The sequence below is a fragment of the Solanum dulcamara genome, chromosome 1 (assembly GCF_947179165.1).
Source record: "Solanum dulcamara chromosome 1, daSolDulc1.2, whole genome shotgun sequence".
NCBI lineage: Eukaryota > Viridiplantae > Streptophyta > Magnoliopsida > Solanales > Solanaceae > Solanum > Solanum dulcamara.
This window is the reverse complement of record NC_077237.1, coordinates 279,470-351,558: the sequence shown is the minus strand read 5'-3', so window position 1 is coordinate 351,558 and position 72,089 is coordinate 279,470. Positions and strand designations below refer to the sequence as shown.

Genomic DNA, 72,089 nt, shown 5'->3' with positions numbered 1-72,089 from the left:
TCTAAGAAAACTCGACCCGGACCCCGGCACCTAAAAAATCTGAATGCTAACACACACAAAAAACTGGTAAAATCGCCTAATTCCTATTGCGTCGCCAATAAAATACTACTAAACCCTTCTAAAATGCCGTCGGGGATACTGGAGTCGTTCTCAAGGTCATTACGAGTGCTACAATAGATGAATCTAAGAAATTTTGACCAGGACTCCCTGCACCTAAAAATTCTGTGGGCTAACAAACATGAAAAACTGGCAAAATTGCCTAATTCCTATTTCATTGCCAATAAAATGCTCATAAACCCCTTTAAAGCGCTGTCGGGGCTACTGGAGTCGTTTGCCAGGTCGTTACGGATGCTACTATGGAAGAATCTAAGAAAATTCAACTTGAACCCCCGGCACCTAAAAAATATGTGGGCTAACACACACGAAAAATTGGCAAAATTGCCTAATTTTTATTGCGTCGCCAAAAAAATACTCACAAACCTTTCTAAAGTGCTGCCAGGGCTACTGGAATCGTTCCCTAGGTCGTTATGGTCACTACTATGGAAGAATCCAAGAAAACTCGACACGCACCCCGGCACCTAAAAAATCTGAATGCTAACACACACGAAAAACTAGTAAAATCGCCTAATTCCTATTGCGTCGCCAATAAAATGCTCCTAAACCCTTCTAAAGTGCCGCCGGGGATACTGGAGTCGTTCTTAAGGTCATTACGGATGCTACAATGGATGAATCTAAGAACTTTTGACCTGAACCCCCGGCACCTAAAAATTTTGTGGGCTAACAAACAAGAAAAACTCGCAAAATTGCCTAATTCCTATTGCGTCGCCAATAAAATGCACATAAACCCCTTTAAAGCGTTGTCGGAGCTACTGGAGTCGTTCCCTAGGTCGTTACAGTAGCTAATATGGAAGAATCCCAGAAAATTTGACCCGGACCCCCGACACCTAAAAAATCTGTGGGCTAACACACACGAAAAACTAGCAAAATGACCTAATTCCTTTTGCGTCGCAAATAAAATGTTTCTAAACCCTTCTAAAGCACCGCCGGAGCTACTGGAGTCGTTTATAAGGTCTTTACGGTTGCTACTATGGAAAAATCCATGAAATTTCAACCCGGACCCCCAGCACCAAAAATATCTGTGGGATAACAATTTTGAAAAACTGGCAAAATCGTCTAATTCCTATTTCACTGCAATTAAAATACTCCTAAATCCCTCTAAAGCACACCTGGAGCTACTGAGTTATTCCCAGGTTGGTACGAACTCTACTATGGAAGAATCAATGAAAAATCGACCCGGACCCCCAGCACCTAAAAACTTTGTGGGCTAACACACGAAAAACTGTCAAAATTGCCTAATTCTTATTGCGTCGCTAATAAAATACTTCTAAACCCTTCTAAAGTGCTATCGAGGCTACTAGACTCATTCCCTAGGTCGTTACGGACGCTATTATGGAAGAATCTAAGAACATTTGACTCGTACCCCCGGCACCTAAAAAATCTTTGGGCTAACACACACAAAAAACTGTAAAATTGCCTAATTCTTATTGCGTCGCCAATAAAATGTACCTAAACATTTCTAAAGCACCGCCGAGGCTACTGGATTCATTACCTAGGTCGTTACGGACGCTACTATGGAAGAATCTAAGAAAATTCAACTCGGACCCCCGGCACCTAAAAAATCTTTGGGCTAACACACACAAAAAACTGTAAAATCACCTAATTCCTATTGCGTCGCCAATAAAATGCACCTAAACATTTCTAAAGCACTGTCGGGGCTACTGGATTCATTCCCTAGGTCGTTACGGACGCTACTATGGAAGAATCTAAGAAAATTCAACTCGGACCCCCGGCACCTAAAAAATCTTTGGGCTAACACACACAAAAAACTGGCAAAAATTATCTAATTCCTATTGCATCGCCAATAAAATTCTCTTAAACCCCTCAAAACTGTTGTCGGGGCTACTAGAGTCGTTATCTAGGTCGCTACGGAAGCTACTATAGAAAAATGCAAGAAAATTCAACTCAGGCCCCCGACACCTAAAAACTCTATGGGCAAACAAACACAAAAACTAGAAAAATTACCTAATTCCTATTTTATTGCCAATAAAATACTCCTAAACCCCTCTAAATCAACTCCAGGGCTACTGGAGTCATTCTCCATGTCGTTATGGATGCTACTATAGAAGAATCCAAAAACTTTCGACCCAGACCCCGACACCTAAAAAATTCGTGGGTTAACAAACACAAAAAACTGGCAAAATCGCCTAATTCCTATTGTATCGCCAATAAAATGCTCCTAAACCCGTCTAAAGCACCGCCGGGGCTACTGGAGTCGTTCCCTAAATTGTTGTTGTCGCTACTATAGAAGAATCCAAGAAATTTCGACCCGGATTCCCGGCACCTAAAAAATCCATGCGCTAACACACACCAAAAAACTAGCAAAATCACCTATTTCCTATTTCATTGCCAATAAAATGCTCCTAAACCCCTCTAAAGCGCCTCCGAGGCTACTGGAGTCATTCCCCAGGTTGTTACGGATGCTACTATGGAAGAATCCAAGAAATTTCGACCCGGACCCCCGGCACCTAAAAACTATGTGGGCTAACACACACGAAAAATTGGCAAAATTGCCTAATTCATATTGTGTCGCCAAAAAAATACTCCTAAACTCTTCTAAAGCGCTGCCAGGGCTACTGGAATCGTTCCCTAGGTCGTTATGGTCACTACTATGGAAGAATCCAAGAAAACTCGACTCGGACCCCGGCACCTAAAAAATCTGAAGGCTAACACATACAAAAAACTGGTAAAATCGCTTAATTCTTATTGTGTCGCCAATAAAATGCTACTATGGATGAATCTAAGAAATATTGACCAGGACCCCAGGCACTTAAAAAATCTGTGGGCTAACAAATATGAAAAACTGGCAAAATTGCCTAATTCCTATTTCGTTGCCAATAAAATGCTCATAAACCCCTTTAAAGCGTTGTCGGGGCTACTGGAGTCGTTAGCCAGGTCGTTACGGATGCTACTATGGAAGAATCCAAGAAAATATGACTTGGACCCCCGGCACCTAAAAAATATGTGGGCTAACACACACGAAAAATTGGCAAAATTGCTTAATTCCTATTGCGTCGCCAATAAAATACTCCTAAACCCCTATAAAAAGTCGTTTGGGCTATGGGAGTTGTTCTCTAGGTCGTTACGAATGCTACTATGGAAGAATACTTCTAAATAGTTCTAAAGCACCGCTAAATGCTGGCATTGCTAAATGCTCCGCCACGAAGCAAGCTTTCCCGAATACGACAGATGCAGAAGTGGCTAAAGAAGTCGGAGGAAGAAAGTAGTTGGACAACTGTATACACGAGGGTACATTAGTATTCTGGGAATTGGCAACATTGAAAGAAAGGGTAAGGGGTAGGAATAAACTTTTTTAGGTCTTGCTCTGGGCGTTACTATATTGGCAAAATAGCCTAATTCCTATTGCGTCGCCAAAAATATACTCCTAAACCCTTCTAAAGCGCTGCCAAGGCTATTGGGATCATTCCCTAGGTCGTTATGGTCACTACTATGGAAGAATCTAAGAAAGATCGACCCGGACATCGGTACCTAAAAAATCTGAATGCTAACACACACGAAAAACTGGTAAAATCGCCTTATTCTTATTGCGTCGCCAATAAAATGCTACTAAACCCTTCTAAAGTGCCGCCGGGGATACTGGAGTCGTTCTCAAGGTCATTACGGATGCTACAATGGATGAATCTAAGAAATTTTGACCTGGACCCCCGGCACCTAAAAATTCTGTGGGCTAACAAACATGAAAAACTGGCAAAATTGCCTAATTCCTATTTCATTGCCAATAAAATGCTCATAAACCACTTTAAAGCATTGTCGGTGCTACTGGAGTCGTTACTCAGGTCGTTACGGATGCTACTATGGAAGAATCTAAGAAAATTCGACTTGAAGCCCCGGCACCTAAAAAATATGTGGGCTAACACACACGAAAAATTGGCAAAATTGCCTAATTCCTATTGCGTCGCCAAAATAATACTCATAAACCATTCTAAAGCGCTGCCAGGGCTACTGGAATCGTTCCCTAGGTCGTTATGGTCACTACTATAGAATAATCCAAGAAAACTCGACACGGAACTCGGCACCTAAAAAATCTGAATGCTAACACACACGAAAAACTGGTAAAATTGCCTAATTCCTATTGCGTCGCCAATAAAATGCTCCTAAACCCTTCTAAAGTGTCGCCGGGAATACTGAAGTCGTTCTCAAGGTCATTACGGATGCTACAATGGATGAATCTAAGAAATTTTGACCTTGACCACCGGCACCTAAAAATTCTGTGGGCCAACAAACATGAAAAACTGGCAAAATTGCCTAATTCCTATTTCATTGCCAATAAAATGCTCATAAACCCCTTTAAAGCGCTGTCGGGGCTACTGGAGTCGTTATCCAGGTCGTTACGGATGCTACTATGGAAGAATCTAAGAAAATTCGACTTGAACCCCCGGCACCTAAAAAATATGTGGGCTAACACACACGAAAAATTGGCAAAATTGCCTAATTCCTATTGCGTCGCCAAAAAAATACTCATAAACCCCTCTAAAGCGCTGCCAGGGCTATTGGAATCGTTCCCTAGGTCGTTATGGTCACTACTATGGAAGAATCCAAGAAAACTCGACCCGGACTCCGGCACCTAAAAAATTTGAAGGCTAACAAACACGAAAAACTGGTAAAATCGCCTAATTCCTATTGCGTCGCCAATAAAATGCTCTTAAACCATTCTAAAGTGCCGCCGAAGATACCGGAGTCATTCTCAAGGTCATTACAGATGCTACTATGGATGAATCTAAGAAATTTTGACCTGGACCCCCGGCACCTAAAATATTTGTGGGCTAACAAATACGAAAAACTGGCAAAATTGCCTAATTCCTATTTCGTTGCCAATAAAATGCTCATAAACCCCTTTAAAGCGCTGTCGGGGCTACTGGAGTCGTTAGCCAGGTCGTTACGGATGCTACTATAGAAGAATCCAAGAAAATTCGACCCGGACCCCCGGCACCTAAAAAATATGTGGGCTACCACACACGAAAAATTGACAAAATTGCCTAATTCCTATTGCGTCGCCAAAATAATACTACTAAACCCTTCTAAAGCGCTGCCAGGGCTACTGGAATCGTTACCTAGGTCGTTATGGTCACTACTATGGAAAAATCCAAAAACAACTCGACCCAGACCCCGGCACCTAAAAAATCTGAAGGCTAACACACACGAAAAACTGGTAAAATTGCCTAATTCCTATTGTGTCGCCAATAAAATGCTCCTAAACCCTTCTAAAGTGCCGCCGGGGATACCGGAGTCGTTTTTAAGGTCATTACGGATGCTACTATGGATGAATCTAAGAAATATTGACCTGGACCCCCGGCACCTAAAAAATCTGTGGGCTAACAAATACGAAAAACTGACAAAATTGTCTAATTCCTATTTCGTTGCCAATAAAATGCTCATAAACCCCTTTAAAGCGCTGTCGGGGCTACTGGAGTCGTTAGCCAGGTCGTTACGGATGCTACTATGGAAGAATCCAAGAAAATTCGACCCGGACCCCCGGCACCTAAAAAATATGTGGGCTAACACACACGAAAAATTGGCAAAATTGCCTAATTCCTATTACGTCGCCAATAAAATACTCCTAAACCCCTATAAAAAGCCATTTGGGCTATGGGAGTTGTTCTCTAGGTCGTTACGAATGCTACTATGGAAGAATCCATGAAACTTTGACCCGAACCCTCGGCAACTAAAAAATTTGTGGGCTAACACACACGAAAAGCTGGTAAAAATTGCCTAATTCCTATTGTGTCGTTAATAAAATGCTTCTAAATAGTTCTAAAGCACCGCTATGGCTACTAGAGTCGTTCCCCTGGGCGTTACGGACGCTACTATTGAAGAATCCAAGAAATTTCGACCCGAACCCCCGGCACCTAAAGAATCTGTGGGCTAATACACACAAACAACTGCCAAAATCGCCTAATTCCTATTGCGTCACCAATAAAATGCTCATAAACCCCTTTAAAGCACCGCCAGGGCTACTGGAGTCGTTCCCTAGCTCGTAATGTATGATAAAATTGAAGAATCTAAGAAAATTAGACTTGGACCCCTAGCACCTAAAAAATTTATAGGCTAATAAACACGAAGAACTGGCAAAATAGCCTAATTTCTATTGCGTCGCTAATAAAATGCTCTTAATCCCTTCTAAAGTGCCGCCGAGTCTACTGGAGTCATTATCTTGGTCGTTACGGAAGCTACTATGGAAGAATACAAGAAATGTTGACCCATACCCCCAGCACCTAAAGAATATGTGGGCTAACACACACAAAAAATTGGCAATATCACCTAATTCCTATGGCATCGCCAATAAAATGCACATAAACTTTCTAAAGTGAAGTCGGGGCTAATGGAGTCATTCCCTAGGTCGTTACGGATGCTACTATGGAAGAATCCCAGAATATTCGACCTGGACCCCCAGTACATAAAAAATATATGGGCTAACACACAGGAAAAATTGGCAAAATCACCTAATTCCTATTGCGTCGCCAATAAAATGCTCCTAAACCCTTCTAAAGCGCCGCCAAAGCTACTAGAGTCGTTCCCTAGGTCGTTACGGACACTACTATGGAAGAATCCAAGAAAATTTGACCTGGACCCCCGGTTCCTTAAAAATCCGTGGGCTAACATACACGAAAAACTGGCAAAATTGCCTAATTCCTATTTCATTGCCAATAAAATGCTTCTAAACCCCTCTAAAGGGCCTTAGGGGCAACTAGAGTCGTTCCACAAGTCGTAACAGACGCTACTATAGAAGAATTCAAGAAAATTTCAACCCCGACCCCCACCATCTAAAAAATAACACACATGAAAAATTGGTAAAATCGCCTAATTTCTATTGCGTTGCCAATAAAATGCTCCTAAACCCTTCTAAAGCGTCGCCGGGTCTACTAGAGTCATTCCGTAGGTCGTTACGGACTCTAAAATGGAACAATCCAAGAAATTTCAACTCGGATTTCCGGCACCCAAAAAATTCGTGGACTAACACACACGAAAAACTGGAAAAATTGTCTAATTCCTATTTCATAGCCAATAAAATGCTCCTAAACCCCTCTAAAGCGCCGTCGGGGCTACTGGAGTTGTTACCCAGGTCGTTACGGAAGCTATTATAGAAGAAACCAAGAAAATTCGACCCGAACCCCCGGTAACTAAAAAATCTATTGGCTAACACACACGAAAAACTGACAAAATCGCGTAATTCCTATTGCGTAGCTAATAAAATGCTCTTAAACCCTTCTAAAGCACCATCGGGGCTACTGGAGTCGTTCTCTAGGTCTTTACGAATGCTACTATGGCTGAATCCAACAAAATTTGACCCGGACCCCCGGCACCTAAAATATCTGTGGGCTAACACATACGAAAAACTGCTAAAATCACATAATTCCTATTTTATTACCAATAAAATACTCCTAAACCCCTCTAAAGCACCTCCGGAGCTACTGGAGTCGTTCCCCAGGTCGTTACAGATGCTACTATAGAAGAATCCAAGAAAATTCAACCCGAACCCTCGGCACCTAAAAATCTGTGGGCTAACACAAACAAAAAACTTGCAAAATTGCCTAATTCCTATTGCATCGCCAATAAAATGCTCCTAAACCCTTCTAAAGCATTGTCGGGGCTACTGAGTTAACTTTTGTTGTATCGCCCCTAAAATGCTTCTAAATATAGTAGAAGCACCGCTGGGGCCACTGGAGTCGTTTCCCTGGTTTTTACATATACTACTAAAGATTAATCTACAAAAACTCGACCAGGACACAGCAACTAAAAATTTGTGTGCTAACACACAGGAAATATTGATAAAATTGCCTAATTTCTATTGTGTTGGCCCTAAAAAGCTACTAAATGCCGTAGTTGCACTGCCAGGGCCTATGAAGTTGTTTCCTTTGTTGTTATGGATTCTAAATAAGAAGAATCAATGAAAATTTCACCCGAACCTCGTGCACGAAAAACCTTCGTGGACTAACACATACGAAAAACTGGCAAAATTGCATAATTCCTGTTGCCTCGCCTCTAAAATGCTCTTAAACACCGTAGAAGCCTCGCCAGGGCTACTGGAGTCATTCTCTAGTTAGCTTCGAACACTACTAAATAAGAATCCAAGGAAATTTGACCCAAACCCCAGGCATCTAATAAATTCGTGGGTTAACATACACGAAAAACTGACAAAATTGCATAATTCTTGTTGCATCGCCTCTAAGATACTATTAAACATCGTAGAAGATCTATCGGGGCCATTAAAGTCATTTCCCAGATCGTTACATATGCTACTAAACAAGAATCTTAGAAAATTCGACTTGGACCCATGACACGAAAAAACCTATGGGCTAACACACACGAAAAATAGGCAAAACCTCCTAATCCTGTTGTGTCGCCCCTAAAATTCTCCAAAATGCTTTAGAAGTGCTGATGTAGCCACTGGAGTCATTTACCTGGTTGTTATAGACCCTACTAAATAAGAATCTAAGAACATTTGACCCAAACCTCCAGCACCTAAAATATCCTTGACTAACAAACACGAAAAACTGGTAAAATCACCTATTCATGTTGCATCATTGCTAAAATGCTCTCAAACAATGTAGAAGCACCACCGGGGCCACTTGAGTCGTTATGGATGCTATTAAAGAAGATTCTAAGAAAATTCAACCCGGAGCCTCGGCATCTAAAAAATCCATGAGGGCTAACATACACAAAAAATTGGCAAAGTTGTCTAATTCCTGTTGCGTCGCACCTAAAATACCCCTAAACACAGTAGAACCGCCGCTGGGGCCATTGGAGTCATTCCCATGGTCATTATGAATGCTACTAAAGCAAAATCATGCTTCCAAATTCGCCCTGGACCTCTGACACCTAACAAATTTGTGGGCTAAAACACATGAAAATTTAGCAAAATCAACTAATTTTTGTTACGTCACCCTAAACGTGCTCCTGAACGCTGTAGAAGCACCACCGATGCCACTGGATCATTCTCTAGGACGTTATAGATGCTAATAAAGAATAATCGAAGAAAATTCAATGCATAACCCTGGTACATAAAAACTCTTTGGGCTAACACACACAAAAAACTGACAAAATCGCATAATTTCTATTGTGTTGCCCCTAAAATACTCCAAATTATTATAGAAGCGCCGCTGGAGCCACTAGAGTCTTTCCCTAGGTTGTTATGGATGCTACTAAATAAGAATCAAAGAAAATTTGAATCGTACATCTGTGGGCTAACACACAGATAAAATGGTAACTCCCCTAATTCTTGTTGCGTCGCCCCTAAAATGCTCATAAATGTTATAGAAGCACTGGGGGGCCATTGTAGTCATTCCCCGAGTCATTACGGATGCTACTAAAGAAGCATCTAAGAAAATTCGACTCGAAGCCCCGGCACCTAAAAAATATGTGGGCTAACACACACGAAATATTGGCAAAATCACCTAATTTCTGTTGCGTCACACCTAAAATGCTCCCAACTAGTGTAGAACCGTCGTTGGGGCCACTGGAAACATTTCCATGGTCATTATGGATTCTACTAAAGAATAATCCAAGAAAATTTGACCCAGACCCTTGGCATCTAAAAAATCAATGGGCTAACACATACGAAAAACTAGCAAAATCTCCAAATTCTAATTGCGTCACACTAAACATGTTCCTAAACTCTGTAGAAACACCACCGGGGCCACTAGAGTCATTCTCCAGGATGTTACGGATGCTAACAAAGAATAATCCAAGAAAATTCAACCCAAAACCGTGGTACATAAAAAATCAGTGGCTAACATACACAAACAACTAGCAAAATTGCCCCTAAAATGCTCGTAAATGTTGTAGAAGCGTCGTTGGAGCCATTAAAGTTGCTCCTTGGTCGTTATAAGTGCTACTAAAGAAGAATCAAAGGAAATTTGACCCGTACCCCCGGCACCTAAAAAATTTGTGGCTAACACATACAAAAAACATGCAAAATCGCATAATTCTTGTTGTGTCGCCCCTAAAATGTTCCTAAATGTCGTAGAAGTATTGTAGAGGACACTAAAGTCTCTCCCTAAGTCATTACAGATGCTACTAAAGAATAATCTAAGAAAATTCAACTCATACCCACGTCATATAAAAAATCTGTGGGCTAACACAAATGAAAAACTGGCAAAATCGCTCAATTCCTATTGCATTGCCCCTAAAACTCTCCTAAACGCCACTGGAGTCATTCCCTTGGTCATTATGAAATCTACTAAAGAAGAATCTAAGAAAATTTAAACCATACCCCCGACACCTAAAAATCTGTGGACTAACTCACACAAAAAACTAGTAAAATCACCTAATTCTTGTTGCGTCGCCCCTAAAATGTTGTAGAAGCACTACCCGGGACACTGGAGTCGTTCCCCTGGTCGGTACAGATGCTAAAAGAATAATCCGATCGAATTCGACCTGGATCCTCGACATCTAAAACATCCATGGGCTAACAAACATGAAAAATTGACAAAATCACTTAATTTGTGCTGTGTCGCCCTAAAATACTTCAAAACGCCATACAAGCGCCGCCGGAACCACTAGAGTCATTCCCATGGTCATTACAGATGCTAATAAAGAAGAATCCAAGAAAACTCGACATGTACCCTCATCACCCAAAATATTTATGGGCTAACACATATGAAATATTGGTAAAACTGCCTAATTTCTATTGTGTCGCCCCTAAAATGCTCCTAAAGACAATAGAAGCAACGCTGGGGCTAATAGAGTCAGTCCTCAAGTCGTTACGGATGCAACTAAAGAAGAATTCAAGAAAATTTAACCCATACCCCCGACACCCAAAAATTCGGTGGGATAACTAATACAAAAAACTACAAAATTGCCTAATTCCTATTGCGTCACCCCTAAAATGCTCCTAATGCAGTAAAAGTACCACCGGGGCCACTAGATTTGTTTTATTGGTCGTTATGGATGATATTAAAGAAGGATCGAAGAAAATTCGACCCGAACCTCAAGCACCTAAAAAATTCGTGCGCTAATACATATGAAAAATTGATAAAATTGCATAATTCCTATTGTTTTTCCCCTAAAAAGCTCTTAAATGTCGTAGAAGGACCGCCAGGGGACACTAGAGTCGTTCCCATGGTCTTTATAGATGCTACTAAAGAATAATCCAAGAAAATTCGACCTGGACCACTCATACCTAAAAAATCCATGGACTAACACACACGAAAAACTAGCAAAATCTCCAAATTCTTTATGCATCACTCTAAACATGCTCCTAAACACCGTACAAGCACTACCGGGGCCACTGAAGTCATTTTCCAGAATGTTACGGATACTAATAAAGAAGAATCCAAGAAAATTCAATCCAAAACCCCTGTACATAAAAAAATCAGTGGGCTAACACATACCAAAAACTGGCAAAATCACTTAATTTCTGTTACGTCACCCCTAAAATGCCCCTAAATGTTGTAGAAGCACAGCTGGAGCCACTAGAGTTGTTCCCTGGGTCTTTATGAATGATACTAAAGAAGAATCAAAGAAAATTCAACCCGGACCCCTGGCACCTAAAATATTTGTAGGCTAATATACAAAAAAATGGCAAAATCGCCTAATTCTTGTTGTGTCGCCCTAAAATGTTCCAATATGTCGTAGAAGCTCCACAAAGGCCATAAGAGTCATTCACTAAGTCATTACAGACGTTACTAAAGAAAAATCCAAGAAAATTCTACCCGGTCCTTCGGTATCTAATAAATTCGTGGGCTAAAACAAATGAAAAACTAGCAAAATCTCCTAATTCCTGTTGCGTCGCCCCAAAAATGCTTCTAAAAGCCATAAAAATGCCGTCGGAGCCACTGGAGTCATCCCTAGATCATTACGGATGCTGCAATAGAAGAATACTAGATAATTCGACCAGGACTCCGGTACTTATAAAATTCGTAGGCTAACACACACGAAAAACTGAGAAAACCTCCTAATTTCTGTTGTGTTGGCCCTAAAATGCTCCTAAATGCTGAAAGAGCGTCGTCGGAGCCACTAGAGTCCTTACCCTAGTTTTTATGAATGCTACTAAAAAAGAATCCAAGAAAATTTGACTTGGACCCTCAGCACCTAAAAAATACTTGGGCTTAGAAACACGAAAAACTAATAAAATCATCGATTCATATTGTGTCGCTGTTAAAATACTTCTAAACGTCGTAGAAGTGACGCTTGGGCCATTTGAGTCATTCCTAGGTCGTTACATATACTACGAAAGAGGAATCCAAGAAATTTAGCCTAGACCCTCGGCATCTAAAAATCTGTTAGCTAACACACACGAAAAACTTGCAAAATTGGCTAATTCCCCTTGCATCGACTCTAAAATGCTCCTAAACATCATAGAAGGACCGTTGAGTCCATTGGAGTCATTCCCCTTAGCGTTACAAATGCTACTAAAGAAAAATCCATGAATATTTGACCCAAACCCCCGACACCTAAAAAATCTATGGGCTAACACATAAGAAAAACTGGCAAAATTGCCTAATTCCTTTTGTGTTGCCCCTAAAATGCACTTAAACGTTGTAGAAGCGCCACTGGGGCCACTAGAGTTGTTACGAACACTACTAAACTAGAATGTAAGAAAATTTGACCCGATCTCTTGTCATCTAAAAAAATCTATAGGTAAACACACACGAAAAACTGAAAAAATCACCCAAATCCTTTTGCATCGCCCTAAAATGCTCCTTAACGCAATAGAAAGGCCGCTAGGGTCACTAGAGTCATTATGTTCGATAATAAATAAGAATCCAAAAACATTCGACCCGTGCCTCAGCACCTAAAAAATTCATGGGCTAATACACGCGAAAAACTAACAGAATCACTTAATTCCAACTGCATCGCCCCTAAAATGCTCCTGAATGACGTAAAAGTGTCATCGAGGCCAGTAGAGACGTCCCCTAATTGTTACGAATGCTAATAAAGCAGAATTTAAGAAAGCTCGACCTGAACTCCGACATCCAAAAAATCTGTGGGCTAACATACATAAAAAACTGGCAAAATCGTCTAATTTCTTTTGCATCGCGCCTAAAATACTCCTAAATGCCATAGAAGCACCGCCGAGGCTACTTTTGTCGTTCCATAGGTCGTTGAGGATGATACTAAAGAAGAATCTAACAAAATTCAACCTGAACCTCGACACCTAAAAATTCGGTGGCCTAACATCAACGAAAAACTCAAAAAATTAACTAATTTCTGTTGCTTTGCCAATAAAATATTCTTGAACCCCTCTAAAGCACCACCGGGCAACTAGAATCATTACTCAGGTCGTTACGGAGCTACTATGGAAGAATCCAAAAAAGTTTGACTCGAACCCCCGACACCTAAAATATTTGTGGGCTAACACACACGAAATACTGGCAAAATCACCTAATTCTTATTGTGTTGCCTATAAAATGCTCCTAAACACTGAAATCATTTCCCAGGTCATTACGGATGCTACTATGAAAGAACAAAGAAAATTCAACCTGAACCCCCAGCACCCAAAAAATTTGTGGGCTAACACAAACGAAAAAATGGCAAAATTGCCTAATTTCTGTTGCGTCGCCAATAAAATGCTCCTAAACTCCTCTAAAGTTTTGTCAGGGCTACTGGAGTCATCCCCCAGGTCATTAGGATGCTACTATGGAAGAATCTAAGAAATTTTGACTCGGACCCCCCGTACCTAAAAGTTTTGATTGCTAACATACGAAAAACTGGCAAAATCGCCTAATTCCTGTTATGTCGCTAATAAAATGCTCCTAAACCCCTCTAAAGCACCACCGGGGCTACTGAAATCATTACCCAGGTCGTTACGGAGATACTATGGAATAATCCAAAAATAATTGACTCAGACCCTCGGCACCTAAAAAATGTGTGGGCTAACACACAAAAAACTGGCAAAATTACCTAATTCCTGTTGCGTTGCCTATAAAATGCTCCTAAACCCCTTTAAAGTCTCGTCGGTCTAATGGAGTCATTCCCCAGGTCATACGGACGTTACTATGAAAGAATTCAAAAAAAATTGACTCAAACCTCTGGCACCTACAAAATCTGTGGGCTAACACACATGAACAACTGGCAAAATTACTAAATTTATGTTGCATCGCCAATAAAATGCTCATAAACCCCTCTAAAATTCTGTTGGGTCTACTGGAGTCATTCACTAGGTTGTTGTGGACGCTACTATGGAAGATTCCAAGACAATTTGACCCAGACCCCGGCACCTAAAAATTTTGATGGCTAACACACACGAAAAACTGGCAAAATCACATAATTTATGTTGCATCGCCAATAAAATGCTCCTAAACCCCTCTAAACCACAACCGGAGCTACTGGAATCATTACTCAGGTCGTTACGAAGCTACTATGGAAGAATTCAAAAAAAATTGACTCAAACCCCCGATACCAAAAAAATCTGTGGGCTAACACAGACGAAAAACTGGCAAAATCACCTAATTCCTATTGCGCTGCCTATAAAATGCTCCTAAACTCTCTAAAGCGCCATCGGTCTACTAGAGTCGTTCCCTAGGTCATTACGAACGCTACTATGGAAGAATCTAAGAAAATTTGACCCGAACCTCCGGCACCAAAAAAATCCCTATGATAAAACATACAAAAACTAGCAAAATCACATAATTTCTATTGCATAGCCAATAAAATGCTCATAAACCCCTCTAAAGAGCCGCCGGAGCTACTGGTGTCGTTCTCCAGGTCGTTATGGATACTACTATGGAGAATCCAAGAAATTTTGACTCGGACCCCCGGCACCTAAAATTCTGTATCCTAACACATATGAAAAACTAGCAAAATTGCCTAATTCCTATTGCGTCGCTAATAAAATGCTCCAAAACCCCTCTAAAGTGTCGTCGGGGTAACTAAAGTTGTTCCCCATGTCGTTACGGATGCTACTATAGAAGAATCTAAGAAAATTCTACTCGAATCTCCGGCACCTACAAAATTCGTGAGCTAACACACACGGAAAATTGGCCAAATTGCCTAATTTATGTTGCATCGCAGCTAAAATTCTTTTAAACGCTGTAGAAGCACCGATGGGGCCACTTGAATAATTTCTCTGGTCGGTACGGAAGGTAATAAAGAAAAATCCAAGAAAATTCGATACGGACCCTAGCACCTAAAACTTTTATGAGCTAACACACACAAAAAACTGGCAAAATCGCCTAATTCCTGGAGTCATGACAGACGCTACTAAAGTAGAATCTACGAAAAATCAACCTGGACCCTTGGCACTTAAAAAATTCATCGGCTAAAACACATAACAAACTGGCAAAATCGCCTAATTTCTATTGCGCTGCCCTAAAATACTCCTAAACATTGTAGAAGCACCATTAGAGCCACTGAAGTTATTCCCAAGGTCATTATGGATTCTACTAAAGATGAATACAAGAAAATATGATGCGGACCTGCAGAAAAAAAAAATACGTAAACTAACACACACAAAAAACTAACAAAATCACATAATTCCTATTGCGTCGGCACTAGAATATTCCTAAATTCTGTAGAAGTGCCGCCAAAGCCACTAGAGTCGTTCCCCAAGTCGTTACGGACTCTACTAAAGAAGAATCCAAGAAAAATTTAACCCAGACCCTCGGGACCTATAAAATTCATGGGCTAACACATACTAAAAACTAGCAAATTCGCCTAATTTCTGTTGTGTCGCACCTAAAATGCTCCTAAACGCCGTATAAGCACCGCCGGGAAAGCTGAATTCATTCCCCTGGTTGTTACGAATTTTACTAAAGACGAATCAAAGAAAATTTGACCTGAAACCCCAGCAACTAAAAATCAGTGGGCTAAAACACCCGTAAAACTGGTAACTCGCCTAATTCTTATTGCGTCACCCCTAAAATACTCTTAAATATTGTAGAAACAAAGTGGGGCCATCGAAATCATTTCGCTGGTCATTATGGATGCTACTAAAGAAGAATCCAAGAAAATTCAACCCGAACTCTTGACACCTAAAAAATCAGTGGGCTAACACATACGAATATTGGCAAAATCGCTTAATTCCTATTGCGTCGCACCTAAAATGTTGCCAACCATTGTAGAATCGCCGTTGGGGCCACAGGAGTCGTTTCCATGGTCATTATGGATGCTACTAAAGAATAATCAAAGAAAATTTGACCCGGACCCCTGACATCTAAAAAATCTGTGGGCTAACACATACGAAAAACTATCAAAATCTCCTAATTCTTGTTGCGCCACACTAAACATGCTCCTAAACGCTGTAGAAACACCATCGGGGCAACTAGAGTCATTCTCTAGGATGTTACAGATGCTAATAAAGAAGAATCCAGGAAAATTCAACTCAGAACCCCGGTACATAAAAAATCCATGGGCTAACACAAACGAAAAACTAGCAAAATCGTCTAATTCCTGTTGCGCCGCCTTTAAAATGCTCCTAAAAATCGTAGAAGCACCGTTGGGGCAATTTGAGTCGTTGTCTAAGTCGTTATGAATTATACAAAAGAAGAATCTAATAAAATTTGATTTGGACCCCCGTCACTCAAAATTTGTGGACAAACACACATGAAAAACTGGGTTAATCACCCAAATCCTGTTGCGTCGCCCCTAAAATACTCCTAAAAGCCGTAGAAGTGGCACCGAGGCCACTGGAGTCGTTCCCCAAGTCCTTACGGATGATACTAAAAAAGAATCCAAAAAGTTCGACCCACACCCCGGCACATTAAAAATCCATTGGATAACATATACGAAAAACTGGCAAAATCGCTTAATTCCTTGCGTCACCCCTAAAATGCTCCTAAATGCTATAGAAGCACCGCTAGGGCCACTAGAGTCGTACCCCAAGTCGTTAAGAATGCTACTAAAGAATATTCCAAGAAAAATTGACCCAGACCCCAGGCACCTAAAAAATCTGTGGGGTAACAAACATGAACAAATAGCAAAATTACCTAATTTCTGTTGTGTCGCCCCTAAAATGCTCCTGAATGCCATAGAAGCATTGTCGGGGCTACTAGAGTCATTTTTAGGTCGTTACGGACGCTACTAAAGAATAATCCAAGAAGATTTGACCCGAACCGCGGCACCTAAAAACTCCTTGGGCTAACACACGAAAAATGGCAAAATCACCTAAATCTTTTTGCGTCGCCTCTTAAATGCTCCTAAACACTGTAGAAGCGCCACTGGGACCACTGGAGTCATTCCCTTGGTGTTACGGATGCTACTAAAGGAAAATCAAAGAAAATTCGACCGGAACTACCGACAACTAAATAATCGTGGTCTCACACACACGGAAAACTAGAAAACTCCCCTAATTCTTGTTGCATCGCCCCTAAAAGGTTCCTAAACACTGTAGAAGCACCGCTAAAGCCACTAGAGTCATTCTACTAATTGTTACGAATGCTACTAAATAGGCATCCAAAAAAATTCGACCCGGACCTCCGACACCTAAAAAATCAGTTGACTGACACACATGAAAAACTGACAAAATCGCCTTATTCTTGTTGCGTCGCCCTTAAAATGCTCCTAAATGCCGTAGACACACTGCCAGGGCCACTGGAGTCAATCCCCGGGTCGTTACGAAAGACACTAAAAAAGAATTCAAAAAAAATTGATCGAATCCGAAACCTAAAAATTCTTTGGACTAACACACAAAAAAAACTAGCAAAATTGCCTAAAAATCCATGAGCTAACATACATGAAAAACTAAAAATATTGCCTAATTCCTGTTGCGTCTCCCCTAAAATGCTCTTAAGCATCATAGAAGCGTCGTTGAGGACACTAGATTCGTTCCCCAATTTGTTACAAACGCTACTAAAGAAGAATCCAAGATAATTTAATCAAACCCGATACCTAAAAATTCTGTAGACTAACACACATGAAAAACTAGCAAAATCGTCTAATTATTGTTGGGTCCCCCATAAAATGTTATTAAAAATGTAGAAGCACCGTTGGGGCCACTGGAGTCGTTCCTCAGGTTATTATGGATGCTACTACAAAAAATCAAAGAAAATTCAACCGAATCTCCGGGACCTAGAAAATCAGTAGGCTAAACACACATGAAAAATTGACAAAATCGTTGAATTACTGTTGCATAGCCCCTAAGATGCTTCAAAACACCGTGGATGCAATGCTGGGGTCACTGGAGTCATTCCCCAAATCATTATAGATGCTATTACAGAAGAATCCAAGAAAACTAGATCCAAACTCCCGGCACCTAAAACTTTTGTGGGCTAACACACACGAAAAACTGTTAAATCACCTAATTCGTAGTTCGATGACCCTAAAATACTCTAATAGAAGCACCACCGAGGCCATTGGAGAGGTTCTTTAGGTCCTTACTGATGTACTAAAGAACAATATAAGATAATTCAACCCGGAGCCCCGATACCTAAAAAATACATAGGCTAATACACATGAAAAATTAGCAAAATCGCTTAATTTCTGTTGCGTCGCCTCTAAAATGCTCCTAAATATCGTAGATGCGCCGCCTGAGCCACTGGAGTCATACCTCGGGTCCTTACGGACGTTACTAAATAAGAATCCAAAAAATTCAACCCAGATCCCCAAAACATTAAAAATCCAACGGCTAACACATACGAAAAACTGGCAAAAATTGCCTATTTCCTGTTGCATCGCCTGAAAATGCTTCTAAACCCCGTAAAAGCGTCTCCGAGGCCATTTAAGTCGTTCACAGGTCATTAAGAATGTTAATAAACAAGAATCAAAGAAATTTAAAGTCAGACCCCCGACACCTATAAAATTTGTGGGCTAACACACACGAAAACTAACAAAATAGCATATTTCTTGTTACATCGCCCTAAAATGCTCCTAAACTCCGTGGAAGCACCGTTGGGGCCTCTGGAGTCGTTCCCAAATTATTATGGACACTACTAAAAAAGAATTCAAGAAAATTCGACCTGAACCCCTGGCACCTAAAATATATGTGGGCTAACACACACGACAAATTGAGAAAATTGCCTAGTTCATGTTGCGTCGCCCCTAAAATGCTCTTAAACGTTACAAAAGCATTGTTGGGGCTACTGGAGTCGTTCCCAAGGTCATTATGGACGCAACTAAAGAATAATCCAAAATATTTTGAGCCATACCCCCGACACCTAAAAATCTGTGGGCTAATACACAAGATAAAAACTGGCAAAATTTCCTAATTTCTGTTACGTCCCCCCAAAAATGCTCCTAAATGCCATAGAAGCACTGCCAAGGCTACTAAAATCACCCCTAGGTCATTACGAATGCTACAAAAGAAGAAACCAAGAAAATTCGATCCCTACCCCCGGCACCTAAAAAATCTGTGGGCTAACACACACGAAAAACTGGAGAAATCGTCTAATTCTTATTGTGTCGCCCCTAAAATGTTCCTAAACATCGTAGAAGCACTGCTGGGGCCACTAGAGTTGTTCCCTTGTTCGTTACACATGCTATTAAAGAAGAATTTAAGAAAATTCAACTCGAACCCCTGCCACCTAAAAAATCTGTGGGCCAACACACACGAAAAACTGGCAAAATCGTCAAATTCCTGTTGCGTCGCCTCTAAAATCCCCTAAACGCCATAGAAGCGCCGCCAAGTCCACTGGAGTCATTCCTTAGATCCTTACGGACGCTACTAAAGAATCTATGAAAATTTGACCTGGACTCCCGGCACCTAAAAATCTGTGGGATAACACACACGAAAAACTAGAAAAATTGCCTAATTTCTATTTCGTCACCTCTAAAATGCTTCTAAATGCCGTAGAAGCGCCACCGGGGACATTGGAGACGTTCCCCGGGTCCTTACGGATGCTACTAAAGAATAATTCAAAAATATTGACCCAAACCCTTAGCACCAAAAAAAATTATGGGATAACACACACGAAAAATTAGCAAAATCGCCTAATTCCTATTGCATCGCCCCTAATATGCTCCTAAACGCCGTACAATCACCTCCAGGGCCACTAGAGTTATTCCCCACATCCTTACGGACTCAACTAAAGAAGAACTCAAAAAATTCTACCCGAACCACGGCACCTAAAAAATATGTGGGCTAACACACATGAAAAAAGGAAAAATTGCCAAATTCCTTTTGCTCGCCTCTAAAATGATCTTAAATGTCGTAGAAGCACTGCCGAGACCACTGGAGTCATTCCATTGGTCGTTATTGACGTTATTAAAAATGAATCCAAGAAAATTTATCTCGAACCACCGGTACCTAAAAATTATGGGCAAACACACATGAAAAACTGGAAAAATCTCCTAATTCCTAATGCGTCACCCCTAAAAGGTTCCTAAACTCTGTAGAATCACCGCCGGAGCCACTAGAGTCGTTCTTTTAATTATTACGGACGCTACTAAAGAAAAATCCAAGAAAATTCGACCCGAACCCCCGACACCTAAAAAATCTGTAGGTTAACACATATTAAAAAATGGCAAGACCATTTTATTTCTGTTGCATCGCCCTTAAAATGCTTTTAAATGTCTTAGACACGCCGCCAGGGCACTTGGAGTGGTTCCTAGATCGTTACGGATGCTACCAAAGAAGAATTCAAGAAAATTCGACCCGGACCTCTAGCACCTAAAAATATTATAGGCAAACACACGCGAAAGACTGGCAAAATTACTTATTTCTTGTTGCATTTCCCCTAAAATGCTCCTAAGCGTTATAGAAGCATTGCCGAGGCCAATGGAGTTGTTTCCTAGGTCGTCAAGGACGCTACTAAAGAATAATTCAAAACAAATTGACACGAACCCCCGTCACCTAAAAAATACGTGGGTTAACTCCCACAAAAAACTAGAAAAATCGCCTAATTCCTATTTCATAGCCCCTAAAATGCTCCAAAACATAGTAGACGCACCGTTGGGGCCACTGGTGTCGTTCCCTTGGTCGTTACGGATGCTAATAAAAAAGAATCCAAGAAAATTTGACCCGTACCATTGGCACCTAAAAAATATGTGGATTAACACATACGAAAAACTATCAAAATCGCCTAATTACTGTTGCGTCCCTCATAAAATGCTACTAAACACCGTGGAAAGAGCCGCCGGAGCCACTAGAGTCCTCCCCAAGGTCGTTATGGACGATACTAAAGAAGAATTAAAGAAAATTCCACCTGGATACCCGACACCTAAAAAATCTGTGGGCTAACACACACGAAAAACTGGCAAAATCACTTAATTACTGTTGCATCGCCCTTAAAATGCTCCTAAATGCCGTAGAAGCATCACCGGAGCCACTAAAGTCATTCCGCTGGTCGTTATGGATGCTAATAAAAAAGAATCCAAGAAAATTCAATTTGAACCCCCGACACCTAAAAAACTCGTGGGTTAACACACATAAAAAACTGGCAAAATCATTTAATTCATGTTGCTTTACCCCTAAAATTCTCCTAAACACCGTAGAAGCACCACCGAGGCCACTGGAGTCGTTCCCCAGGTCATTATGGATTCTACTAAACAAGAATCCAAGAAAAATTGACCCGTACCTTCGGCACCCAAAAAATCTGTGGGCTAACACACAAAAAACTAGTAAAATCGCCCAATTTCTGTTGCATCGCCCCAAAATGCTCCTAAACGCTATATAAGCACCACCAAGACCACTGAAGTCATTCCCCAAGTCATTACGGATTCTACTAAAGAAGAATCCAAGAAAATTCGACCCGGGCCCCCGGCACCTAAAAATTCTGTGGGCTAATATACTTGAAAAACTGGTGAAATCACCTAATTCATGTTGCGTCACCTCTAAAATAATCCTAAATGATGTAGAAGAACCATTGTTGCTACAAGAGTCGTTACCCAGACTGTTACAAACGCTACTAAAGAAGAATCCAAGAGAAATAAAGGATTTTATTAATTTTTTTGTGTGTTAGCCCATTAATATTTTGGTGAACTGGCTTCAAGTCGATTTTTCTTCAAAACTATTATGGAACTCTCTTTAGGTACCCGGGGGATCAGTATGTGCACATTGACACGATCCACGATGCATTCATAGCATTTAAGAGTCGCACGATGTTGGCACGATCCACGATGTATTCCTAGCATTTAGGGGCCACACAATCTGAATTAGATGATTATCTAATTTAGGTGAACTGACTTCCGATAAAATTTTCTTCGAATCTATTATGGTACCCTCCGTAGATACGTGGGGGATCAGCACATGCAGCGTCATCATGATCCACGACACATTCATAGCATTTAGGGGTCGCATAAGCGTAATTAAGTGATTTTCTAATTTTTTTCATGTGTTAGCCAATGAGTATTTTGGTGAACTGACTTTCGGTCGATTTTTTTCAAAACCATTGAGGGACCCTCCTTAGGTACCCGAGAGATTAGTACGTGCGGCGTCGACACGATCTACGGTCCATTAAAAGTATTTAGGGGGCCGCACAAACGGAATTAAGACAATTTCATGATTTTTTTATATGTGTTAGCCATTAATATTTTAGTGAACTGTCTTTAGGTCGATTTTTCTTCAAAATCATTATGGGACTTTATTTAAATACCTGGAGGATCATTACGTGCAGCGTCGGCACGATCCACTGCACATTCATAGCATTTAATGGCCGCACAAGCAGAATTAGGCGATTTTCTTATATATTCTGTGTGAGTTAGTCCAAGAATATTTTATTTAACTATCTTCTGATAGATTTTTCTTCAAAACCGTTATTGGACCCTCCATAGATACCCGGAAAATCAATATGTGTGGCGTCGACATGATCTACAATGCATTCATATCATTTAGGGGTCGCACATGCGGATTTAGGTGATTTTTTAATTTTTTTCGTTTGTGTTAGCCCATTAATATTTTAGTAAACTGACTTTCGGTCGATTTTTCTTTTAATCTGGTATGGTACCCTCCATAGGTACCAGTGTGATCAGTACATGCGGCGTCGACACGATTCATGATGCATTCATAGCATTTAGGGGTCACACAAGCGTAATTAGGTGATTTTCTATTTTTTCTGTTTGTTAGCCTATGAGTATTTTGATGAACTGGCTTGCGATCGATTTTTTTTGAAATTATTATGGGACCCTCTATAAGTAACCGGGAATCAATACATGCGGCATTGGCACGATCCACAACGTATTTATAGCATTTAGGAGCTGCACAAGCGAAATTAAGTGATTCACTATTTTTTTTCATGAGCGTTAGCCAATGAATATTTTGGTAAATTGGCTTTAGGTCTATTTTTATTGGTAACCATTATGGCATCTTCGTAGGAACCAAGGGTATCATTTCATGCGGCATCAACACGGTCCACAGTGCAGTCATAGCATTTAGGGGACGTACAAACGGAATTAAGCAATTTGTTTTTCGTGTGTGTTAGCCAATGAATATTTTGGTGAACTGAATTTCGATCGGTTTTTCTTCAAAACCGTTATGGGACCCTTTGTAGGTATCCGAGAGATTAGTACTTGTGGCGTCTCCACGATCCCCGATGCATTAATAGCATTTAGGGGCCACACAAGCAGAAATAGGTGATTTTCTAATTTATATTTAGTGTATTAGCCTATGAATAGTTTGGTGAACTGGCTTCCAGACAATTTTTCTTCGAAACCTCTATGGAACCCTCCGTAGCTACAGGGATCAATATGTGCGGTGTCAGCATCATCCACAGTGCATTCATAGTATTTAGAACCGCAAAAGCAGAATTAGGCGATTTTCTTGTTTTTTTCATGTGTGTTAACCCATGAATATTTTGGTGAACTGACATCCGGTCAATTTTTCTTTGAATTGTTAAGGGACCCTCCATAGGTACTCGGTGGATCAGTACATGTGGTGTCGACATGATCTACGATTCATTCATAGCATTAAGGTGTCGTACAAGTGGAATTAAGTCATTTTCTAAGTTTTTTCGTGTGTTAGCCAATGAATATTTTGGTGAACTGGCTTTTAGTCAATTTTTCTTCAAAACCGTTATAGGACTCTCTGTAGGTACATGGTGATCAGTATGTGCAGCGTCAGCATGATCCACGACGTATTCATAACATTTTGGGGCCGCACAAGCGGAATTGGGTGATTTTCTTATTTTTTCTATGTGTGTTAGCACATGAATATTTTAGTGAACTAAATTTCAATAAATTTTTCTTCGAAACTATTATGGGACCCTTCGTAAGCACCCTGGGGATCAGTATGTACGGTGTCAGCACGATCCAAGGTGCATTTATAGCATTTAGGGATAGTAGAAGCGAAATTAGATGATTTTTTGATTTTTTTTCATGTGTTAGCCCATTAATATTTTGATAAACTGACTTACAGTTGATTTTTCTTTGAAACCAATATGGAACCCTCCATAGGTACTCAAGGGATCAGTATGTGCGACGTTGGCACAATCCACAGCTCATTCATAGTATTTAGGGTCCGCACAAGCAGAATTAGTCGATTTTCTGATTTTTTTTCGTATGTATTAGCTTATGAATATTTTGGTGAACTAGCTTCCAATCAATTTTTCTTCAAAACCTTTATGTTGCCCTCCGTAGGTACCCGAGAGATCAGTTCATTCAACGTTGGCACGAACCACAGCGCATTCATAACATTTAGAGGTTGCACAAGCGAAATTAGGTGATTTTTATCCCTTTTTTTCATGTGTTAGCCTATAAATATTTTGGTGAACACTTTTCCCGTCAATTTTTCTTCGAAATTGTTATGAGACCCGCCGTAGGTACCATGAAGATAAGTATGTGCGGCATTGGCACAATCCACAACGCATTCATAGCATTTAAAGGTCGCACAAACAAAATTAGGCGATTTTCTGATTTTACAGAACTGATTTATCACATTTGTATTGTATCTAAAAAAGAAGTCACAATCCTGGATCCATCATACCTATGGGACCTTACACCTGAACCAACAACCTTTCATGCCAAAGAACCTCTAAGTTGTCACCAACTTCAAAAGACTAATATTAAGGCTCAACAAGCTGAATTCCAGCCGGTCCTATGCTTGGAAATTTATTTTTAACATTAGTAAGTTGGTGGTTTGGCTTTTGCTATCTGGTTACCTGCCATTAACAAACATGCATGATATTAAGGATCACATTAATATGCATAAGCGGAAAATGAAAAAGGTATGAAAAAGATAAAAAGAAGATTCAAACTGCATACAGCATATTCAACACAATAGATCTTTGCAACATCCAGCCGTAAAATAAAAATAAAAGAAAAAAGGTTTATTGTTCAATTGAAATCTTAAAATGGTGTAAGAAGCAAAGGGCGGACTCGTATTGATCAACTAGGCCTATTAAAGATTCAACCCTACTTAGAAATGCAACAGATCATAGCCAGACAGTAGAAAGATCACAATCAAACTTTCTTCCAAGTAACCTAGGTACTGACTTTCTTCTTCGACCGTGACTATAGCGAAGGAATTAACCTGCAGAAAACTAACAGATTACATGAGGAAGGAAAAGAAATATGAGGTCAAGGAACTGATTTAATGCTAGAGTGCTTACAGTTATTGTAGTTCCATTTCTGCTAAAAGAAGGATAATGCGTAAGTTGCTTGGCGCAGGTCCAAGCAGTACCTGACCACAAAATATTTGATTTGTTTTTCTTTAAATTTGTTAGGAAGCTGTCCCTGAAACAGATAGTTTCCCCTTCAGTAACTGTAGTTTTTTTGAAACTAATATAAAACGAGTAGATCAACATATTTGAGACCTCATCAGCCAAGTGACCAGCCATTACAGCACTTCTTCTCCTTTCACTTGTTGGGGTATCTACAAGATAAGGGAAGTCAAATTTACAATAACGTTAAGTAGATTAAAGTTAAGATAAAAATAATTTATAACAACTAGGCATAGCATTCTTTCTACAGAGATCCAATTGTATACAGCATCAACAACTCAAAAACATAAGCAACTTTGTGACATATAAACCAATTGCAACAATTACACATGTAATTGTTTGTGAAGTGGTAGAGGGTGTACCCGTGTGATAAATGTCACATCCCAAAATACCCCTTAGACATGACTGGCACCCACTTACACCACATGTCAGGCAAACCAATTATCCATCTACTTACCCAATTATATAAGCACTTTGAGCAATTATGTGCAAGTCTATCAATAAATGGAGAATAATAATCCAACAAAACTCCATAATCAATCTATTAACACAGCGATTACTCAAATACTAATTATCTAGCCCAAATCCCACAATAAGACCATGGAGCATCTAATAGAATTACATGACTTTAGCTGTCAGGCATGCAAACCCCAAGAAAAAGAAGAAATTAGCTATAAAATAGATAGAGCTGAAACGACAACCTCCACGAACAATACGAAGGCTCACCTCAGCAACAGAATCGATGCGAACGGACTCATCAACCACCAGTCTCACTCTCCACAATAATATCTGCATAGACATGTAGGAAAGGAGTGGGCTATACATAAATATAACCTAATAAGATCCTCGACCCGCTACTTTAATACCCCTGGAACAAGGCGTTAGAAAAATATAACCACACAACAAACACATGAATGATATGCACATAAATATATTTTATAATATAGTGCTCAATAGGTCCAAACAAATGTTCAAAAAGGACACTACATATCTCAACTCAATCCACGTAAAGGAGATCAATCTAGCACCTCGACAATTCCACGGCAACATATATAATGTCCCAAACGTATACCACAGCAGCATTTACAAGGCCCCTAACATATTACGGCAGTGTATGTATGCCCCTGGTAACTATATCACGGCAACCAAGGAAAGATATCCAACGCCCAAACGCCATGGTATGAGATCACGCCACACCACAGATCACTTATTAAATATTTTTTATATTCTTTTCAAAATAACATATATGTGGTTGGTCAAAGACCATTGATTGTGCCAAGCACACACTTGTCCCAACACATGGACCAGGCAGACAAAACACATTTTCAAAGCACATTTTAAAAGCAAGCACCAAAGCTCAAAGTCTCATTTACCTTGCTAATAACAAGTTCCCCAACCTTGCAACGTATAGACACCAACCAAACAACCTCCAATTACCTAAATCTATGTAAAAATACTAATTACCGATATCAAATATGCTAATCAAAGTCAAGTCTCAATATCCCTAACTTTCAAGCATAGAGCTAACATCTCACGCCTTAAGCCATGAATTAAAAGGTAAAATATCTTAGTTTCACTGTTGAAACTTAATAGGTGAAAATTCAGTACAATATATTACCACTCATATTCTGAAACAGTACTCCAATTGCGTAAAAACAAAATTAAAGTGAAAACCATAAATTGCAGGGAATTAATGTGCCTAATCAGTTGCTTCAAGAATAGCCATCACAGTGACTTGTACATTAAAATTCTCTAAGAATGCTTAACCTCATATTGCCAAAACATAGAGCTTCAAATACTGTCAATAAGTCGTTCCTCGTGCTAATGAATTCACTACTTATACTTTTACATTTACGATCATTACTATAGTCATATATCTCTCTTTCATTATTATCCAATCACTACTTAATCCTAATGTCTTCTAGTTAGAAGTGGTGAAATTTAAACTGCGTCACTGGAAAAAACATGGTTTTCCCACAGTAGAGTTTAAACCCAATATTACAAACCCAATTTCAATCCAATCATTGTCAAATCCTTTGTCCTTCAATCATTAGCTAATCATTATAAAAGTAAGGGTTATGATAACTTTCTGCGAATTCATGCAACATATATACTGTAAGTCTATAACACATAAACAAAGTCAAATTTTATGCCAATACTTGAAGCTTATTATCACTCGAAACAGTGGTCTATGAAATTCCTCTTTGCCGTCCTTGAACTCCACAAAACATTTCTCAATAAGTTGTTTCTTTTCTCTCAAAATTTAAGGAATCAATTCAACCGCCTGGCCTACATTTCTTTAAAGAAAATATACTTCTAAAATAGACTAGAAATTAATTAAAATCGCACTTAAAGGTACATGAACATCAAAGCGAACCACAGAACATATACACCAAGGATCATACATAGATGCATAAGCGGAAAATGAAAAAGATAAAAAGAAGATCCAAACTACATACAGCACATTCAACACAATAGATCATTGCAACATCGAGACGTAAAACCAAATAAAGAGAAAAGGTTTATTGTTTGAGTGAAATTCTAAAATGGTGTAAGAAGCAAAGGGCCAACTTGTATTGATCAACTAGGCCGATTAAAGACTCAACCCTACTTGCAAATGCAACAGATCACAGCCAGACAGCAGCAGGATCACAATCAGATATTTTGTGACCTCATTGTTATTACCTTCTTGAGAAGGATGGCTTCATATTCGTTGAATGCTACATGAAACATCCCCATTGCAACAACAACAACAACATACCCAGTGTAATCCTACACCACCCTTAACTCTACCTCATAGAGATAGAGAGACTATTTTCTATAAACCCTCGGCTCCCTTGCCCCCACCGCCCAAATTAAGGGCCAATTGACCTTCTCTTTCCCAAGGAAGCGTTGCACCTCCAGGATTATTTTCTTGTGTTTAGCCCTTCTCATTCCAGATGGAAGTTGAAAAGAGGTGAGACTGCTCCATTGCACGTTTGAGTAAGGATGCCATCAACTTTTATGCGAAATCCACACAAAAGAATTATTAGCTATCAAGAAAAAAAAAAAGGAAAATAGCATCAACACCATACATTCTTCACCGGTTATCTCACCTATCAATTAGAGCAAGAACTGATTAAACAAAGGGTCGAGAACTGTAAAAACCCCTTCCCTTTACTGTCAAAGAGTTAAAATCGACAGAATTTGGAAAAAGAAAGATATTCATTCTAGACTTTTATCAAGGGAAAAAAAGGATGGCATAGATGTAGAAGGAAACTTTTACCTCTGTTTCATTTATTTATTTATTTTAATCATTAAATGTAAAGTTTTACCTAGATCTCTCCACAAACACTATTAAAACCGACAACAGAGGAAAGATGGACTTAGAAGGTTAAATAAACCATTGAGATTACTAATATACTAAGTAATGGTAGTATTCATTTTGTGTCTACCACATGTGCAATCAAACACGTGGAAGTGCGCATTTTGGTATTACACAGTCCCACCCTTTATTGCACTCAATTCTTTTGGTAAAGATTCAGGTAATCTAATACTTCATTGGAAAACATTTTCCATCATACCGCACATAGCCTTATGGTAGAAACAACGGCATGTAGATAGATATTTATCAAAAAAGTAAAAGGAAATGTTGGCCCCTATACTAATTAAGAGGTTGAAGTTTCCCCCTTTAGCTATTCTTTCAAACATCGTCCCATCCAAGTCTTTGCCTGTTTGGCCATGAATAATTTTCACCTTTTTCGGAATTGCATACCGGAATCATGTCTGGACATAGAATTGTTACAATACACGTGTTTTCACTTTTTCACTCCAAATCACTCACAAAAATTCAACATTTTTCCAAGTTGTATTCACTTCCAAACACAACTCCAATTATCACTTTTCGACTTTTTTTCAAATGCCACTTTGTTTTCAAATTTCACATTTTAATGTCCAAAACGTCCACTAAAATATTATAAGCCCTTCTAGTATCTAAGTACTGACGGAAACTCCTTCCAAGAGTGGAACTAGAGTTTCCATTACAAGTTCAGCCAAACCCAATTGCTTTAGATTGCCTAAATCTTTACCAAAGAATTGAGTACAATAAAGGGTGGGAGCGTGTAATACCAAAATGCCCACTTCCACGTGTTTGACTACACTGTGGTAGACCCAAAATAAATACAACCATTACGTAGTATCTCAGTAGTCTCAATGGTGTATCAAACCTTCAGAGGCACCATCTTTCCTCTATTTTTCAAAATATTCATTGACTATGTGCAAATTATTAATTTAGAACCCAATAACTTAGGAGGACTAGAATCCGAGACCCACAAACTTCACATTTTGGCTCTTCCTTGGAGTCTCCCTCCCCCCACCCCCCACATTAAAAGCTCATTGACACTGACAAGTCGATACAGATGAATTAGAGAAAAAACTATATTTTGTGGACTTATGCCCATCTTATGCTTCTTCTGGAAGAAGAACAAGGAAATGACCTAGTTAAATCAGCTATACGAATCTTATTATATCAATTCACCTCTATACAGACCTGAATACAATATTCAAAGAATTCATTTGGGCTGATTGTTTTAAACTGCTCCTCCACCTAGTACAACCCTCTTTGGCTCATCTTTTATCCAAGTTTGGGACTGGATATGCATTGCTAAACTCACATACGCGGAGTTCCTATGCAATTTTTAACAATTTAAATAAATTCATAAGAATGCGAATTAAAAATACTACTTTTTTCCTATAGGATTCTCCTTTACCATTTCTACTGTAGCTTTTTAACTATAGCAGCCCACTACCTAGACATAATGAGCTTCTTAATCGTGATAACAAACCAAATTGCGAAGCATGAAGTAAGTTTGTCGTGGATCTTCTTAAAATAGCTCATTTAAAACTTCTTTAAATATAGAAAATATGTCAACTCACTAGAAAAAGAATCTCTCATGTAAAGGAGTTTCCTAGTGAGGTGTCAATTTCACAGAGATTAAAATATGATTCATAACTTAAGATGCAAGGAAGCGCAAATTTTAACATTTGCTACTATTGTCTGAATAATAACAGAACAAATCGAACAAGAAGAATTGCGCTTCACCAACTAAGTGGCTCGGACTCGGGTAGAGGTCGGATCCTTCATGGTTGAGCACTGTTGAGAGTTACTTACAAGTCAAAATATTTACCCAAAGTGCCAAAAGCATTTCACCATTATCGGAAAAAATCTGACTGACTCTTAGATGCTAGCATTATCACTTGTAGAATTGTCTAAAATCAGTTTATTACCTGCAAGAAAATCAATACATCATCGCTTTTTCAGTTTAAGAGCATCATTGTCTTGCTTCTCAGCAGATAGTTTAGAAGTTGACAGCAGTTTGTTGTCTTCATTGCCACAAGCTTGGGAGCCATCTGATTTTCACAGTTCCCAGGTTCTTTGATACTGCACTTGGATAATTCAGCTAAACTCGAGCTTATGAACGACTTTATATCTTTCTTTCCCTTAACTTCAACCCATTTGTCATCTATCCAATCTCTTGAAGTCCTCAGGTTCTTCCTTTGAATCTCCAATAACATGTTCTCACCTATTATTGAGAGAGAAAAAAACACATTGCGGCATCAGTTCATGACCAACATCAATCATGAAAAATTAGGGACAACAAATTAGCCAGAAGCTAGGCCTACTGTTTAAGACGATTTCCACTGCAGAGTTAGAAAGCCAATTTATGACAATGCTGAGCTTAGACATATGATTTCAAGTAAGAATTGAAACTATTTAGAGACTCCAATTTTACATCCAATGGATGTTGAGTTATCCTTACGCAAAGTTACCATGCATCAGCTGATAAGCAAGAATTCTTCTTTTATTCCTTGTTTTCTATTTCTATTTTAACTTTTTAGTTTTTTGGGTGTGCTTTGCGACTGTTATTTCTTACCAGGGAAGTAAACCTGATGATGACCGCTTCCACAGACATCAAATCCAGCAACAACACCTTCCCACCACCCGTCAAACCACCAAGCATCAACTGCAGCTCCTACTTCAAAAAAAATGTCAGAAGAATCCTCCAGAGGCCGGGGCCGAACTGTGAGGCGTCCTGTGCATCTCATGCCCAATTTATCAGAGGCTGCAACTCTGTAGGAAGGAACCCATTCCTATATATCAAGCAAAGGTGACGAGGGTCAATATATGTAAGTTGATAATAAGTTATAATATATAAATTTAAGTTATAGTCGCAGTGATTAAGGTACCTCAAGCTTTTCAGGACCATCACAATCCTGGATGTCATCATATTGAACTTTCATTCGTTTTTGTGATACCTGTAAGACCTTACACCTGAACCAGCAACCTCTCATGCCACTATCCTGGCAAAGAACCTCTAAGTAGTCACCAACTTCAAAAGACAACTTACATTGAGGCTCAACAAGCTGAATTCCAACCGATCCTATGCTTGGAAAATTTATGTTTAACATTGGGCAAGTTGGTGGTTTGGCTTTTGCTATCTGTTTACCAGGAATTGGCTTTCTGATACCAGAATGGCCACTCTCGTCGACACTTCTACTCCCCCTAAGTCTTTGCGTTGAAGGATCTTCTCGGGTTATATCTTTTACTTCGTGCAACATATGACCCTTTGACTTAAGCTGGGCTTGTTGACTGCGAGACATGGTAAACATCATTTGATTATAGTAGCCTTCCAATTCACTCAGAGAGAATGGCGCGACCTTGTTGTTTTTGAATTCCCTATAGCACATATAGACACCAGAGGACAATTTTTTGGGGACAAAAGAGATATATTTCTCATAATCTCCGGGAGTCAAAACTGTAGCAAGAGCATCAATACAATTGGCTTGGATCACCTGAACATGAGACGTGATATGTACTTCTCTAGGGTGTCCCTCAAGCTTTGGAATTATACACTTGACTTCCTGAAAATGTTCGAAACGCCGCACCTTCACTCTTCTCTGTCCCTTTTTGTTCTCATAAAAGTCTTCCAAGTAACCTAGATACTGACTTTCTTCTTCGACCGTGATTATAGCGAAGGAATTAACCTGCAGAAAACTAACAGATTACACTAGGAAGGAAAAGAAATATGAGATCAAGAAACTTATTTAGTGCTACAGAGTGCTTACAGTTATTGTAGTTCCATTTCTGCTAAAAGAAGGATAATGCGTAAGTTGCTTGGCGCAGGTCCAAGCAGTACCTGACCACAAAATATTTGATTTTTTTGCTTTCAATTTATTAGGAAGCTGTCCCTGGAATAGATATTTTTCCCTTCAGTAACTGTAGTTAAAAAAGTTGAAACTAATATAAAAAAATTAGATCAACATATTTGAGACCTCATCAGCTAAATGACCAGCCATTACAGCACTTCTTCTCCTTTCACTAGTCGGGGTATCTACAAGATAAAGGGAAGTCAAATTTACTATAACGTAAAGTAGATTAAAGTTAAGATAAAAACAATTTATAACAACTAGGCATAGCATTCTTTCTACAGAGATCCAATTGTATACAGCAGCAACAACTCAAAAACATAAGCAACTTTGCAACATATAAAACAATTGCAACAATTACACAAGTAATTGTTTGTGAAGTGGTAGACAATGTACCCGTGTGATAAATGTCACATCCCAAAATACCCCTTAGACATGACCGGCACCCACTTACACCACCTTTCAGGCGAACCAATTATCCGTTCACTTACCCAATTATATAAGCACTTTGAGCAATTACGTGCAAGTCTAGCACATTAATAATAATCAATAAATGGAGAATAATAATCCAACGAAACTCCATAATCAATCTATTATCTCAATGATTACTCAAAGACTAATTATTTAGCCCAAATCCCACAATAAGACCATGGAGCATCTAATAGAATTACATGACTTTAGCTGTCAGGCATGCAAACCCCAAGAAAAAGAAGAAATTTGCTATAAAATAGATAGAGATGAAACGACAACCGCCACGAACAATGCGAAGGCTCACCTTAGCAACAGAATCAATGCGAACAGACTCGTCAGCCACCAGTCTCACCCTCCACAATAATATCTGCATAGACATGTAGAAAAGGAGTGAGCTATACATAAATATAACCTAATAAGATCCTCGACCCGCTACTTTAATACCCCTGGAATAAGTGTTAGAAAAATATAACCACACAACAAACACATGAATGATATGCACAGAAATATATTTTATAATATAATGCTCAATAGGTCCAAACAAATGTTCAAAAAGGAAACTACTACATATTTCAACTCAATCCACGTAAAGGAGATCAACATAGCACCCCGACATTTGCACGGTAGCATATAAAATGTCCCAAACGTATACAACAACAGCATTAACAAGGCCCCTAACATATTATGGCAGCGTATTTATGCCCCTAATAACTATATTACGGGAGCGAAGGAAAGATATCCAACGCCCTAACGCCATGGTATGAGATCACGCCACACCACAAATCACTAATTAAATATTTTTTTATATTTTTCTCAAAATAACAAATATGCGGTTGGTCAAAGACCACCGATTTTGCCAGGCACACACTTGTCCCAACATATGGACCACGCAGACAAAATACAGTTTCAAAGCACATTTTAAAAGCAAGCACCAAAGCACAAAGTCTCATTTACCTTGCTAATGACAGGTTCCCCAACCTTGCAACGGATAGAACCAACCAAACAGCCTCCAATTACCACAATCTATGCAAAAATATTATGCTAGTCAAGGTCAAGTCTCAATATCCCTAACTTTCAAGCATAAAGCTAACATCTCACACCTTAAGCCATGAATTAAAAGGTAAAATATCTTAGTTTCACTGTTGAAACTTAATAGGTGAAAATTCTGTCCAATATATTACCACTCATATTCCGAAACAGTACTCCAACTGCGTAAAAACAAAGTAAAGTGAAAACCATAAATTGCAGGGAATTAATGTGCCTAACCAGTTGCTTCAAACAGCCATCACAGTGACTTTTACATTAAAATTCTCTAAGAATGCTTAACCTCGTATTGCCAAAACATAGAGCTTCAAATACTGTCAATAAGTCACTCCTCATGCTAATGAATACTTATACTTTTACATTTACGATCATTACTATAGTCATATATCTCTCTTTCATTATTATCCAATCACTACTTAATCCTAATGTCTTCTAGTTAGAAGTGGTGAAATTTAAACTGCATCTCTGAAAAAAACATGGTTTTCCCACAGTAGATTTTAAACCCAATATTACAAATCCAATTTCACTAACCACCAATCGTTGTCAAATCCTTTGTCCTTCAATCATTAGCTAATCATTATAAAGGTAAGGGTTATGATAACTTTCTGCAAATTCATGCAACATATGTACTGTAAGTCTATAACATATAAACCACCATATGTCAAATTTTATGCCAATACCTGAAGCTTATTATCACCCGAAACAGTGGTCTATAAACTTCCTCTTTGCCGCCCTTGAACTCCACAAAACATTTCTCAATGAGTTCATTTCTTTTCTCCCAAAATTTAAGGAATCAATTGCCCTAATAGGAGAATGGGCTTGGCCCACTCCTTTTAACTCTCTTTATTATTATTATTATTATTATTATTATTATTATTATTATTATTATTATTATTATTATTATTATTATTTATTTATTTATTTTGGGTTAAAATTACCATTAATCCCTCATTGAAATTTGGGTTATTACAAAAAAGAGACGGTGTATTTTGCAAACTTAGTTACTTAGACTTCTAGAATTTGAATGAGCACATACGCTTTAAATTCTTCATGTGCATATAACCATCAAGAAGAACAAAGAATTCATTGCTGAAATATGGAAATAATATTATGACAACTTTTACCAAGCATATCAAACCAAAGGCTAGTATAAATGATCACGAGCTATATTAGAGGACTTAATTCAACAAAATTCAGCCGCCACTATATTTGACATCATGAATAACAAGGATCTTATAGTCGCCACTAGTTGAGTCATAAGCCAATCCCAAAATTCCTCGGGGCAAAATTGTGGATGTGGATGTGGAAGTACTATTGATTCTCTTGTGGAGGGATTCCAGCAAAAGGTTGGGTGTCTCGAAATCCACAACATTATCACAAACCATGATAATAGCCAAGCCATTGCAAAAACAATTGATTGCGCAATACCCTGGTTTAGAGTTTGAAGGGCCATCAAGTTTATGTACATCCTCAACCAGTTGAACCGACGATAAAGGTCAAGAATAGATTGAAAATATACAATCCTTGTGGCAATTCTGGCAAATAAGAAATTTTTGTGTATATTTGGTCATTCGTGGCATATTTGAGATGATTCCTCTTAAAGTAAGGCTCGGAGATCAATGTTTTCCAAAATTTTGTAACACATTTGAAATATAGAAGAGACCACACAGGTAACCTCCTGAGTATATCAACAAGTATTTCCTCTAGTATGTGAACTACCATGACCTAGATAGGACAACGAAGAGTGATCATAGTATTCAAATATTAGACATTTCAACCAAGAGTTTTAAAAAGATATACTTTTGATTTATTCTATCTACTATTTACAAACAATTACTAATAAAATTGAAACTTTCAAGAAGAGAAAGGGATAGATGAGCGAAGTACTTTTAAGCATTCCCAACATGTTTGACAAAATAACTCAGTGAATGCATAAACTGGTATTTGAATAAAAGGGACAATAAATTTGATGTTCTATTACAACCAAATATTATAGCAACGACGACGACAACAACGACATACCCAGTGTAGTCCCACAAAGTGGAGTCTGGAAGGATACAGTGTGTGCAGACCTTACCCCTACCTCAGAGGAAGAGAGGCTCTTTCCAGTAGACCCTCCATAGCAATGTTCAGATAAATTTTCCCACTAGGTCCAACACATTTTCAACAATTTCAGTAAAATCAACCACGGGAATTATACACCTTTTAGCCATAGCAAACAACAAAAATGTGGTTTAACAAAAGAACTCACCTCATAAACAACATTCATTTGCTTTGATGCCTTTTGACTTCTTCCTCTGTTGGCAATTTGCCTTTTGTGTTGGATTTGAATGCTAGGATTATTTTATATTGCCGAGGGAGAGCGTGTGCGGCTCGAAAAGAGATGAGCCGGTTTGGGACCTCCTCTTTGAATGTACCTACACAATAGTAAAAACATCACGGGGTGGATGTTTTGATACCGTCGTTTAACTTGTAATCTTTTTAAAAATTTGCACATATACCATTTCAAACATGTCGTGTCTAAAATTTCATATGACTAAAATTCTAGTAAAAATGGTTGGACTTCATCATATTTGTCCAAAGATATTTTGTTGACATCCTTATACTCATTATGTCTAGCATTGAATAGACCAGATATTCACCTTATCAAGATTTCAAATCAATGATGGGGTCTATGGCACCCCTAAATGGGCAGCCAAATTGGACCGAACCCTTTGTCAGCTATGGTTCCCTCAAAGTTATGAAGTAAGACATCGACTTCGCAATAAGATCAAATTTTCAGATTATATGATGAACTTGGTGAAAAGTACAGGAATAATTTTGGCCCTTTTTTCATAATTTGAATTACAAGCCATAGAGTCAAAAGATACAATTACAGCCCTAAGATGAACCAACTAAATTGCAGACAAAACAATCGAGATAGTGGTAAAAATGTAAAAGCTTTTTGCCAATATGGAAAGAGTAACATATACCGCTTGATGTTTGTTTATAACAATTGATTACAACAACATACCCAGTGAAATCCCACAAGTGGGGTCTGAGGAGGATAGAGTATACGCAGGCCTTACCACTACCTCGTGGAGGTGGAGAGGTTTATTCCGAAAAATGCTCAGCTCAAGCGTAGCAAATTCAAGTACAAACAATGAAGAAAATTATAACAACTAATAAGACGAGTAGTGCAAACTGCAAAGCCTACAAGAAAGGAATAAGAACAACGACAACACAGTGCAGTAACTGAAATACAACAAACAGATTATGATAACTATCAAAAGAAAGAACTACAACAATACGGCTAGTACAACGACAGACACCAACAAGCAACCCTCGAAAAGCAAGACAACACACTACTACCTACTAATCTTCTACTCTAATACGCGACCTCCACACCCTCTTATTTAAGGTCCTATCCTCAATAATCTGAAGTTGCACCATGTTATGTATAATCACCTCTCTACAATGCTTTTTCGGCCTACCTCTACCTCTCCGCGTGTCTATTATATCCAACCCCTCGCACCTCCTCACTGGGCGTCTACACATCTCCTCTTCACATGTCTAAACCATCTCAATCTCATTTTCCTCAGTTTGTCCACCACAAAGGCTACTCATATCTTATTCGGATAACCTCATTCCTAATCTAATCACTCCTAGTATACTCACACATCCATCTCTACATCCTCATTTTCATAACATGCATCTTCTGAACATGGAAGTTCTTGTTTGGCCAACACTCTTCCCCGTACAATGTCAATCTAAAAACCACTCTATAGAACTTACCTTTAAATTTTGGTAGTACATTTTTATCACACAAGCTTCCACTTCATCCATGTCGCACCAATACGATATGTGATATCATCGTCGATGTCCCCACTTCCCTGGATTACAAACCTGAGATACTTAAAATTTTCTTTGGGGGATAACTTGTGTGTCAAGTCTCACTTCCATGCCTTCCTCATGCATTGCAACATTGCATTTGCACTCCAAATACTCTGTTTTGGTCCTACTCAACATGAACCGTTTAAATTCCAGAGTTTGTCTCCATACCTCACCCTAACATTAACTCTATTGCGTGTCTCATCAATCAGTACTATGTCATCCGCAAATAAAATGAAATACTTATCCACATTTTTCAGAAGTTAAATTGTTGGAACATTTTGCTCATATTTTAAAATAAAATAAAAAGTGGTAATAGTTTTTTCAAGAAAAAAGAGTGAAAAACGCATGGGGCAACATTTTCGGAGAGTCAAAGTAACATAGCAAACACATACTCAGAGGAAACTTCATAAAGTTAAAACTTTTATACATAACCAATAAGAGAGAGTGTACAATACAAGAGCATGCCAACTTCCTGGCTAATTTGTAGAACACATAGATATACTAACCAGAAGAGTGTACTCGAATAGTAAGCACCCTCCACTTCCAACCCTAAGGTTGTGAGTTAACAGAGCGAAGTAGAAAGAAAAAGGAGTGCTTGCCTATAGCACTATAAGAGGCCTTTTCCATATTTTGTTGTCAAAGACCTATACATTTACAAAGGCAAATCGAGCACTGTTGAGAGTTACTTACAAGTCAGAATTCACCCAAGTGCCAAAATCATTTCATCATTATCAAAAAGAACTGATGACTCCTAGACGCCAGCATTATCACTTGTAGAATTGTCTGAAATCAGTTCTTGATACCTGCAAGAAAATCAATAAACCATTGCTTTTTCAGTTTAAGCGCATCAGTGTGTTGCTTCTCCACTGTGTTTAGAAGTTGACGCCATTTTATTGACTTCAGGTTCCACAAGCTTGGGAGCCATCTGATTTTCACAGTTTCCACGTCTTTTGATACTGCACTTGGATACATCATTTAAACTTGAGCTTATGAACAACTTTATATCTTTCTTTCCCTTAACGTCAACCCTTTTGTCATCTATCCAATCTCTTGAAGTCCTCAGGTTCTTCCTTTGAATCTCCACTAACATGTTCTCTCCTATTATTGAGAGAGAAAAAACACATTGGGGCATCAGGCCATTACCAACATGGATCATTAAAAATTCCGGAAAACAAATTAGCCAGAAGCTAGGCCTACTGTTTAAGAACTTTTTCCACTGCAGAATTAGAAGGCCAATTTATGACAATGCTGAGCTTAGACACAGAGGCAGACCCACGTGCACCCATTAACTTCGGAAAAATATGTATATATATATCTTGATATATGACATATAATGTATTAGGCACCCAAAGACACAAAAAATAAATTGGTGCACTGGTTTGAACGCTGCACACCTTTGACATGAAGGGACGGGGTTCGAATCCCACTTACTACATTTTTTCCTTTTTTTTTGTGAAGCTTAAAAATGTTGAATAAAATGAGGGGTGACTAGTTTCGAACTTGCAACCTCATGGTGCAAAGTGAAGTTCAAAATCACCAATCCACAAAGCAAACTTCATATAGCAAAGTCATTGAATTCATATTTATACGTTAGTACATTAGTTTTATATATTTATGCTTAATAAAATTCTCATACAAATCGGTATTCGGTGACATGCTTTAACTAACATGCATTAGCCGGTGGTGGTGCACCCGTCGTCTTCAAATCCTAGGTTCGCCTCTGCTTAGACATATGATTTCAAGTAAGAATTGAAACTATTTAGAGACTCCAATTTTACATCCATTGGCTGTTGAGTTATCCTTACGCAAAGTTGCCATGCATCAGCTGATAAGCAAGAATTCTTCTTTTATTCCTTGTTTTCTATTTCTATTTTAACTTTTTAGTTTTTTGGGTGTGCTTTGCGACTTTTATTTCTTACCAGGGAAGTAAACCTGATGATGACCGCTTCCACAGACATCAAATTCAGCAATAACACCTTCCCACCACCTGTCTGACAACCAAGCATCAACTGCAGCTCCTACTTCAAAAGAATGGGCTGAAGAATCCTCCAGAGGCCGGGGCCGGATTGTGAGGCGTCCTGTGCATCTCATGCCCAATTTATCAGAGCCTCCAACTCTGTTGGAAGGAATCCATTCCTATAAATCAAGCAAAGGTGATGAGGAAACAGGGTGAAGGGAGAATGGACAAGTCAATATACGCAAGTAGATCATAAGTTATAGTCAAAGTGATTTATGTACCTCGAGTTTTTCAGAACCATCAGAATCTTGGATGTCATCATATTGAACTTTCATACATTTTTGTGATACCTGTAAGACCTTACACCTGAACCAGCAGCCTTTCATGACACTATCCTGGCAAAGAGCCTCTTAGTTGTCACCAACTTCAAAAGACAGCTTATATTGAGGCTCAACAAGCTGAATTCCAACCGGTCCGATGCTTGGAAATTTATTTTTAACTTCGGGTAAGTTGGTGGTTTGGCTTTTGCTATCTGGTTACCAGCCATTAACGCACTTCTCCTTTCACTTCTCGGGGTATCTACAAGATCAGGGAAGTCAAATTTACTATAATGTAAAGTAGATTAAAGTTGAGATAAAAATAATTTATAACTTTTAGGCTTAGCATTCTATCTACAGAGATCCAATTGTATACAGCATCAACAACTCAAAAACATAAGCAACTTTGCAGCATAAAGAAGGAAGTTCAAGGCTTACAATTCCATAGGCGGCTATGGGGTAATCTTAATCTTTATAAGCACATAAGCATTAAATTCTTCATATAAATATAACCATCAAGAAGAAGAATGAATTCATTGCTGAAAGATGGCAACAATATTATGACAACATTTAACAAGTATATAAACCAAAGACTAGTATAAATAATCCCAAGGTATAATTAGAGGACTTAATTCAACAAAGTTCAGCTGCCTGGACTACATTTCCTAAAAGAAAATTTACTCTAAAATCGTCTAGTAATTAATTAGGATCTACATGAACATCAAAGCACAACATAGAACATATACACCAATGTCAATTAAAAGCAAAGCATACAGAGGAAGTTGAAAAATGCATCATCATTAATAAGATTACCAAATATGTATCATATTAAGGATTAAAATACAGATGCATAAGCGGAAAATGAAAAAGGGAAAAAAAGATATAAAGAAGATCCAAACTGCATACAGCACATTCACAACACAATAGATCATTGCATGTTCGTACGATTCTTGTGGATTTTGGGTGTGTTTGAATTCAGACGTAAAACAAAAATAAAAGAGAAAAGGTTTATTGTTCAAGTGAAATTCTAAAAAATGGTGTAAGAAGCAAAGGGCAGACTCGTATTGATCAACTAGGCCTATTAAAGATTCGACCTTATTTGGAAATGCAACAGATCACAGCCCGACAGCAGCAAGATCACAATCAGACATTTTGTGACCTCATATTATTACCTTTTTGAGAAGGATGACTTCATTATTTATTGAATTTTATATAAAACATTCCCATTGCAACAACTTCTTTGTTCATATTCCAAAAAAGATATCGAAACTAATGTACAACATACCCAGTGAAATCCCACACACCCCTTAACTCTACCTCGTAGAGATAGAGAGACTGTTACGATAGACACTTGGCTTCCTTGCCCCCACGGCCAATCGACCTTCTCTTTCCCCAAGAAAGTGTTGCACCTCCAGGATTATGTCCTTTCGTTTAGCCCTTTTCTCATTCAGGATGGAAGTTGAAAAGAGGTGAGACTGCTCCCTTGCACGTTAGAGCAAGGATGCCATCAATTTTTATGTGAAACCCACAAAGAAGATTTATTAGTGCTATCAAGAAAATAAAAAGGAGAATAGCATCAACACCATACATTCTTCATCGGTTATCTCACCTATCAATTAGAGCAAGAACTAATTAAACAAAAGGCCGAGAACTGTAAACCCCCTTTCTCTTTTCTATCAGATTTTCGGAGAGTTAAAATTGATTGTATTAGGAAAAAGAAAGATATACATTCTAGACTTCTATCAGGGAAAAGAGAGGATGGCATAGATGTAGAAGGAAACTTTTACCTGGATTTCTTTTTTTTTTCTTTTTTAATCATTAAATGCTAACTTTTACCTCAATCTCTCGACAAACACTATTAAAACCGAGAATAGAGAAAAGATGGACTCAGAAGGCTAGATACACTAGTGAGGCTACTAAGATACTAAGTAATGGTTGTATTTACTTTGTGTCTACTACAAGTGCAGTCAAACAAATGTCCGATACTGGTGATCTAGAGGTTGGATACTTCATGATCAAAATTTTGAGATTCGGGGGTACGAATATGGGTGCAAGAATTCGAATAAAATAAATCAAATATCTCCATGCTCCTTACTCTGTTGCACTATGTTCCATTTCACCAGATTGAAACCTTTATGCTCCTTTTTTCCATGCCATAGGAAGTTTCTTCTCAATTTATCTAGAACTTTGAGTTCTTTAGGAGGCATAGGAAAGAGAGACATCACATATGTTGGTAATGAGTCTAGCACAGAGTTGATTAGAATTAACCTGCCTCCTAAAGATAGATATCGTGCCTTCCACATAGCAAGCTTCTTTTCTGTCTTCTCAATGATGTTGTCCCAAATCTCTAATGCTTTATGTTTAGCACCCAATGGAAGTCCCAGGTAAACAGTAGGCAGTTTTCCCACTCCACATCTTAAATGTAAGCCAGAACCTGAATCTGAATTACTTCATTGATAGGAAAGATGTTGCTTTTTCTCCAGTTTATCTTCAGGCCTGAAATTGCTTCAAAGATGACTAGCATTAGTCTCAAAAAATTGATTTGCTCACTAGTAGCATCAGGAAAAACTACTGTGTCATTTGCATAAAGTAGATGACATATCTCTAGCACTTCCTCTGTCCTGCTCCCTACTCTAAAGCCTTTTAGCCATCTCCTTTGTATTGCAATCTTCATCATGCTATTGAGGCCTTCCATGGCTATGATGAATAGAAAAGGGGATAAGGGATCCCCTTGTCTTAGCCCTTTTTCTGCTGAAAAAAACCCAACTGGTTCTCCATTTACCAGAATTGAGAACCTGGTGGTTTTAATGCAAAAACTTATCCAGTTTACCCATCTTCTTCCAAAACCCATTTGTCTGAGGATGCTGAGTAAGAACTTCCAGTTGATGTGGTCAAATGCCTTTTCCATGTCTAATTTGCACATTACCCTTGGTTCTGAGCCTCTCAATCTAGTGTCTACACACTCACTTGCCACCAAAACTGCATCCATGATTTGCCTTCCTTTAATAAAGGCCATTTGATGAGGGTTTATTAGCTTATCTATCACTCTCTTTAACCTTTCAGCTAGTACTTTTGCAATGATCTCGTACATTCCAGTGATGAGACTTATTGGTCTGAAGTCTCTCACATCAGTTGCACCCACCTTTTTTGGGATAAGAGCTACAAATGTGGCATTGAAGCTCTTCTCAAAATTCTGTTGCGAATGGAAATTCTGTAGGGTCAGTAATATATCTAACTTCAACATTTCCCATAAAGCAATAAAGAATGACATTGGAAATCCATCGGAGCCTGGGGCCTTGTCAATGGCACACTGTTTAAGCCCCTCTAATATTTCATCCTCTTCAAATTGTCTTTCCAGCCACACCTGCTCTTCTGTGGAGATCCTGGTATTCCCTTGGAGGGTGAAATCAGGTCTCCAATTCTCAGATTCCTTGTAGAGTTTCTGATAGAAGCTCATTATGAAATTTTTTATTTCTTCTGGATCAGTAACTTCAGTCCCCTCAACTTTGAGGATGTCAATGGAGTAATCTTCTGTGAACATTGGCCATCCTGTGGAAGTATTTTGTGTCTTTGTCACCATTTTTGACCCATTGTACCCTGGATCTCTGTCTCCAGGCAATTTCCTCATTTCTGGACACCTCTTCAAACTCCATAGCCAGTTGAATTTTCTGCAGTTGTTCATCATCTGTCAAAAGTCTGATATCCTAAATGGATTCCAAATTTCCCACTTGTGATAGAATCTGACCTTTCCTTTCCTTCCAGTTATTCTTGTTGGCTTTGCTCCATTCTTTGAGCTTGACTTTCAATTGACAAAGCTTAGAAGCCAATTGAAAATCAGTTTTGCCAAATTCTTTGCTTCTTTTTGACAACCATTAAACAGTACGCCAAATTCTTTGGCTTTGGGGTACTGTTTAATGGTTGTCAAAAAGAAATAGCTTCGAAGAAAAGAACTAGGGTTCTCAGTGCTTCTCCACACTCAATGAGATGCGCCAACCTCGAGAAGCTTTACTCAAATTACCACAAGGTTCTGACACGGAGCTTAACATGAGTCTCGGTTAAGAATAGAGATGATATACATTTTACAGGACACACGATTCCATGGATAGTTTCATCCGTGATTGTGATGAAGGACATAGCTCACGATCATCGGCATATTTTATTTTTTATCGGTAAGGTACATAGTATTATTAACAATGGGAAGAAAAACCCACACACGAGAGGTATACCAAAAGTAGAGAAACTACATCAAAACATGATTCTCTATAAAAACCACTTGATCCTCTATACAAGAAGGAATATTCAGGGTGCACCAAAAAGCAATGAGAGAAAGTAGGTTGTTCCTTAAATGTTCAAAATCATATTTGATCCCCTCAAAAGCTCTCCTCTTTCTCTCTACACAATCATCAGCTTATATCATGCCACTGGGCATTGGACGTGTATGAACTCAATCTTCATTAATTTTCCATATAACTCCTTTACACAATGCAAATATGGCATTCTAACTTCTCTCACTAGATGCCACGATCCTTAGCAACACAGTAATAGCCTTTTCCACTTATAAAATCATTGTCCCAAACAACTCCAAGGTCATTTGTCGTTAATACTTCAGAGCTAATGTAACCACTAAATACTTGATATATTTTTTTGGTCACTAATAAGAAAATCCCAAAAAAAAAACTTTTGAGGTCTAATAAGAATTATGAGCCAAGGGTCTTGAGAAACAAGCTCTCTACCTTCCAAGGTCATTTGTCGTTAATACTTCAGAGCAAATGTAACCACTAAATACTTGATATATTTTTTTGGTCACTAATAAGAAAATCCTAAAAATACTTGAGATCTAATATGAAGTATGAGTCAAGGGTCTGCAGAAACAAGCTCTCTACCTTCCAAGGTAGGGGTAAGGTCTGCGTACACACTACTCTCCCCAGACCCCACTAGTGGGATGACACTGGTATGTTGTTGTTGTTGTATCAAATATGAAGTATTTTATTTACAACTGCACCCAAGGGTGTGCCTAGAGATCAATGAACTGGGTTAAGAACCATGAGTACTCAAGCTCAACTCCCAGCAGAGGTAAAAAATACAAGATGATTTCATCATATTTGTCCAACCCTTGGTGGACAGAATCACCCAGTACCAGTGATAGTGGAAGGTCACGGGTACCCGAAGAATTAGTTGAGGTGTGCCAGCAGGCCAAACACCATGGTTATAATTTTAAAAAGTATGTTAATTACAACTATTACTGCGGACATCGCTTTGTAGTTAAACAAGACCACTTCAAATAAAATAGTGCTAACTAGAAGTTTTTGATGACCTAGTGCTAACTATAAGTTAGTACTCCCTCTGTTTCAATTTGTTTGTCCTATGTTGACTTGATACGAAGTTTAAGAAAATAAAGAAGACTTTTGAATCTTGTGATCTTAAATTAAAGAAATGTCAAATATACTAAAGTGCCCTTTAATCTTATAATCTTAAACATGCCACGTGGAAAGTTGGAATTAAAGAGTTGCTAAAAAGGGAAAGATGCATTCTTTTTTAAATGAACTAAAAGGAAAAATAGGACAAACAAATTGAAATGGAGGGAGTATTTACATGAATAGTTGGATCGATGAGGGAGGAAGCAATGCTTTTGATAGGGATAGGGAGTGTTGGATAAAGTCATACTTGTCATGGAAAAGTTGGACTGGTATTATTAAGAGGTTTGGTTACCCAAAAAATCTCACTAGCTCGGTCATCTAAATAATTGGGCAGGGTAAACTACGATCTTGGTGGAGATTCGGATTAGTTTTGATGAATAAAAGAAGAATCGGTAGAAATTCTCGGCCGGAAAAGTTGTTTGTGATTGTTGTGTACATGCCCCATTATCTGACTCATTGCAAGATCACACGAACTTTCAATTAAAATGCATTAAATATAGTGAAAGGCCAACATTTGGTACATCATGCATAATCGGAGCCGTCTCGAAGACTAGTGCTTGTAAGGCCAACTTCAAGATGCAAATAGTACCTACTGATCTTCAATGGGGTCTAGATGTTAAGGCTTATAAGAGAGAAGTATATAACCAGATTATCCACATTACCACATCTGCATATAAATTTTCAAGTGGTTGTAAAAGCTCAAATAAAAAATTGAATGAAGACGTGAAGATAAATCTAGGTAAACACAAAGAAAACCCAAGAGTTATGCTAGTAGATTGAATCAAGGTGCTAAAAGATTGCTCTTAACTGTTGCTTTTAGTTAAAGACTCAGCTGTAAGGCTTCTCTAGATATGCACAGTTTCTTTTATCAACCAAGAGTCAGATTTAATACATAACCTAAAAAAGCATACTATAAATAGTAATCTTCAACAGGGCCTGGAAGGATATTAAGGTTTAGAATCAAAAAAGATTTCGGTTTTGCTTGACGATAGGGAATGTATTTATTTAATCTTGAAAGCAAAGATTGAGCAAACCAATGAGCTAGAGCTCCTTTTATATAATAAGGAATAAATTTAAATTTATAAGATTGAATAGCAGTTGTTGTTGTTGAATAGCAGTCTACCCGTCTTAGTTAGATATTAAGAAGTATAGCCTGAAAAGACTAACAAATATCGATTAACCAAATAATTTAATCCTAACATGATGAAGACCGTTTACCCTTAATCTCCTTATCTTCGGCAAATATTACGAATGTTACAATTCATTGCTACCAATAGGCCACACTCTTGGGTGCTAATCTCATCATTTTTGTTACTTGATGATAGTGAGGAAACCCATAATCTGTATGACTATTTGTCTACTTCCTAGTGAAGAGAGTACAGAAGAGCCTCTCAACAAGGGAAGCACAAAATACCCTGTGAAGGCTCATTTTAAGGTGGTGTGCTTTTCTTGGCTCGTAGGAAGAAATGCTTGTCTCACACAGGATAAACTTCAAAGAAGGGTATTTCAACTGTGTTCTACATGCTTCTTGTGGAAGCTGCTAGGGAAAATAACAGTCACTTACTCAGGGCTATTATGGCAACTATTCTTGAACATGGTGGGTATTTTTTTGTTTTATTTTTGGTGTAAAGAAAGCTATGTTGAGGAGGTTGAATCATTAGTTGATATGATAGGATCCTTGTGAAGCAGTAGCCTAAGCTTGGTTGGGATTTTGTAAAGTCTTTTTCCACTGTTATGGTACAACTTTAATATATTCTGGTAGCTAATGTTAAGACTTCACGAGATTGTTCATAACTATTGTTCTATATTAACTTACAAGTTTCAACAATTAAACGGAACAGCTGAAGTACAAATCACACAGTAATTTAGGATTTAGGATTGAACGACTCATAATGTTCGAATCGGCCAAAGTAAAAAGGCCTCATTCTCAAAATATTATAATAGACCACAAACTTGTGCAATGCACGTTTTGTTTTTCGAGTACAACAACACACAGGCAATTGTGGTTAAAACCAGGAGCACAAATTATACTTTCCTTGCAAAAATAAAGCATAGTGAAGCAATTACTTAGAAAGATAAGTTCTCATTTATTCTTCAACCAAGGATTATTCATCTCTGGGATACAAAGAACTGCCATCAGTACACCAGTCTAGGTTAAATCAAGATGTGCAACTAAATTGAAAATTCAGCTTGTGCCTGGAAAACTGAAGTCGGGAACAAAACTCTCAAAATAAAAATGGAACTAGAAATAACTTTTCACCACCTCCCACTTTTTTCATCAACAAATTGATTAGCAAAGCACTGTAAACCAATGAATAGTTCACAAAAAGTGAGATTGATATTAACCCATCACATTGATAAAGTTTGGACATCAGCAGAACTTGAACATTGTTGCTTTTAGACATATAAGACATCTGCCGTCTCTAAATTGATTGTGTGTAACCAGAAGCCAATAATCTATGATCAACTTCTTCAGAAGTGGTAAATACTAGAAATGCACGCCAACAAATACTGCAAATCTCAGGTAACTGAAACCTTAGACTGCTACATGATTATACATACTTGAAATAGGTGGTGATCTGTGATGCTTTGAAATCAAAAACGTCAGCCATTCCACTACATCTCGTTTTGCACGCCACTTTGTTTCAGAATTTATGCTACTTGTATGCCCAAAAGCATCCAAATAATCCTCTGAGATAACATATACCATGTGTCTTGCACTTCTTTCAGTACCCACCACAGCAAGGATTATCCCCACGATGAATCCTTCAAGTAGAAGTGCACAACACGATGGTCCTTCCCCTGAGAAACAACGCGCTCTTCCCACGAAATAAATACATGATTATCTGTATCCATCCTGATGCCACAGAGAAACAATTCGGATTAATCAAAAAACCGCCTAGTTCTTAAAACATCCTCATCCAGAAACATAAACAATCATTTTGGAAAAACAATCCAAAGCAGTCCCGAACAAGAATTAACGGAAGTAAAAAAACAACAGATAATAACAACAACAATTGATAGTAACAAAACAGAACTACAACAAAACAACACGATAATCAAGGTACAAGGAACAACAGCTAGTAACAAAAATCAAAGGACAAGAAACTATAGAGGAAATAGTACGACTACTAATATGAACGGACAGTAAGAGTCATAAAGCAAACAAATCCTCCTCAATTCTTAGTTACAATTATTCTAACTAAGAATATCAGACACAAAGAAGAGATTGCTCCTGATGACCATATAAACAATGAAAAAACAGCATCAAACCATAAACCCAAATGAAACACAAACAGACTTTTTCTTGATCCAAAGACAAAACTGACCTTAATCCAGAAAATTCTCAAATACAACACAGCTACAAAAAAGAGATTATTTTTTTCAAGATTACCAACCAAAGACCAAATTGACAATAAAGCCCAAACAAGGTGAAAAACGAAATGGGTTTTGCTTATTTTCAAAGATTAACCATGTAGAATAACAAAAACATACAACATTAAACCAGCATTGAGTCATACATGAAGTGATCACACTTACAACAAATAGCTTAGGGTTGGAAAAGGAACCAAAAAGGCAAGAACTCGAAATTCAAGAAAAGAAGCTAAGCACGTAACTAGAGTAACTCACCTCAAAAATAGCAAAAGATTGTTGTTTTACGAAGAAACAGAGGTTGAGGAAAAAGCCATAGAATGCTGAGTTGGGTTTTTTTGTTAGGGAGAAGGTAAAGAGTAAAAGAAGAAGAAAAGAAGAAGAAGAAGGGGAAGAGGTGAGAAAAGCCAAATGCCATTGCCAACACAAGCAAAAGGTTGAGGTTTGGGGTTTTTGTTTCAACTTCTTTCTGCCGTTGTGACATATGGGAAGGAAGAAACACAAAATTTGAAAGGTTTTGAGTTTTGGTCTCAAAATTCAGGAAAATACTTTTCTCTTATTTTTATTTTCCTGAATTCTAATAATAATGAACTTTTAAATACTACTGTATTGAAATATAGTGTTACAAATTTATTACTCCCCTCGTATTTCTTGCCCCTCTAATAAAATAGATATTTAATTTTACTTATTCAATTTTAAAAAATTAAGATGGTTTTTTTATTTATTTATAAAATAGTAATAGTCAAATTTAAAATTTCAAAATATGAGGTTATGAGGTTAGATAATAAAATACACTCCTAATAAAAACTTTGTTAAGAGATATGTCAAATCAACATATGACAAGTAATATAAAACAAAGAAAGTAATTAAGTTTAAATTGAATATCGGACAGAAAAAATAAGAAAGTGTTGAAAAATAATTGTGGATGTCCCTTTTCAGTCCTATTCTATTTTTTTCCTACCCACATTCTTTTATCTTTCTAACTATGGCTATAAATATGTCATATTGTGCAATGTAAAAAAAACGCGAAAAAATACAAACACAAAAATTTCTCTTCTGCTTCTCTCTTTTATTAATCTCTCTTTCTTATTTTGTTAAGTTGGTTTATTTTAAAATACGTTATCTGCACGAACTTCCGTCGCTTTAAGTTATATTTTTAAGAAGGTAACAAAAGGAGTAAGAATTTTATTTTCTTAAAATATCTAATATCTCAAAACTTGAATTTGTTGCTCTTGATATTTCTCAAAAAGGTTACTTATCATGGGCACTAGATGCCGAAATACATCTAGAATCGATATGTCTAGCAGACACCATCAAAGATTACAATACGTCATCTAGTCAAGATCGTGCCAAAACCATGGTATTTCTCCACCACCATCTTGACGAGGGGTTAAAATTACAATATCTCACATTAAAAGACCTACTTAAACTGTGAAAAAATTTAAAAGAAAGATATGACCACCTGAAGTTGGTCATGCTTCCACAAGCACGTCATGATTGGCTAAATCTAAGATTAATGGATTTCAAAAATATAACTGAATGTAATTCTGCCTTGTTTAGAACTATAGCTCGGTTAAATTTATGCGGAGAAGAAATCACTCAAAAAGATAAACTTGAAAAGACATACTCCGCATTTCTACCCGCGAATATGCTCCTGCAGCAGGAATATCGCGAAAAGGATCTTAAAAAATATTCTGAATTACTTTCTCACCTTCTGATTGCTAAACGCCACAATTGTCGATTACTGTTTGGGGTCATGCTATCTTACATACAGCAGCACTTGTACGTCTCAGACCGACACATTATAATAAATACTCTCTGACACAATTAATACTTGGTCATGAGTCAAATATAGCTCATCTACGATTTTTTTGATTGTGCGGTACATGTGCCTGTAGCACCACCACAACATACAAAAATAAGCCCTCAACGAAGGTTGGGAATCTATGTTGGGTTTTTGACTCACCCTCCATAATTCGATATCTTGAACCGTTGACTAGAGACTTATTCACTGCTCGATTTGCAGATTTTCGGTTTGATGAAACAACTTTCTCGCAATTAGGGGGAGAGAAAAAGGAATCCGAAAAAGAAATTGCGTGGAAAATTTCATCACTATCTTATTTTGATCCACGCACCCACACATGTGAGCAAGAGGTCTAGAAGATCATCCACTTACAGAAAATAGCAAATCAAATGCTAGATGCATTTATTGATTTGAAACGGATAACTAAGTCACATATCTCTGCAGTGAATGTGTCTATATGAATTGATGTCCCAAAAGGACCATCTACTAGTATCATAGCTTCTGAATCTCAAACACGCCTTAAGCGTGGTAGACCATTGGGTTCAAAGGATAAAAATCCTAGAAAGAGAAGCGTGAGGAATAATAAAGATGATACTACAAAAGAACCTCCTAAAGAAGGTCAAGATTTGAGTAATCCTGATATTCCTGAAGAAATCAGTGAACCCGAGACTCAAGTGAATGAAGAACTTTCAATGAGTTCTATCGGTGATGAGATAAATTTAGATCGATAGAAAATTATGGTGGATAATATTTTTGCACATAATGTTGCACTTAACCTCATGCAAGATAATGAAAGTTTTGAGCCTAAATCCGTCGAAGAATGTCGACGTAGATGTGATTGACCAGAATGGCAAAAGACAATTCAATCAGAATTAGACTCACTTGCTAAACGTGAGGTTTTTGGACCTGTAGTCCAAATCCTTGAATGTGTAAAACTAGTTGGCTATAAACGAGTTTTTGTGCAAAAACTAAATGAGAGAATTGAAATTATAAGATACAAGGCACGCCTTGTTGCACAAGGATTCTCTCAAAAACCCGGGGTCAACTATGAAAAAACATATTCATCTGTTATGGATGGAATAACTTTTTGATATCTCATCAGTTTAGCTAAAATCTTGAAATACATCCAATAGATGTAGTTACAGCTTACCTTCATGGTTTACTTGATGATGAAATTTACATGAAAATCCTAGAAAGATTAACATTGCCTGAAGCATGTACTAAGTCTCGAGAGATGTACTCAATAAAACTGCAAAGATCATTATATGATCTGAAACAATCAGGGCGTATGTGGTATAATCGCCTTAGTGAGTACTTGATAAATGAAGGTTATATAAATGATGTCATTTATTCATGTATTTTTATTAAGAAAACGGAATCAGAGTTTATTATATTCATCGTTTATGTTGATGACATAAATCTCATTGGAACCCCTGAAGAGGTCCAAAAGGCGATTGAATATCTAAAGAAAGAATTTGAGATGAAAGTCCTTGGAAAGACAAAACTTTGTCTAGGTCTGCAAATTGAACATTTAGCAGACGAGGTCTTTGTCCACCAATCTGTCTATACTGAGAAAATCTTAAAACGATTTTACATGGACAAAGTACATTCATTAAGTACTCCAATGGTTGTTCGATCACTTGAAGTGGAAAAAATCTATTTCGACCTACATAAGAGGATGGAGAACTTCTTGATCCTGAAGTACTATATCTCAGTGCTATTGGTGCACTTATGTACCTTACTAACGCAACCTGATCTGATATAACATTTTCTGTTAATTTGCTAGCAAGGTATAGTTCATCCCCAATGCGAAGGCATTGGAACGGTATCAAGCATATTTTGCGATACCTAAAGGTTACTATTGATATGAATTTGTTTTATACTAATAAAGGTTGTGCAAACCTTATTAGTTATGCAGATGCAGGTTATTTATCAGACCCACATAAAACTCGATCTCAAACAGGCTATCTATTTACACGCGGAGGAACTGCTGTATCATGGCGATCTACAAAGCAGTCTATTGTTGCTACTTCTTCAAATCATGCTGAAATAATAGCAATTCATAAAGCAAGTAGAGAATGTGTGTGGTTGAGATCGATGATACAGTTCATCAAAGAAAGATACGGCCTGGAAAATGATGTCAAAGTACCCACAGTTATATTTGAAGACAATGTTGCGTGTATAACTCAATTGAAAGGTGATTTCATAAAAGGAGACAGAACGAAACATATTTCACCAAAATTATTCTTCACACATGATCTTCAGAAGAATGGTGATATTAATGTACAACAAGTTCGTTGAAGTGATAATCTTGCAGATTTATTCACAAAGGCATTACCAACATCAACTTTTGAGAAGCTAAGATATAAGATTGAAATGCGTTGTCTCCAAAACATCAAATGAAGTTTTTATCAGGGGAGCAAAATACGCGCTGCACTTTTTTTCTCTTAACCAAGATTTTGTCCCACTGAGTTTTCCTGGTAAGGTTTTTTAATGAGGCAACACTCAAGGCGTATTACTAGATGTGTGTACTCTTTTTCCTTCACTAGGCTTTTTTGCACTGAATTTTTTCTAGCAAGATTTTAATAAGGCACAAGATATATGGGTGTTCAGAATAACTATGTATATCTGTCATTTCACTATAATTTTTTTTCCATAGACATCTAAAGGGGAGTGTTGAAAAATAATTGTGGATGTCCCTTTCAATCCTATTCTACTTTTCCCCTATCCACATTCTTTTATCTTCCTAACTATGACTATAAATATGCCATATTTTGCAATGTAAAAAAAACACGGAAGAATACAAACACAAATATTTCTCTTCTGCTTCTCTCTTTTAGTAATCTTTTTTTTCTTATTTTGCTAAGTTAGTTTATTTTAAAACAGAAAATTATTTAAGAAAAAGAGTAGTGTTGTTCTTATTTTTATTTGAGAAATAGTAGTCCTGTTCTAATTTTTTTTTTGCCTTGAGTACATCCTTGTCCAATTGTTCTTTTCATTCTCTTTTCTTCCTAAATTGCTAGCATTGACTAACAAGTAACAAATCAATTAAAATGAACAAGATCACTTCATTTTTAATCGAAATAAAATCCACATAACTATTCTATAGCCCCTGTAATTAAAAAATATTTAGTGTCCTCGAGTTTTACACTAGTAAAATTTTAGGATAATATCTATTTATCAAAGACATGATTAAAAAAAAATGATCAAATGATATTGCATTTACCTTGAACATAAGTTTCAAATTCATGTCCCAATGCTTTTCTATATAATGAGAGTTCTATGCCGACCAAATTTGAAATTTTGAATATTGAATACCAAATGGTTAAATCAAAAAAAAAAAACTTCAATCAGGCTTTTTGGTGAAATACCTCATTTTTTAGACCTATCCTAAATAGTCGTCCATCCAACTAGTCAAACTAAAAATAACGATCAAATGTATAATAATGTCTAGTATTTGTACGATCATGTATAATCTCTATGTAATGAAATAAAAAGTAAACTGTAAATTTGTTTGGCTATTTATGCAAAGATGATCTTCTTTTTCTTCCTTTTGACAATGTGGGCTTGGGTTGCCAATTATACAAAGATGTATACTTGGGCCATGAATTCAATTTGGTTGAGAAAAGCCCATTTTTCATAAGATAAGAGAAAGAAGATAATGTATAAATTGCAAATTTTGAAACAAAATAAAATCACAACCTTACATTGCTCTACCTCCCCCCTCCCAAAAAAAGAATGAAACTTCAACTCCATTTTCAACACTCTAATCTTCCATTACTCATTCAACTCAAGAACAAATCACCCATTAAAAAACCAAGATTTTCATATGGGAAAAGAGAAATTTACCAGATAGCTGCAGAAAAAAGAAACACAGTGAAGCCATTAGCTCTGGAAATCTTGCCCAAATCCAAGAAATTCTCAAGTACTGAAATTTCCAAGGAAAGATCAAATCGTTTGGTATTGGGAGTTGTATCTGTTGGTGTAGTAGTGTTTTTAATGGGTTTTGATGATAAATATCAGGCATTAGCTTTGGGTCCTGAAGGTCCATTAATGGAGGAATTCTGGGATAATATGAGGAGATATGGTCTTTATGCATTGACAGTCAGTACTGGAGTTCTTTGGGCTGTTTTCCAACCTATTTATGAACTTTTGAAGAACCCCATTTCTGCTATATTAATCTTGACTATTATGGGAGTAAGTTTTTACATTGTTTCTCAAGTGGTCTCAGCTATGGTTGGTATTACTGATTTTAGTTATGATTATAACTATTAGATTTGAGTTTTGTTTATGTATAAAGAGGGATTTTCCTTCAGTATGTTTATGTCTGTTTGTCTACTTTCTTGATAGTTCACTGTTGAGAGTCATATTTATGAGTTTAATTTCAGTTTAATATGCTTCATTATTTGATTTTGGTTTTACAATTATGTTTGTGATGCGAATATGTGAAAGACATGAACAATAGATATTCATATAATCGACCACAATTGTTTTAGATTTATGTGCATATACATTTAGAATAGTAGTTGTTTCCGACACTTTATATATGCATTCAACTGTAAACCAAAATACTGCTGAAACACAATTGTACTGAGAAATTGGAATAGATATTATTTGCATTGAGGCCATTAAGACACTAGCAAAACCATAGACAAGTTAAGAAAACTAAAAGTTCCCAAGAGAAGCTAGATTTTTACAAGCCATCTGATTTAGCAGACAATGGAAGAAACGGAGAGCTTATATGGAAAAGTATTAGCATATATGAAAGTGAGAGACTGTCCAGCAGTGAGAGGCTCTCCATCGTTGACAAGGCAGTCGTTATAGTCAAGTCTCCTGAAAACCTTGGGATTTATAAGCCTTGCTGAACTGAACCAACCACAGCTCAAGTGAATATCGGAAATACTACAACTTCCTGAGAAACACGCGTTCGCAATTATGACAGTGTATGTTGGAATGCCACTCGGAAGTGGAGTTGATGGACCTTGGTTCACTTGAATATTGTTTTTTGAACATGATCCAGGTCCTATTCTGTTCTCTGAACCATCGCCATTACTATCACCACCAGTATCATAATCGCCCCCATTACCATCACCAACACTACCAATATCGCTACCATTACCAACACCACCACCAACATCACCAAAATTGCCAATACCATCACCATCGCCAATATCTATTCAATAATTCAAAAGAACAAGAAGAAGTCAATCAATATAGATAATATTTCAAAGTGCTCAACAAAACAAGTTTACAAAGGACTTTTGTATAAAATTATTAAATCGATAATTCAAAAGATTTACTTTTCACATATTTTAGAAAGTGCACGTGAAGGGTGATCAATAAAACATATTTGTACGAGAATTAACATATATTACCAGGCAGAAGTAGTAACTTCCTAGAAGGAGTGACAGCGCAATTTAGCCTGGGAATAAGGGCTCTTTCTTGAATAGTACCACTTTCTTCATGAACTTGTTCCAAAGCATGATTAATATGTATAACTGCACCATCAAAAGATAAACATCACTAAAAAGTAAAATCTGATCCATGAGCTTCCACTATGCAATCTTACCCTACTTTTTTATAAGTTGAAACAAACAATGGGAAATTATAAAATTCCAAAAGATTTAAACCAAAAAAAGGAGAGAAAGTTGGTCATACTAGAAGCTAGTTGACTATATATATGCATGCAAGTAGATTAAATTTAGTAACTAAAGTTATGAAAACAAAACATGTTAAACCAACATGCAGCCCAACCCAACATTCATTTATAAATCATGTTGAGAAATTGAGATAATTCAACATTAAAAGCTAATTTGTATGTATGGGCAACACTGTCTGCATACCATTTAGTTAATCTATGACAATAATAAAACTTTTAAAAAAAATAATAATAATAACAAAGGGAGAAGGAAATATTTGAATGTTACTTTGATTACACTTATTTTGAGTTGATGATCTACCAGAATCAACCTATTTACCCCTACAAATATAGAGTAAGGTATGTGTATATACATCATATTTACCCATACAAATGTAGAGCAAGGTATGTGTATATACATCACATAAACATCAAACCTTACTTGTCTTGTGGAATTAGACTGAACACGTTGTTATTGTCAAAGGGAAAAGGAAATAAGAGTGCAAATTATATATATATACCAGAGAATGAGACAAGCAACAAAACAACGTGAAACATGAAAAGGCTCTTAATTGTCATCATTCTTTCAGCACTTGTATGTGTTCTTCAAAGTAATGAAACTGCAAAAAAATAAAAAATATGAACCATATAACATAAAAGATTGAATGAAAACTTAATATAGAAATATTTGAAGTAGAAAAAATTTAGGAAAATAGAGAGATAAAAGTAGTACTCCTTATAAAATCCAAAATTAGGTTGAGGGTACTAAATGTGTAGAGGGGTAGGAGAATTTATAGTGAAAAAAAAAGGTTGATATATTAATGATAATATTGGTATAAGAGCTAGTGGATTTATGGGCTTGTTCTAACACGTACTTGTCATTCAAAGGGTTCACATATATTCAAAGGGATCAAATATTTACTTTAATTTCTGTTAGAAAATTAAGAAATAATTTATTATTTTATATTTATTATATTCAAAGTTAATATACTAAAATTGTCCTTTTTTTTAATTATATGTTAATTTAATATTATTGAACAAATAAAAATAGACGAAAGGGTAATAATTATAGTTGCCTCCATTTTCCAGTAACTAGGATGTGACTATAGTGACCACCTTTCATTTCAATGACTGCTCCCTATATATATATATGTCTAGGAACAAATGAATTGCATTTAAGTAACTACTTATTTCGTTTGAATTTATGTGATATTGTTTAATTATGCATGAAATTTGAAAGTAAAAAAATATAATTGATATTTTATAATTTAAAATAAATCATAAATATATATGTGATTGTAGATTAATTAGAAATAAACAAAAATTAAAGTAAAACTATTACAAAATACATAAAAAAGATATTATTTTCGTTTCATATTAGATGGGCACTTTCAACTTTACACGGTGATTAAAAAATCATTAATACATTGAAAGACTTTACCATTTTGCTCTTTGTTTATATCAGTGCAATATACATAGAGTATAGAAATAGCTAGTATTGAGAATTATTTACATTCAAAAGGCCATATTAATTGTAGGGGTAAAATATGAAAAATTTAATTAATTCTATCTTGCTTTTATAAGTGATCAAATAATATGGACAAATATTTTTAATAAAACACTCATATAATATGGGAGGAAAGAAGTATTTTTTTTCTTTAAAAAAATGTGTCACATTAATTGAACGAAAAAAATAGATAAGTTGTGGTAATAAGAGAGACTACCAGGCTTGAAACTTGAAAGTCTCTTCTTGAAATGTGCTATAATTATTCATATCGAAGAGGTATATTAAATACTAGCGGTAGTTCATGCGCCAGTCAAATTCCTTTTAATGTCAAGATCAGATTAGATTAAAAAGCTCAATTCGAGTTGGAATTTTTCAAAAATATTTTTGCATCTATCAAATTGTACTATTTTTAAAGAAGTCCACGCACTATTTTTGAAGAGTTAAATAATTTAAAATGTACTATTTTTGTAAGATTTTGATATTTCATCCGTCCATCTTTACTTGTCCACTATATTAAAAATAGATATCTAATAATATTTTTTTAATTTATGAAATCAAGAGATAATTTATATTTAGTTCCTAATTTATCTTTATCATTAATTAGTAGTTATTTCTCTATTACATTTTTCAAGAAATTGTATTTATTATATTCAAAGGGTGTTATAGTAAAATTACCCTTGTATTTATAATTTCTTAAAAATTGTGCAAAGTCAATAATGGATAAATAAAAATGGACTAAGGGAGTACATATTTGTCCATTATTTTTGAAGAGTTGGTCTTATTCGACATGGTATTTTTAAAGAATCAAAACCTCACAAAATATAATATTTTTATAGAATCTAACATGTATTCATCAACATTTTTGAAAAATCAAATCCTCTCAATATGCATGTTGTTTAGAGAATCAAACACACACCATCAGTATATTTGAAGAGTTGGATCCTCTCAATACACTATATACTTTTAGATGATACATAAAACACACACCATCGATATTTTTAAAAGACGAATTCTATTAAAATATGCTACTTGAATAATTTAACACATACTTGTCAATATTTAGGTGATTGACACTTATTACTACCTCCGTCCCATATTAAATATGTATTTTATTAAAAATGTTTGTCCCATATTACTTGATCACTTATTAAATTAAGATAGAATTAATTAAATTTTTCATATTTTACCCCTACAATTAATATAGTTTTTTGAATGTAAACAATTCTTAATACTAGCTATTTCTATATTCTATGCATATTGCATTGATATAAACAAAGAGCAAAATTGTAAAGTCTTCCAATGTAGTAATATTCTTTAATCACCGTGTAAAGTTAGAAATGCTCAACTAATATAGGACGGATGTAGTAGTATTTTGAAGACTTAGACCCTCCAACATTTAGGCCTATTCGATATGTAATCATTGATATTTTTGAAGAGTCAAATTCTTTTGAAATACATCATTTTTAGAAGATCAATCACACATTCATCAATATTTTTAAAGAATCTAAACAACATAATTATAAATGTACAGGTAATTCAAGTGTCACTGTCTTTTCCATTTCATCCATAATAATGTAGTATATGAGTTACTATTTTATTTATTAAAGGAATACGTAGTGAATGCCAATTTGCACTTTGATAAGATAAGAAATGAATTATCTGATTTCATTAATTAGTGATCGGGAAAGCCAACTAGTGAAGTATGGTATGCATATACCTCTGCTCCTTTTAATTCCTAGTTTCATTAATTAATTAAATTAAAAGATAGATGTGATTAAGTCTATAAGTTGTAACTTATCATTTTTACTTGTTCGTGCGTCCCTTGGAACGCTTTTTAAGAAATAATAAATAAAAATATAATTTAAATATATTAACTCTATTAATTATAAATTATCTAAATATCTCTTAATATTCTAAATTAAACGATTATTTTTATAGTATACTGAATAAGTAAAGATGAACGAAAGGAAGTAAATATTGGTTTTTCTTAAGCATTTGACAGATACCAAAAACACTTATTTACGCATTTGACAAATACTAAAAATACTTATAAACCAAAATGAATCATAAGCCATAATTGGTTATCTTCAACTTCTGACTTTTATGGCTTATTATATTTCTAATATTTTTTGTAATTTTCAAAATATTATTTCTAAAACATAATTCATCATTATCTTTCTATTCTATTCTATTTATGTGGTTCTTTTTTTAATACAAATATACATTTTAAGTTACATATAGTCTTTTGTAAATAGTCATTCCAATCACTTTGACAGAAAAAATATTTATCGACCAACTAGTTAATTATTTATTGTCAGTTTCAACACTTCTATTCAAATACATCATTTTTAATACTCTACTTAGTTATTTATTGGAAACGTTGTGAAAATTAATTCATTAACACTGCTATTAAAGTAGCAGTTGGAGTCCAGAAAATTTAGTCACATCGAATAATGAACCCTACGACTGATATTTACAACTACACTTATGGTAATTAAAATTTCAATTTAATTACTGCTTGAAAACATTCCTAGTCATAAAATACCATGTGAAGTGGACAATTAGACATTTATAATCTCTCTATAATTACTATTTACTACAGTAATCATTAAAAAAAAACTAATATATATTCATAAGATTAGCGAGAGATTTTTGTTGTTTAGTAACAGAAATCATTTTTGGTTTTTTTATTTGATTGTCGATCATATTATAACTTCATACATTTATCAATATTAACTTCAAACATCGTATATTAAATGAAGATGGCAAAACAGATTGTCCGGTGAAACGGAAATAACGAAGAAGTATTTTTTTTAATTTATTTATTTTAGTGAGAAAAGTTGAGAGGCCAAAAGGCAGAGATTGAACACCATTTGGCAAACCTGAACTGAAATTGGGCCTTAAATTAATTGTGGTCTGCTATACACACATCTCCAAGGTCAAATATGGCTCTTGGATTTGTATGATTTATAATAATAGCCTTAAAAATTGATGGTCAAGAACTTTTAACGTCACTTTATGTAATGATTTTAGAGAATGAGAAGCTGAAGATAAAGAGAATTTTCTGTGTGTATTTTCATCAAAATATACATGTATTTATACACAAGTTTCTGCAACCAATTGTAATATAGACAAAGAGAAATGGGTTGGTTTTGTTCTATTCTAACTTGTCATTACTTTATTTTATTTACCCATAACTATATGGGCATAGTCATATTTTAATTTGGTTGTGTTGTATGGACAGGATGAATCCATTTGTAGGGACAGGATGAGGCCACGTGGTGGAGGATCATATCATCAGAAGAAGTGGAAGAGTCTTCTTGAGGCTTCTGTCTTCTTCTTCACTCTTCTTCTCATTTTTCTTCTTCATTCTTCTTCTCATTCTTCGTCTGCTTTCTTCTTTCTCCAACATCCCCCCTCAAGTTGGAGGGGAGATTCATGACCCCCAACTTGTGTAAAAGCGCACGGTGAGAAACCCCAGAGAGGGGTTTAGTGAATAGATCGGCAAGTTGATCCTTAGAGGGAACAAAGGAAAGAGTAATCAGACCGGATTGAAATTGTTGGCGCACAAAATGACAGTCCAATTCAACATGTTTGGTGCGTTCGTGGAAGACTGGGTTTCGAGCGATATGGATGGCAGCTTGACTATCAGAGTGCAGCAGAATTGGGAGCGAAATTGGAGCAGAAAGGTCCTCAAGAAGACAAACCAACCAAGTGAGTTCAGCGACAACACGACGCATGGACCGATATTCTGCTTCTGCGGAGGACAAGGAGACGGAGGCTTGTTTCTTCGATTTCCAAGAGGTGGGGGCACCTCCGAGGGTAATGAAAAATCCACTAACTGATCTACGAGAATCCTTACATGAAGCCCAGTCTGCATCGCAAAAGGCCAGTAAAGAAAAGGATGAATTGGAAGATAGTAGTATGCCTTGACCCGGATCTGAGCTCAGATATCGTAAAACTCGTAAAGCAGCCGAGAAATGTGATAAACATGGTCGTTGCATGTATTGACTCAGAGAAAGAACAGCAAATGACAAATCTGGGCGAGTGTTGGTCAAATAATTCAGCTTGCCTATCAAGTGTCGATAAAGGGTGGGGTTATCCAAGCGAGGACTATCATCTGCGCGAAGCTTGGAGGAGGGATCCAGTGGAGAATGAACTGCAGGCAGATGAGAGACATTGAAGTCATGAAGCAGATCCATGGCAAATTTGCGTTGATTGACAATGAAGCCATGGTCTTCGCGCAAAATTTCCATGCCAAGAAAGTGGTGAATTTCTCCCAGGTTCTTAATTTTGAATTCTGTATTGAGGAAGCATTTGATATTCTCGAGTTCATGCAAATCATCTCCTGTGAGAAGAATATCGTCGACATACATTGCTAGGATGGAAATTAGTGGCCCAGTGTGTTTAAAAAAGAGAGAGTAATCGTTGAAAGAAGAGGAATAACCTTTGAAAGCCAAAGCTCCTGCAAGCCGAGCATACCACTGCGTGAAGCTTGCTTTAAACCATATAGAGACCTTTTCAGAAGACAGACATGGTTAGGACTAGGAGGTGTCAGTCCTGGGGGAAATTTCATAAAGACCTCTTCTTGGAGGTCACCATGCAAGAACGCATTGTTGACATCTAGTTGCGAAACAGACCACCTCCTCTTAGCAGCAATGGTAAGTAAGCACCGTATAGTGGTCATTTTCACAACGGGTGAGAATGTCTCTCCATAATCTATACCTTCCCTTTGTATATCCCCCCTCACAACTAGTCGTGCCTTTAATCTTTCAATACTACCATCAGAGAGATGCTTTATCTTGTATACCCATTTGCAGGGTAAAACTCTTTTTCCTTTAGGTAGCAAGACAACATCCCAGGTTTGATTGGTCTCCAAGGCCTGAATCTCTGAGTTTATGGCTTCCTTCCATTCTGGATGTTGAGAGGCCTAGTGATAGCAGCTAGGCTCAGTAACATTGGAAAGGGAATGGAGTAGTTGCTGATTATTGAGGGATAAAGAGGAGAAAGCATATCTCTTAGCCTTAGGAGAGTGATCAAAGAAAGTTTTCCATAGATCAGTGAGTATCACACTATTGCAAATGTAGTCTCTTAGATATGCAGGCTCATGAGATATTCTACCAGACCTTCTTGGTAGAGCTGTTATAGGGACAGGAGGGGAAGTATCTGATGTAGTAGAGCTTGGATAAGCATGTTCAAGTTGTGGTAATATAGGTTGTTCAGTAGGGGTTTGCTGAGAGGGACTCAGTGACAGATTAGGAAGTGTAGATTCAGGATGTGGACTATAGCCAGAGGCATTATATGGAGATTCTGAGGGTGTGACTGGGTAGGAACAATCATTTACAGGTTGGGCTGAGTGATTGTGGAGTGATAAATCAGAATGATGATCTGAGGAAGAGGGGGAGTTGAAAAAAATAGGTGTGTGTGAGTTCTCAGATGAGTTGAAAGGAAAATGTGATTCATGGAATCTCACATCCCTAGATACAAACACTTTCCTTTTATCAAGAGACAATAATTTATATCCTTTCTGTTGTAAAGGATATCCTAGTAAAACACAAGCAGTAGCCTTTTCATCAAACTTGTTTCTTCCCTGTGCCAGGGTGGAAGCATAGCACAGACACCCAAAATTCCTCAAATGATCATAGGTTGGTTTCTGTCTAAGCAATATTTCATAAGGTGTAACTCCCTTTAGAACACTAGATGGCAACCTATTGATGATATGAGTAGCAGTTAAGATGGATTCTCCCCAGTAGCACATAGGTAATTTGGATTGAAACATCAGCCCTCTTGCAATCTCTAATAGGTGTCTATGTTTTCTCTTAACAGTTCTATTTTGTTGAGGTGTAGCTACACAAGACAATTGATGAAAAATCCCCTGAGAAGTAAGAAATGCTGATTCTTGTGTGCCTTTTCCCAATTCCAAAGCATTATCAGATCTGATCATCTTAACCTTTACATTGAATTGTCTTTCTACCATAGATAGAAAACTTTTCAGTACAGGAAAAGCATTACTCTTAGTACTCAGTAAGAATGTCCATGTACCTCTACTGAAATCATCTACTATGGTGAGAAAGAACCTGAAACCATTGTAAGTATTACACTTGTATGGTCCCCAAGTATCTATATGAATAAGATCAAAAATTTGCTTGGATTTTATGCTGCTGGTAGGAAAAGATTATCTAGTTTGCTTAGCTCTAGGACAAATGTCACAAATAAAATTGGAGTTGAATTCATTAGGGAGAAAACTTAAATGTTTCATTGCTGAAAATGGGATATGTCCCAACCTCACATCCCAGAGCTTTACATTAGGTGCAGCATTAACATAAACTGAATCAAAATCTGGAACTGAGATGGGATTTCTTCCTTTTGGGATTGAAAATACATCATTTGAATTGAAAACATTTCTACACTTGTCACTATTAGAATTCAACAAATAGAGACCCTCTCTAACTTCACCAAAAATTTGAGGACTCTTCACTGAAAGGTCCTGCAAGAAACATCTATTAGCAGTGAACAGGACATCATATTGAAACTGGACACCAAACTTGTGAATTGACAGTAAATTGTACTTAAAATCTGGCACAAGTAACACATCAGTTATGACATGTCCTGGCAAGATGGAGATGCTGCCAATATGGGTCACACTTACCTTGAAAGAATTAGGTAAATTAATGTTCAAAGGCACATGGAGAGGTTTTAGAAACAAAAAGGAGTTGGGATCAAAACACATGTGTTCTGAAGCTCCTGAATCAATTATCCAGGAATTCTGTTTAAGGTTACTGAATACAGAATTTGAGTATTTAAGAATGGTACCAGCTACTGCATTTGCATTGATTCCTGTTTTTGTCAATTTGCTTTGCTTGTACATTTCCATCATTTCTGCAATCTGTTGTTTGCTATACTGTTCTTCAAAATCTCCATCATTGACTGCAAAATCTGTCCTCCCAATGTCTTCATTTTTCTGCTGAGTTAAACTTGCATTTGCTTTAACCTGAGGCTGATAGTTCCTGGAATTAGTGAACTCAAAGTCTGCAGGGAACCCATGCAGCCTGTAGCAATCATCATGCACATGTCCTGTTTTCCCACAATAAGTGCATGACAGATTTGGATCATATTTTTTCTTACCCTTAAACTTGTTTTGTGGCTTGTCAGATCTCTGGTTCTGGTTTGGGTTAGCATACTTCTGATATGTGTTTGTTCCTTTCATTGGTTGATATCTGAGCCTCTGTGCATATCTTCCCTGTCCATTAGCCATGAATACTGCAAACTCAGCAATTAACTTGTTGTTTGGCTGGTTTGCTTGGCCTACTGCCATAAATGATCCAGAATCAGAAGTGACACTTGTGTTTGCACTCTTTGGTTCTCATCCTGCAAAAGTAAGGAATATGCAACATCTATTCCAGGTAATGGATTCATCATAAGTATATTTCCCCTTGCCTGAGTATATATATCATTCAGTCCCATTAGAAATTGAATCAATCTTTGATCTTCCAGTGATTTTGTTAACTTTGCTTTCCCATCACAGGTGCATTCACATGAGCAACAGGCAATCGCATTCATCCCATCTAATTCATCCCATAATCTCTTAACTTTGGTGAAGTAACCTGCAATGTCACTATTGCCTTGTACTAATCTTGTTAATTCCTTTTGCAGATGATAGAGTTTGGCATCATTTGATTTGCCAAATCTCTGCTCCAGGCTGTCCCAAAGTTCTTTTGCAGTTTTGGAACTCATTACACTATCTGCAATATCCTTAGATAATGCATTTGATATCCAACATATAATCATGTCATTGACACAATTCCATTGCTCAAAATCTGCAGATCTCAGGTCTGGAACCTTGCAAGTTCCATTGATAAAACCAAGTTTTCTCTTGGCTGATAGAGATAGAAGGATAGATCTTCTCCAACATGAGTATCCTCTTCCATCAAAAACACTGTTGACTAGAGTCATACCAGGTGAATCTGAATTGCTTAAGTAATAGGGATGGTTGTTTTCATAGATGATTCCTTTTTCACCACTGTCTGATTTGATTTCAGTTGTTTCAGGCATTCTGGATTTTGAAAATGACTTTGATGTTTTGACACAGATTTGGATGGAGCTTAGAGGTGCTCTGATACCATGTAATGATTTTAGAGAATGAGAAGCTGAAGATAAAGAGAATTTTCTGTGTGTATTTTCATCAAAATATACATGTACTTATACACAAGTTTCTGCAACCAATTGTAATATAGACAAAGAGAAATGGGTTGGTTTTGTCCTATTCTAACTTGTTATTACTTTATTTTATTTACCCATAACTATATGGGCATAGTCATATTTTAATTTGGTTGTGTTGTATGGACAGGATGAATCCATTTGTAGGGACAGGATGAGGCCACGTGGTGGAGGATCATATCATCAGAAGAAGTGGAAGAGTCTTCTTGAGGCTTCTGTCTTCTTCTTCACTCTTCTTCTCATTTTTCTTCTTCATTCTTCTTCTCATTCTTCGTCTGCTTTCTTCTTTCTCCAACACTTTATTCAAAGAACAAAATTTATAATTTAATAAATTTTGATTTTTGATCTTAAAAAGTTTGCTCAAAGGACAAATAGAAGTCGAAAGTCCATAACTGTTCATTTTCAAGATCATTAAATGTAATTTCTTATTTGGATTTAGAGTTGATGTACTTGAGAAAACAAATCTACTTTATTTTTTTAAAAAAAAAACTTTGGATCTTCACATAAATAGCCGAACAAATTTTTTGTTTATTTTTTAGTCGATATATATAAATCATATATGAATACACAATATTATTCATATATTATACATTTATCGATTATTTTTTAATTTAAACCATTGAATGTGCTGTTATTTAGATAAATTGTTCGAAAACTTGTACCTTATAGCCATTTGTTTAAACTAGTATAAACTTCTAATGTATCAATCACATTTTATTTCCATGCATGAAGGCTTCTCCAAGTTAATCATAATATCGTCCCTCTATCCATTCTAATATATATATCTAACACCTTATGAAATATTTGGTTAAAATAGATGCATATAATATTAAATATCAAAATAAAGTTATTACAAATAGTAGCATGTTGAAGCACGGACAAATTTTCAAAACGAGTAAAAACATTACAAGCTGAGATCAAAACCTTCTTAGTTATACATAAGTAAATATTTTTTTCAAAACATGATCACTTCGTTTCATTTTTCGATAGTAGGTTTTTCAATATTATAAATTCAAAGTTGATCGGGCTATAAAAATGTGCCTATTGCAAATTTTCTTTTTTCTTCCAAATTACCATTGAAATTCAAGAATCCATATTGGTTGAGAAGAATATCCAATCTCCATTCTTCCATTTTCTCATAATCTCCCTTCTTGTAACTTGGATAGTGAAGTGGCATCTGAAATTTTTTAATCTTTTTCTCAATTTTTTGCACTTTTTCTTGACTTGAATTGTTGCCATGTCCTAAAACTATAGTGCATGCTGATTGAAACAAATGGCTCAAAGACATTTTTCTTAGTAATAAGAAAAATTTCTAAAAATTTAATTTGAGCATAAATGATGGAATGATCAAGATTGAGATTATATAGACACATATATCATTAATTTATGCAATAAAGTCCGGGATATATAATAATATATTATTTGGGAACAATTAGAATCCCGTACGACACTCAAAAGGAATAAAATAAAAAAGGTATGAGTTACTGTTAGCTATAGTGTGCAGAATAAGTAAAGCAGAAACATAAGTCACAAATACATTTAGATGAAAAGAAAAATATGTGAGACTATAGAATTCATTATGTGTTTCTAAAAAAATTAATTATTTTATTGTATTTGAGGTTGTAGATTATTTCCTCTTACGATAAAATGGATATATATGTTAAAGAAGTAGCAGCACTCGAACTTCAATAACTTCAGCGAATTCAAAAATCAGCAACGAAATCACACAAAAATTCTACTTTATTTGTAAGAAAATATATGTAGAAGAAAAAGAAAATACGATGCAGAAAAATGAGAAAAATCCCTCTATTTATAGCTAACAAAGGGTAATATGAACAAGTGTTTATTACGTCTTTTGAAAAAATCATAATCTTTCAAAAAAGTCACAATTTTTTAGAAAAGTCACAACCATTAGAAAAAGTTGCAATTCTTCAGAAAAGTCACAATTCTTTATTTTTCATTTACACAATTTCAAAACCCGACAAGTAGTATGTCAGTGTAAAAATAAGAAGTAGGATATCTAATGATAAAGCCTACATAAAAAGTTGATTTGTAACTTGTTATAACATGTAAAAGTAATCTAATAATATATAAGTATTATTAATAATATTATTTGTAATCTTTACATTGGTATATAACTTAAATTTATATAAAAAAGATTATAGTATGGTATTTGAAATTACTAATATTGTTACCTGGCACATGAATGATTAATGATATTGGTAATGTAAGGGCAGTCGCTTTCTAATAAAGAAATGCCAACAATATTCAATTTCTATTTAATTGTGTGATATTTGAAACAAATTCAATGATTGTCATTCCCAGTTGAGAACTTAAATAACAAGTTAGAATAAAAGAATACTTGATTAACATAAATGATAACATACTTGTTGATTAATTAATTTCATTTTCAAAGTTTTTAGCTCAATGATTTAGAACTTTCTCTAATCAATGATTACGTGAGCGTTTGATAAGTGTGAAATTTGAAGAAAAGAAAAATATAGATTTTGTTTACGAGTTGAAAATGATATTTGAAAATTCAAATTGTATTTGGATATGAATATAAATTAGATTTTTTTTAATATAGGAGTGATTTAGAATGAAAATGTAAAAATATTTTTTTGAAGTTTTTCAAATTCCGAAAAATCATACAATTTTATGTCACAAAAGTTGTTCAGAATTGTATCTCAGGAAAAGTTAAAATTATTCATGATCAAACGAGCCATTAAATAGCTAGGTAAGCTAATTACCCCTTTTTTCGCTTTCAAAATGGTAGGAAAGGGGGAAGTGGAAGAGCGAATTATAAGGTGGAGAATCGAGTTCTCACTAATAATGTGAAAGTTCAGATAACCAATCAACTAACCTACTCAAATGCCGATAAGCTAATTACACAGTTGGTACTTACTGGAGTATTTGTTAAGGGAACATACAAGATCATCAATTTTTTTTTTGGGTGTTTTATCAAAAAAATATGAAGAGTAAAAATGGATCTCTTGATATGAATTTTTTGTTGGCCTGAAGTGAATTTAATTAAGAAATATGGTAAATGCAAATACATATGACTGATATTAATTTATTTGAGAATGATGTATGGTTAATGTATAAACCTAATGAACCATACTTTGAAACCGAAAATAAACACAATTTATATGTTATTCAAAGAGAATAGTGTTGCCTGTTTTTGATAAATTTTTACCAATTATCCTTTTTGGAACATCTATTTTGTATATATATATATATTTTGTAACTTATGAACCTTTTCGAATTTTGGCAAACTAAAAATCTTATGAATAAACATTAGATATAGTTTATAATCTCTTTTGGCAGACTGAAATCTTATGATAGAAACGTTAGATCATGATCTAAAATTTAATAAATTATTATAAATGTTAGACGATAATGTAATATTTTGTCGATTAAACTGAAAAATATAGGGCCTCGAGGGATTAAGCTATGGGCTGATTCTATTTGGGCTTTTTTTGGCAGAGGGGAATGGTTGGGCTGGCAACAGATCTAGTCCTAGGATTGGGAAAATTGATCCAACATTTTCCTTTATTACAGCAAAAAAAATTTGAAAAATATGTTAGATAACTCTCTCATTACTATAAGTTAGGATACATTGTTTCAGATTAAATTTATATTTCATGTTCAAAGTATAGGGTTCAGATGAAGTCGTAGTAAATTATAAAAGTTAAAGTCATTTGTTTTGACAGAGTACAAACAACAATTCAAGAGGATAAATATACTAGCAAAAATAGGTGATATATCAATTGTTGACATGCTAGGCAACTTATCAATTTTTTTATAGCTCGAACTTTTTAAAAACGCCGATGAGTGTTGTAGTATTTTAAAGAGTTCGAACAGTATAACTTACCACTATCCATTGCTACAGAAGGTATTTGCTTGCACTTGGTATTAAGCTGCGTGATTTTGACCTTAATTGTTCACATAAGAGAGTCTTCTAGGCTTCTAATGGAATGAAGATAAAAAATATTTATTTAATTAAACACTCGAATTATGACTTATTTCAATTGAACACCTAACACATGATAAAATATGTCTGTTAGACACTAAATTAGCTTCTAGTTCAAATCATAGTTATCAACAACTTACAAATTATATTTTTCAACCTCGACTTACAAATCACAGTTAACAATCGCAACTTACAAATCACATTTATCAATCCTGACCCGACTTACATATTATATTTATAAACGTTACCACTTAAGATCAAATTTATTAATCGCGATTTATCGTTATCTATTTGGGACATACACTTGAGACATTAAAAGACACACATCCACATCAACACCTACTACAAATTAATAATGCTACCCTTATTTTTGTGTTAGTCTAAACTCTATTTAATGGGGTTTTAGTAGGAAAACGATGTATTTATATCGGAGGAAAATGTAGCATATTGCACATATTCAACCAGATTAATTATCAATGAAAGAGCAATTACTTTAGTGATAGAGGACATAATAGAATTTAAACAAACAACATAATCATTAATTTCCAAGATAATTGAACAATTGAATAAGATAATCTTCTATGTATAGGAATTGTTTGGCTGGCTATAAGAGAGTTATCCAGGGTTATCTTATAGTCATGAGTTTATAATTCTGAAATTACTATCACATATTCAATATGAGATAAATAATTCTAAAACGGTACAAAATATATCTATGTTAGCTAGTATTTGTAACCATATATGGGATAAATATAGTTCTTAATATTTTATCGGGATCAATATTCTTATCCTGATAACCAAACAAATCCTAAATTTATTATAACCAAAAATATATCAATGGTATTTGATAGAAAAAGGAAGGGAAAATGAAACAAATTAAATTAAATTATTAGCAAGTAAAGATAACAACCACTATCTTATCACAATTCACCTACTCAACAAAATTATCCAAATGTTTTATATATTAAAAATAATAACCTTCACAGCTTAGTTTGTGACCACATTTGATGTCACTTTCATAAACACAAGTTTTTCCTCCATTAAGCCAAATGGATGTACGAACTTATAAAGTTAATCACATTAATTCCTCAATCAATTAATCCCCTTTGACTATATTGAATCTTATTGCTATTTTAATTTTAAACACTTCAATCAAAAAAATACTTTGAATATTTTAATACCACATATATATATCTATATCTATATATTTGTCTTGTACTTAATTATTTCTTCCCTTTGTTGTCTTACCAAAAACATTATGTATAATTAGAAACTTGCCACTTTCATCCAACTGGCACAAAGCTTCATATAGTAGTAGTATAACATATATATTTTTTTCTCCCATTATTTTTTTTCGACTAGATTTTAGCTGTCATTATTTTCTATTTTTAATTTTGGTTTGATTTCACTCTAATTCACAAAAATAAAAGTAAGATATGCATATATCTTACCTTTTACCTATTCCGTTTGTGAAACTATATTGAGTATGTTGTTGTAATAGTAGTAGTATTTTTTTTTATTAGATCATTGATACTTAAAAGCAAAGATGAGTGATGGTATTAAATCTTTCAATAAGTAGTTTTGATTCCTCAAACTTGAAATATTTTTTTATTATACTTTTAAGCCACTTCTCATGTTTGAACCATTTTTGCCCAATTTTGTGTCATCAATACCTCATTATCTGAGTTTTTTTACCAATGAGTACTTGTT

The 72,089-nt window shown here is 36.3% G+C and overlaps 3 protein-coding genes across 5 annotated transcripts; 1 reads left to right on the top strand and 2 right to left on the bottom strand.

Annotated features, from left to right (window-relative positions):
* Positions 1-25,129: 25,129 nt before the first annotated feature.
* On the bottom strand, positions 25,130-49,753 carry LOC129895843 (uncharacterized). 3 transcript variants are annotated; one of them, XM_055971623.1, is made up of 16 exons: positions 49,499-49,753; positions 48,431-48,725; positions 40,416-40,713; positions 40,097-40,313; positions 38,868-39,275; positions 36,556-36,721; positions 33,565-33,627; positions 32,916-32,974; positions 32,709-32,831; positions 31,830-32,627; positions 31,517-31,733; positions 30,870-31,165; positions 28,290-28,602; positions 26,331-26,393; positions 25,494-25,756; positions 25,130-25,414 (listed from the first exon to the last, which is right to left on the bottom strand). In XM_055971623.1, exons 8-12 carry the CDS (start codon positions 32,937-32,939, stop codon positions 30,900-30,902), a joined length of 1,428 nt encoding a protein of 475 aa, XP_055827598.1. In that variant the 5' UTR covers positions 32,940-32,974; positions 33,565-33,627; positions 36,556-36,721; positions 38,868-39,275; positions 40,097-40,313; positions 40,416-40,713; positions 48,431-48,725; positions 49,499-49,753; the 3' UTR covers positions 25,130-25,414; positions 25,494-25,756; positions 26,331-26,393; positions 28,290-28,602; positions 30,870-30,899. The 3 variants fall into 3 exon arrangements, with proteins under 3 accessions (XP_055827598.1, XP_055827592.1, XP_055827605.1); XM_055971617.1 differs by lacking the exon at positions 28,290-28,602; XM_055971630.1 differs by lacking the exons at positions 26,331-26,393; positions 28,290-28,602.
* Positions 49,754-54,726: 4,973 nt separating this feature from the next.
* Positions 54,727-55,454, top strand: LOC129885641 (uncharacterized). The gene has a single exon (XM_055959999.1). It carries the CDS (start codon positions 54,783-54,785, stop codon positions 55,317-55,319), a length of 537 nt encoding a protein of 178 aa, XP_055815974.1. The 5' UTR covers positions 54,727-54,782; the 3' UTR covers positions 55,320-55,454.
* A 299-nt stretch (positions 55,455-55,753) lies between these two features.
* LOC129885633 (TPD1 protein homolog 1-like) lies at positions 55,754-57,261 on the bottom strand. Its single transcript, XM_055959988.1, has 3 exons — positions 57,204-57,261; positions 56,420-56,542; positions 55,754-56,217 (listed from the first exon to the last, which is right to left on the bottom strand). Exons 1-3 carry the CDS (start codon positions 57,259-57,261, stop codon positions 55,754-55,756), a joined length of 645 nt encoding a protein of 214 aa, XP_055815963.1.
* Between the last annotated feature and the right edge of the window lie 14,828 nt (positions 57,262-72,089).

Bases quoted from the DNA above. Each gene is read 5' to 3' on its own strand.
- LOC129885641 (XM_055959999.1), top strand. From the start codon at position 54,783: ATGAAACTTCAACTCCATTTTCAACACTCTAATCTTCCATTACTCATT.
- LOC129885633 (XM_055959988.1), bottom strand. From the start codon at position 57,261: ATGACAATTAAGAGCCTTTTCATGTTTCACGTTGTTTTGTTGCTTGTC. The intron at 56,543-57,203 runs GTATATATATAT...TTGATGGTGCAG, and splicing joins GTTGCTTGTCTCATTCTCTG to TTATACATATTAATCATGCT. The intron at 56,218-56,419 runs GTAATATATGTT...ATTATTGAATAG, and splicing joins GAAGTTACTACTTCTGCCTG to ATATTGGCGATGGTGATGGT.
- LOC129895843 (XM_055971623.1), bottom strand. From the start codon at position 32,939: ATGGCTGGTCATTTAGCTGATGAG. The intron at 31,734-31,829 runs GTACCTTAATCA...CTTGATATATAG, and splicing joins ATGGTCCTGAAAAGCTTGAG to GAATGGGTTCCTTCCTACAG. The intron at 31,166-31,516 runs GTAAGAAATAAC...TCTCAATAATAG, and splicing joins TCATCAGGTTTACTTCCCTG to GTGAGAACATGTTATTGGAG.